The sequence below is a fragment of the Engraulis encrasicolus genome, chromosome 8 (genome assembly GCF_034702125.1).
Source record: "Engraulis encrasicolus isolate BLACKSEA-1 chromosome 8, IST_EnEncr_1.0, whole genome shotgun sequence".
NCBI lineage: Eukaryota > Metazoa > Chordata > Actinopteri > Clupeiformes > Engraulidae > Engraulis > Engraulis encrasicolus.
The window spans coordinates 26519150-26591238 of NC_085864.1; the positions used below are offsets into that span (position 1 = coordinate 26519150).

Sequence of the window (72089 nt, forward strand, 5' to 3'; positions counted from 1 at the left end):
AGTGCTTTGAGGGTTACTGGCTGTTAGCCATTCATTCTCCCACTTTTTTCTACATGAGAAGAGCGAAGAGAACCGTACGAAACCGCTTAAACAACTTTGAGGTTATTAGCCGTTTCATGATCATTCGCATAAATCATACGGTAATTGTTAACCATAATGGGTGATGACCACCAGCCCTGAAGCCACAGTGGTCGCTCTGTCTCTGTCTTATCTCCCTCTCTCTCCTTTTACTCTTCTGCTCGCTTTCTCTCTCTCTCTCTCTCTCTCTCTCTCTCTCTCTCTGGTCCCTTTAATGTCTGCACTGATGTGTGCCGTGTAGACTATGTGAACCACGCTATGCTCCTGTGAAGGACAGTGTGAAGCAGTGGCGGTTTTAAGAAATATGAGGCCCTATTTCACCCAACCCCCATCACAGCAGCCCTCAAGAAGGCTCGGCCACAGCAACATCACCAGACCACACCGCACCACACCCATATGGCTGGCTATGTTCAGGCCAGTTCTGTCCACAAATTGTTAAAACAAGAGCAGTCAGAGATGGCCCTGGATATCCTGGCCAACACCCCCTTCAGGAAGTGTGGACAGACAGACAGACAGGGTGAGGGCCGCTGACAGCTTTGGCCAGGCCCAGGACAAAGTCATCCTTTTGATAAAGGCTAAAGTCTTCAGGCATTTTTTCCACTAAACAATGCACACACACTGCACCCAAGGGGTCAAGAGGTTTATTATTAACATATTACAGTTGCATGAAGTCGTTCAGGCTCCTGATGCTTCAGGTCAGTCTGCAGCCCTGCTCATCTTGCCACTAAAGGGGTGCATCGACGTTCAAATCACTTTGAGACTTGGTCTGACCAAGAGCATAACAATTAACATTTCCCAAACGGATGACCTGCCTCCCTTGGTTTGCTTATGGCTGTTTGCGTCCCGAACTCAGAAAGTACTTGCATTGCTCTTGACCTGACTAGTTGCAACGCTGAAGGTGTTGCGTCACTTGGAGGGCGCGGCCTGGCTAATGGTATATGGCCGTTTCCTACAGAATAGCATATAAGTCACAAACATGTATTCATTACACCAGCAACATTCATGCCTTTTACATACTACTGGTAGCTAGGTGTTTGGTGATCCAACACATTTTTCATTCAACAGAGAAGCAGGCTGACACATTTCAGACATGGAAAGAATGACTTAATCACAGAGTACCAGGAATACAGAACAATGATTAAACAATAGATTAACATTAAAGGTGCACTGTATAGGATGGTGGCCAGAGCAGGTATTGCAACTATGCTACTAATTGACACGGTGCTGTCTGCCAAATTTGATCTTTTCATGAAATAATGAACTAAAATTTACTATGACCAAAGTACAGTAAGTTTGCAGCTAAAAATGTGTTTCTGGAAATTAAAAATGGCAGACATGGAGAAGATCCACCTTTTCATGTGTGTAGTCATATTGACTAGTTAGAATTTGATGGTGGTGGTACGTATTTATGGAAAAGGGTTATGAATTCTGTAAAGACTCGGACTGCCAAACACACACTGCTACCTGGACAACATTCTTGTCAATGGTCCTGACGAGCAGTCACATCTGAAAACCCAGTACTCTAGCCTGGGCGAATAGCCGACTGTTGACTTTGTGCGGAGGCAAAATTTGTGGGCGGAGCACATAGGATGGCGTCGCCAGGCTAGCAGTACTCAGCAGGTTAGAGGAATACTGCCACATCATCGACACCGCTGGTCTCCACAAGTCACCGGAGAAGGCCTCATGGACCATCATGGACGCCCCAGCACCAGGCGATGTGTGTCAACTGCGGTCTTTCCTAGGAATGTTAAACTACTATGGACGCTTCATCCCTGACCTTTCCACCGTGCTTAAGCCACTGAATGAACTGCTGAACAAAGAAAAGAAGTGGCAGTGGACGTCAGCATGTGTAGCAGCGTTCCAGAAAGCCAAAGCACTCCTAGTGTCACAAGAGGTGCTCACACACTACAACCCTGAGCTGCCTCTCCGCCTTGCCTGCTTCGCTTCCTATGGGGTCGGAGCTGTTCTGTCTCACATCATGCCGGATGGCGAAGAAAAACCCATCGCTTATGCATCCAGAACACTCAGCAAAGCAGAACAGAACTATGCACAGATCAAGAGGGAGGCGTTATCGATTGGAGTACAAAAGTTCCACCAGTATCTGTATGGTAATACATTTTCTCTACTCACTGACCATCCCCCGCTTACAACCATCGTTAGTCCAGTCAAAAGTACACCATCCATGGCTGCAGCTCGCATGCAATGCTGGGCACTCCTGCTCTCTGCTCACACGTACAAAATTGAGTACAGGAAAGGGGCCCTACATGCCAACGCTGATGGACTGTCGAGGTTACCGCTCCCTCATGCCCCCAGTGAGAAACAAGGTGCAGTGGAGGTGTTCTACACTTCACAGTTGGACACACTACCAGTCAGTAACGCCGAGATCAAGCGTCACACCATGTCTGACTCCACCCTGTCCCGTGTCATGGAGATGGTCACAACTGGCCGTTTTCCCACTGCAAAGGACGCTGGAGACGAACTGTCACCCTACCTCCAGCGCCGCCATGAGCTCACTGTGCAGCAAGGATGCCTCATGTGGGGTCTGAGAGTGGTTGTGCCACCCAAACTGCGCCCCTGGGTACTGTCAGAGCTACACTCAGCACTCCCAGGTGTAGTGAGGATGAAGAGCTTAGCTCGCAGCTACGTGTGGTGGCCCGGCATTGACTCCCAGATCGAAGACCAAGCAAAGTCATGCCAATCATGCCCACGAGTACAGAAAGACCCTGGCCCAGCACCTTTACACCCGTGGATATGGCCATCTAGTCCCTGGGAACGCATATATGTGGACTTTGCTGGCCCATTTCAAGGGCACATGTACCTGGTCGTAGTGGACGCCCACTCCAAATGGCCTGAGGTACACATCATGGACAGCACCACATCTAGTAAGACCATCCAAGTGCTTAGAGGACTTTTTAGTCGCTATGGCATTCCACTCAGCCTGGTAAGCGATAACGGCCCTCAGTTCTGCTCTGAAGACTTCAGCATGTTCCTGAAAGCCAATGGAGTCAAGCACATTCGCTCAGCACCGTACCACCCTTCTTCCAATGGCTTGGCAGAGCGCTTTGTGCAAACCTTCAAGCATGCTCTGAAATCTCCCAAGGGAACTAAGCCAGTGCAACAGTGCCTAGATACATTCATCCTCACCTACCGCAACACCCCTCATGCAACAACCAAGGAGAGCCCTGCAATGCTCTTCATCGGACGCAAGCTGCGTTCACGACTGGATTTCCTGAAACCCAGTGTGGCTGGAGCAGTGCACCAGTCACAGCAGGCTCAACAACAGCGATGCCAGCTACACTCAAAACAGAGACAGTTTGCAGTTGGTGAGCCAGTGCTTGTGCTTGATTACAGGAGAGGGGAGGATAAGTGGATGCCTGCTGTGGTGATCGAGAAGACCGGACCAGTGTCCTACAAGGTAAATGTGGGAACACAAGGGGTCTGCAAGCGTCATGTGGACCAGATGCTGGCTCGGCCCGAGTCAGATCCACCAGAGTCTGTGATTTTTCCAGTTACACCATCACAGACAACCACACCTGGTACCACACCTGACACAAATACACCTCAACAGAAGGAGGATACTGATACAGTTACACACACACCACATGCATCACCCAAAACACCCAAGACACCATCACAGTCCATAGAAATGACAAACGCAGAACATTCAGAGACAACAGGGACTGTACGACGGTATCCTGTGAGGATCACCCATCCGCCAGTACGTTATGGACATGAGTGAACTTTTTGGAAAAAATTTGGAATATTTAAACAAAAACAAAACAAAAAAACTAAGAAAGAAAAGAAAGATAACCGAAAAATGTTGATGAATGCTTTAAGATGTTTGCTTGTGCAGAAATGTTGTTTAATGATTGAGTTTTGGAACTCTGCAGTGATTCTAAATAATTTAAGTAATATACCGGTATATATATTTATATGACTAATATATGCTTGTTTATTTCCTATTAATGTTATTGAGAAGTAAGACAGAAGTCATCTCAGGTATTGTTTAAAGATATATTTATATATTATACAGTTTATATTGTTGATGTATTTATTACATAACCTTATGTAGCCTAGTTTAAAGGGAATACACTGTTGTAGGCCTAAATTATATTGCTAATGTATTTATTAACTTATATAATCAGTTTAAACTGAATATAAAGTAAGATTGTTTCAGATGAAGTTTTTGTAATTGACAACAATTCTTAGTGGGAAGGAGATATGTTATGAATGACCATACCAAGGATTACCACACGAGGGCATACTGCCACTAGGGCATTCTATGTAACCTAGGCAACCTTTTAGTTTGATAATAAACCACCATTGAACCAGTAAGTCCGTGTTGCTATGTGTCCGGTAATATTGATTAGAAGATACAAATAGTAGCGACACAACACTAACTACATTAGCTGCTTTGTTGCTTGCAATGCAATTTCCCATTGGCAACTACCAAAGTTGCTAACTGGCTAACAACTACGCTATCAAGAAATGGACCCCTCTGCACACAGCACTAATTTGCTCAATCCAGGCCAGGCCTCCATCTTCCAGTGCAGTCATTTGCGCTTCTGCCCGTTGTCAGCTTCTGCAGAGATCAAAAGGGAAGAGGAAATAAAGCAGACTTAAATCAATAGGGTACAGGTAGGCCCTACTACTGTTTAAGTGCAGTCACCTTTGGTTGGAAGTACAATTAGCTCTCATAACATTTTGGAAACGATTTTATGACTTGTTTTAAAAACTCACTTTTGGCGATTCAGGGATGCATTTCTGGAAAGCGTAGTTGCTAACTATGTTAGCTACTTTGTTGGTTTCAATGCAATTTCCCATTGGCAACTACAGAAGTTGTTAAATGCGAACAACTACGCTTTCAAGAAATGCTCCCCAAGTTTTGTATTCACATACATGTGCCATTCCCCCTGTGACTGCCCATAGCCCTTCTTAATGCCTTAGCACCCAAATAATAATGGCACCGCCCTTGGAATTCGAGACGATTCGTCTAATGAATTGCTGAGAGGGGACCATTCGAACAAAACGTTGGACCATTCGTAGAAGGCATGGGGCGTTTCGTGCAGTACCTGCGGATCTTTCGTAGAAGACCTAAGGACGTTACGTTCAACCCATGCAGACCTTTCGTGTAACTGGGCAGACGTTTAGTGTAGTCTGCCTATTTTATTAGCCTATTATTTTTTATATTTTATCAAACTTGTGTGCCTACCACCACAATGCAATGAAAACAAAAATCGAACCATGTAGAAAGTGTGTGCGTGCGTCTCTATTTTTTTTATTATTTTTTTTTATTTTAGTTCAGGCTGCTTTTTTATCATTAGGCCTATTTTATAGCCTATTTATTAAATATACTATATCGTAACGGACTGCCTCTGCCTCCTCCGGAGTGAGATAGCAGCGTTACCCCCTGTGCACTACATGTGCAGCCTATAAAATGGGGTTAATTTCAAATGGCGGGTGAGACTGTCAGGAAGCAAGCCGAGAGAGCAAGAGAGAGGGAACCATGAAGTGTGCCGAGAAGATCACCATTCGCAAGAATCGCTAAAGCCAGACATTGATGTGAGCTGTTCCAAATTGAGACCAAGCGCACAAGTCTGCAAACAAGGATTTTGCAAAAATGCACTACTAAAAATAAGAAAAGATATTCGTTGTGATGATCTGAGTTATTTCTAATGTGTTGATCACTGATTTGTATTCATTTTGGAAAGGTAACGGCAATCTTATTGCTGCCTTACTGGCGCCCATCTCATAACTTAAAACTACAGTCGGTTGCACCGCTACAATATCAACGAAATGTTTTAAAATGTAGGCCTACAACAGTAATGTAAAGGTAAGAGATAATTTATTGTCCACACGTGACTATAAGAAAATATTTTCCTATGGGCGAATAACACCCCCGATGCCGAAGGCGGAGTGCTGTTATTCCGCTTGGAAGGAAATATATTTTCCGTAGTCACGTGTGGACAATACATTATCCCGCTTATCCCGCCTTTACCAACATTAGAAAGCATACAAAGTTAACCAGTAGTTTATAGTAACAGGTTTATTGCCATTTTATAGCGTGCACAAAGAAAGATAGTTCGTGGAACGCTCATAATTTAAAAAGAAAGAAAGGAGTCGCACACTGGAGCTGAATGCAGAATCAAAAACTACTGTAACTGTAAACAAAGCCGAAAAAAGTAAATAAAACCGACAGACAGGGGACAAACATTTCGGGTCTAGCCCATCATCTTCCTTTTCTTCCTTTTCATTATACTGCTCTTGGAATTACGCACCGAGCGATACGCTTAGGATATGACATTGGCCGGACGCCACCCCACCATTACGCTCATAACAAGTAACAGAGTTTGGCTACTTTCTAACGTGTTACAGCCACATTGCGCTTCAAACTGTTTGCAGGCTGCCTCGTTCACTGCGCGATATCTACTAAACTCGGGTTCATAACAGGGTCATTTCTATCTGATCGGCGACAGTATTCCAGATAAAAGTATAGACAACCCAAGCACTGATGTGCGCCCTGACCATCATCATTAGCCTATCATCCTGCTACAGTCTGAACACTGTGCGCCGAATGGTTGGCTGGAGGAGGCAACGCTAGCCTAAAGAGCAGGCTACTTCACCCTTAAGGAAACTATCAACGGACTCCTCACTTGTTAAAACAATACTAGTGTTAATGAAAGATGTCACGACAGCGGCCGGCGGACAGTGACAGTTTGCTTTCTTGAAATAACAACACTTGGACAATAGTGTAGACTTGTGCGCTAAGCGCTGGGGTGGGGCAGGGGCTGCTGAACTGTCTACAAGCTGTCGTGCCGGGACGTAGGCAGTAGGTCTCCATTGCGTGCGGCCGGCCGCTTTGGGAACTGTAGGTAAGTTGCATTTGGGTAGGCTATTGCGCGTGTTATAGTTGAATTAAGTAATCGACGAGCCAACGTCCGGCAGCAGTGACTGAGTGTGTAACTTAACTTAACTTTTGTAGGCTACTATCGTCCGAGTGTCTCCAGATTGTGATTCATTTATTCAAAGACGATAGCAGTTTACAGACGCTGCTGGCTGCATGGATATTGTGGGGTTTTTCCCTCCTAATTGTATTTTATGAAATTGTAAAAATAAAACTACCATAACCTTTACTCCTGTTGTCTGTCGTTCCTGAATCGTGGTCTATTTCACCTCTTACAATAGTGTCCAGTCCAGTGAATGATCCTGCATCCATGGCTAATTGGATAAAGCATACTAAGTGGACATGAAAGAAATGCGAAATTAAAACAACAGCGTGTCAATGCAAGCACTTTATTTATTTTTCCGGGGGCATGATTTTGTTGACAAGTACTTTTTTAACGACTTTAATGAAGATGTCGTGTAGACTGTTTGACGGCCCCTTCCATAGGACAGCATCCATCCATCTCTTCCTCATCTTTACGCGCAACGGTAATAATAACCATTACTTCTCTTGTAGACGTTGCGCGTAATATTTTATTCATTATGGACTTATTTCAAGCAGCATTCAACTGTCCACTCTGCGTGGCTTTGTTGAAAGGGTTGCCTTTGGGTGGATGACTTCCCCTGAACACGGCAGGTCATTTGCATGACAAGACTTCATGCCCATTAGCGAATACTTTAACCCTTCAGGGGTGCCCTGGAAACGGCTGATAAATAAATTATGTAGAATGATATAATAGATATTTGACTAAATTGATAAGTTAATGCTGGTCAGTGGAATATTTCATCTGCTATCTACGCACAATAGCCTAAAGTAAATATAGGTAGCCCCAGTCAGCTGCAACTTCGAACCTAGGTCGTGTGACGTCTCCAAATGTGTTACTTTTCTAAGCTTGTGTGTTATCGGATGCGATGCCATGTTACGGCTTGTTGGTTTGGGGTGCCTTAATTTTTCATTAATTGAAAGGGTGTCTTGCCTAAAAAAAAGGTTGAGAAACACTGCAGGAAACAGTCTCTGCAACAGGGACAATGACAAAAGGGATGAATTGCTTGAGGAAATCAAAAGGGACAGAGCGAAGTTATGACAACAAATTGACGTGCACCATTATGCAAGGCTACATGTAGTTATGATGGGTTAACCACTCAGTTACCGTTGCATTAATAATATGTATGATAAAGATGACTTCAGCGCAGGATATCAGAAATAAACAAGACAGCGCAGATGGCTTTTAATTTTTAATATGGCCACATTATGCGTCAATACACCAATGCGTATTAGGCTATTTATCATGAAACCTCAAATCGGAAGTAGCCTTGTACCCAGCACTTTTCAAACCTTACTCGGGTTTATGGTAATTGTCCGGGCCAGCACTTTTGAAATCAAACGGACGCCTTGCCTGCATGACATGTCATTTGCATGATAAGAGCACGGACGATCATGGACATGCGATGGTAGCCTACACACATAGACCTTATTCGCAGCAGCCAAAATCAGTCAGACAATAAGTGCTTAACGAGTGTGCAGGGTAGCGAATGCTCTTCTATCAGGGTAAAGTTTGCAATTGGAGAGGGGTGATTGAAGGGCTAAATTAAGTCCGAAATCAAAATGATAAAAAAATACGGTCGATTTATTTACAATACCCTACATGACAGAAAGAAAACGTGTAGGGGGTCAACTGAAAATACCCATAAACTGAGGACTATAGGCAACGTCAAAGTAAAATACAAACACGACATCAAACAAAGCTTTTTTTTAATGCGGTACACTTCAAACTTCACAAAACCCACTGTTAACAGCAGGTTTTACGCACACATTTCGAAGCGGTTAATCACAGATGCTGCTCTCTTCCTTGCTCTCCCTTGCACCCCAACGTACACTGGGTTTAATACACCCTGCAATACTGGCAAACTATTATTCAATTACCATTGCATTTGTTCATGCAAAGACCTTTACGCGGCGGAGAGAGAACGCGCTCCTGTGCAGTGTTAACGTAGCGATTTAACTTCTCTCTCTCTCTCTCTCTCTCTCTCTCTCTCTCTCTCTCTCTCTCTCTCTCTCTCTCTCTCTCTCTCTCTCTCTACTGTAGCCATGGGCTTAACACAGGTGCATGGGTTCTGTAATGTTTTCAACACTGTTAGGACCTATATTGTTTTCTGGCTCATGCGCGAACTATTTGTTGTCATTCAGAATCAGAAACATCAAAGTGTCGGGAGACAGCTTTCTCTTGTTGCTGGTGCTTCGCATCTAAAAAGTTAACGGAAAGTCAGAAAACTCGCTGCATGACAATGTGCTCAATGGTCAATAGCCTACTTCTAGATGCACTATAGTCTACAGCCTAGACGCGCGCTGCTCTGATTCAAAGCGAGCACAAGGGTCAATAGCCTACTTCTTGACACATTAAACCGCCCTGCTTTGATTCAAAGCGAGCAGGCTGTGCTTGGTCCCGCCTCTCTGCCCGCAGATGGGAGTAAAGTAACAGCGTAAAAGTGAAAAAAAAAGCTTCTCAAATATTGTCTAGATAATTGTCAAAAAATGTAAGGGCGTAAACGTAAATTGTCAAAAAATGTAACGACGTGAAAAAAAAAAGCTTCTCAAATATTGTCTAGATATTTTGTCAAAAAATGTAAGGGCGTAAACGTAAATTGTCAAAAAATGTAACGACGGAAACGTTAAAAAAACAACAACATAGCCCTACCAGTTAAAATGAGTAAGTACATTTTATTTATAGATTTACATGTTTAAATCAACAAAAAACAAAACTTAACAGCTGATTTACATATTTAAATAAACAAAACCCTTAAAATGAGCATTAAAAAAGCTGATTTACATTTCTAATATAGGCAGGCTGAAGAAAACCCGTTAAAATGAGCATTAAAAAAGCTGATTTACATTTCTAATATAGGCAGACTGAAGGGACCTTTAGTTGAAACCTAAGGATCTTTAGTTCAATTTTAAGGACCTTTCGTTGGCTTTTGCGGTAGACGGACCATCCTCGACTAAAGATCCCCAGCCTTATACTAATGGTCCAACGTTTTGTTCGAATGGTCCCCTCTCACCAATTCATTCGACGAAAAGACCTGATACGCCGCCCTTGTAACGGATAATAAGGTGCAGCAGCACTTCTACTCTTTGGGGGCCCCAGGAAAAATGTATACATGGGGGCCTTGCAGAGGTCAGATTTGGTGGGAGCCCTAAACAATTGCCTATTGGTAAAACCGGCTGTGATAGGGTATGTTTACTTAACATACTGTACACTTACCTCTTAGTTTGACCACGTAGACAGCTCCTGCTGCTGCAGCTACTACAGCTACCGCAGCAACAGTCACCAAGCCAGCAGTGGAAACGGTGGCATAACACAAAGATATGCCCATTCCAGCAAAAGAGAGTTGAAATCCATACCTGGAGATGTGAAGAGTTTTTATTATCTAGAATATGTTAATGTGGACAAACTATGGTGTGTTTTTGTTGCCAACTGTCCTGAGCTATGGTGGCAGAAGATACAGTATGTGTCTTTCAGAAACCAGGAAGCACATACAATGGCATGAAGTGGTCTAGGCACCCCTTTAGAAAAGCATTAAATCGGTTTATCTTTGAACCAGCATCTTCATTATAACACAGGCCTGCAGTATGTTAAAGTTTATTTGGCAATTTACAATATATTCGGGGTAGTAGGAGGTGGCAGGTCACTCAATGATGATTTAATTGCTTTCCAGAATTTCTTCAGGTAGGCTACGTGAGGTTTTCCTGTATGACTACAGGGTAATGCTCATTTTCTGTAGTTTTGATTAGTCTTGTGCATTTGTTTTTTTATGTTTATCCAGCATGCAGCATTATGTCTTTTTGCTTTTGCACATACCTCCTTGCATTCTCTAATGGCAGTCGCAAAATCATTAAAGCGGGGGTGTAAATCCAAGCCCATGTTAAAATGAAAGGGGGGTGAGTGGAGGTGCAAAACGCACACCAGAAACAGAGGTGCTGGCAACCAGAAAATACAATTGCAGGAGGAGAGAAGTGCCGCACACTCTCAAGTTAAATAAACAGTTTTTAATGTGACAACGTTTCGGCCTGTCTGCCTTCTTCAGGTCACGTGTGAGTGAAAGGGGGGCCCAAACTTTTACGCAAACACACACACCTACATATTGTATTGAAATATAACTACGTCAATCTCCAATGATTTTGGTCTGGAATACAGTCACATGTCTACATATCTGTAACATATCCTGTCTTACAAAACTACATTAATGTACAGTGACAAGGACAGCACTTAACAAAATAATAAACTATAAGCGACCACATATAGTAGGCTACTTACCATTCAAACACCATGTTGGGTAAGAGTTGGGGATTTTTAGCGTGCAAGGTGGCTTTAGCTGTCGTCTTCAAGTAGGCTGATAATGTACAGGTACTTTGGATTTTAGACTGCTCGGAGAGAAGGCACAGCCAACCAGTAAAACCAGTTATTGTGTCGTAGCATCTTACTGCAGATGAGGTCACCGGCAGGCTTATTCACTATTTGCTGGAAATACTCAACTACGTCATGACAACTTTGCTGTGACATTACTGAGAGCCTTAAGTAACAGATGAAGACATAGTCATTACAATTTTTGTGACAGTAAGGTTATAACATGGGCTCTGTGTTAAAGGGTTTATGAAACGAAAACAAAGTAAAGGAATTTGACCATTTCCAGGACAGATTCTGAAAGTTCTAAGCCTTGTGAAGAAAATGGGATATTGTCTGGGTGATATTTTGTCCTAAAAGTCATGTTAAAACGTTCCCAAAAAGTGTTATGTTCACTTTTTTTTCGCGACATGCAAATGTTATGCAAATGATATGCATGACATAGAAGGGGAAAGTTCACCTCATTCCACCTTGTTCAGATCAATGGCGTCTAGTACCAAAACAAAGCGCAGTGTCAAGCAGTGTGTTGCTGGAGGGCCGAACGGTGCCAGCTGCAAAAATGGCTACTTGACAGAAGGAATATATTTGCACAAGTTCCCTTCTGTGAAGAATGATGGAACTGTGGCCGACAAGGAGAAGGCTAAAACAAGGGCTCTGTGGATCCAATTCGTACGCAGGCACCGGCGTGGTTTTGAAGCAAGCTCGTGGTCACTGTTGTGCTCGGCACATTCCCACCCCTCGTGCTTCACCACAAATGTGGAGATCGCGGGCATGGTTGGACTGAAGAGAATGCTATTGCCTCAAGCAGTTCCAACAATTGACATCGCCGGCGTGCAGACTGAAACTGCCCCTGTAGCCAGGCGCGGAGTAGCCGTCGGGAGATCGGGGACTTGTCCCGGTGGTCCACGGCCGTGAAATGTAATATTGCAGTCGCTCTGTGTTCTTATCCGGCCCTGAAGTTCTGGCATTGTATTTATATGCACTGACATCCCAATTTCCACTTCCCTGCTTTACATTTCAGGTGACTAGCCAGTATTTATACCGTATACCAGACGGCAATACCTCACTGACGGTGTCAAACAGTAAATTGGCCACACCCCTTCTCTATTGATAATTTTCATACACCGTAGATCGCGAAAGTTTACAAGATCTTAGTAACACAGTTTCGTTTTCAGTATTTAAATAACCTGTGATATGTAGATTGGTTACCAAAGGATGGAAATATTAATAAATTATGATTTATTTTCCGATTTCCACACGACTGTTACAGTTTACAGTCTTTCCAGTCCAGATTCACTTGCTCTGTGGTTATTGAATTGGGTTATCAACAGACTCCACCAAGTGGTAAGGAAGAGAACTGCACCTAACAGAAGCAATGGGTTTTGTTTTGATTTGTTAGAACTACCAGTATATCTCCTTATAGTCGAAATAATATTATTATCATACATATATTTATATGTGGTACATTTAGGATGTAGCCTATGTCTGAAGAAATGGAACAAAATAATTACCACACAAGATTCTGATGTGACCAGTGCTGGGTGTGTAGGCTAAGCTGTGGATTAAAGTAGAGTGATTGCAAGAAACAAAGACATTTGCTGCGACGAAGACAGCGTTTTAAGGTAGGCCTACACCGTTTGGTTATACATTTTGTTGACTTATGGTTGTGCTTTGAAGTAGCTAGGTTTGGCTTATTTGCTGCATGGTGGGTTTATTGCACAATGTATATTTTGTAAGCCTACTCTTCTAAAAATCCCCACACTCAAAACTTTGTGCCCATGCTCATCCTGTCTTCCTTAAACGATATTTCAATTTCAAACTGTCAAAATGACAGTGGAGTGCACATTTGCATGGAACAGTAGCGTGATGTAGCCTAACCTAGTAGGCCTATGAATGCTTTGGACTGTGATGATGGCTCCAGTGGTGTAGTCTACTTTTTGAAGTGGGTATACTGTATATTTGAGCATTTTTTTATGTGTACTGTATATATTTGTGCTATTGTAAATAATGGATCAATCAATTTTAAGTGGGTATACTGTAATCCCTGAAATTTTGAAATGGATGCGTATACCTGCGTTTTACGTAGACTACACCACTGGCTGTGCATTTCATCAAGGTGTAGGCTAAATTCTCCAATTCAGGTTGATATTTTGACAACACTAATGTTCACATGTAGTACGACTGCAGATTTCGTGGCTTTTGTCTTTTTGGTTAGGAAACCATGTTGTTCGCTTTGTTTTTTTTTTTATTTTTTATTTTTTTTTAAAGAGGGCCGCCAAGGGGAAAATTCTCCCGGTGGGAAAAGGTGGGCCACTCCGCCCCTGCCTGTAGCCTAACTGCTCGGGCACGAAGACAGGTGAGTGCACTGCTTTGCTTTAGGCTACTCGTTTTACCTTGTCCATCTGCTTTGTATGTTGTTTTCAGGAAAGGGTAATGCACATTACATGCCAAACCGATGCGAATGCTCTCGGGATATGCACTTTTTGTTGATTGCCATTCAACTGGTCAATAAATTGGTTTTGGGAGGATATCCGCGCTTCAGCCTCCGTGGTGCTCTCGGTCGAGGACAGCCAACTCACAGACTGGGCTACTGCTTAGCGAATAAACAGAGATGCATATAGCGTAGGCCTACTTTGAAACGTTTGATTGTTTGTTTTTAGTATTGTCTTGCACGTATGGCTGACGTTTGGACACACCTCCTCGTCGTCAGAGTCAGGCTGAGGGCTCCGCGACGCCTGTGACTTTGAGCACAAAAAAATAATAATAATGATAAACGCTAAAAATATGTTGATGACTCAGGCTATCTACTGTAGGGTGTTTTTCCAACAGCCTAATACCTCCGTTTTTTCTCTAGTTGATGATATTTTTGCATGTACATGCATTTCAATCACACTATATCGCGCAATTGAATCAAAATGCCCCCCATTTGAATCAAAATGCCCCCCATTTGTCAACAAATACACACGCCACGTCATCTTTGGGTCATGGCAAAGCGCCCTTAGCAACCGTCCGTAACCATAAACAAAACAAACTGTCAGGCTATGTCAACAATCGTCACTTCGCCTGTCAGACATGTCACTTTCTGCAGATGTATCAGTGCCTCTGAAATAGATTTGTGCTGCTGTTTTTTTTTTCTCATGAGGTTGGATGTGTGGTTTTTCGACACGCTGATGTTTGTATCAGAATTTTGGTTCCTTTATAAGATGTGGGTCCATCAAATGTGTGTTGTTTTCTCAGATCGCCATACTAGCAAACCAGGGACTTTCCTCTATGACGTCACAGCCCAGCTCATTAGTCAAACCAAATTTCACAGAATTCACACTTTGAGTTGCCATTTTCACAAGTTCCTCCAGGATGATTGGGTTCAAAGTCTCATCGATGCTATCAGAAAAAACAAGGCTTTAATGGGAATGACCGTTTGTTTTCGTTTCATAACCTCTTTAAGGGGTTAATGAAAGTACCAGGTGTCATGCATGGCAGCAATCAATCAGTATAATTGGTGCATACACCTCATGGGAAGGAAACAGCCTAGACAGCTAGCTACACTCCTTTTCTATGTTTCAGCCTAGTGTGTCTGGAAAGACAGACCATCCACACACAACAGCTCATAAAGTCCCTATCCTCTTAACTGCTCTTTACCAGCATACAGCCAAATGACCACTTTGATAATTTAGTATCATTCAGGTGTTTGTTTTCCGGATGCACACCCTCCACCCACCTGTGCACACACACACACACACACACACACACACACACACACACACACACACACACACACACACACACACACACACACACACACACACACACACACACAGGCAGAGGCACAGGCACAGGCTTACACGCACACACGCACACACGCACACACACACACACACACACACACACACACACACACACACACACACACACACACACACACACACACACACACACACACAGGGTGTGGGTGGGGCTTTGCAGTCACTTGAACTTGTACTTTCGGTTCCACTGATTTCAAAGTCCCACTAGGCTAAAACAAAGAAAAAGGGAGTGGCTTGGGCCACGTCTGGGCTGTTTCCATTCCATGAGGAGAATACACTACTTACGCTGATTGCTGCCAAGCATGACATCTGGTACTTTCCCAACCTTTAAGAGTGCACTGTACCGTCACACGGGTGTGACGGGGAGTGTTCGGGCAGGGAAAGTTCTATAGAATTCTGGGCGCCATACAATACAATTTGGAATTTTAGAATCTTGTATTATTATGGAACACATTCTTTTCATAGAATGTTCAATAACTCACACTCTTAAAGATTAACACACTGAGGTCTACGGGGTCACCGGTGACGCCATTTGACACTTCTCCAAAAACACTCCAAACACTCCAAAATCTGTAACTCTTGTAATTGAAACATTTAAGTGACACCATTAAAAACCTTAAAACTTCTAGGTTTCAAATATATACTGACACTTATCATATGGAAAGTGACAGGGGGTGGGGCCATCAGAGGTGTTACAGGTCCTTCTAATTACCGGTTGTTTTCAACTAACAGAGAAACTGGCTTGACTAGTTACATGTGTAAACAAACATGCCTTGGGTAGCTGTTGCATCACACAGCTGTTTCTTTCCCTTTTTTGCATGCTATGAGGGCTCTGGGGGTTACTGTTACTGTTAGCCATTCAGTCGCCCCCTTTTTTACATGAGAAGAGCTAAGGGGACCGTGCGAAACCACTTAAACAACTTTGAGGTTATTAGCCATTTTATGATCATTCGCATAAATCATACGGTAATTGTTAATCATAATGGGTGATGACCACCAGCCCTGAAGCCACAGTGGTCCCTCTGTCTCTGTCTTATCTCCCCCTCTCTCCTTTTCCTCTTTTGCTCTCTCTCTCTCTCTCTCTCTCTCTCTCTCTCTCTCTCTCTCTCTCTCTGGTCCCTTTAATGTCTGCACTGATGTGTGCCGTGTAGACCATGTGAACCACGCTATGCTCTTGTGAAGGACAGTGTATAGCACTGGCGGTTTTAAGAAATCTGAGGCCCTGGGCAAAGAACAATTTTGACCCCCCGATAATCGATGATGACAAGCAGGAATGCCGTTATGCGATGACAGGGCCCCTGGCGGGACGAGGCCCTGGGCAATTGCCTGACCTTGCTCAATGCAAAAACCACCCATGGTGTGGAGCCAGAAGACAGCACTGCTCCAGCTCCGATTCAGTCAATTGCCCGAAAGAGAGAGAGAGAGAGGGCCATTAACATGTGGAGGACATTTTCTTCCTACTCTGGCTGCACACACAGATCGGCAAATCAAAGCTTCCTCCTCGTCCCTCGCTCCACCCGCTTTGGAATGTTAATGGCCGATGTTCGCGCGTGAGAACAAAGGTAATAGAATTGGCGCTATTGAACTAATCCTGCTTGTGTCAAGTCAACTTCGTTTTTTTATTTAAAGGTAAATGAAAAAAGACAATTGGGCTGCCTACGTTTGCCTTTTCACACATGCAAGTGGAAGGGAGGGAAGAAGAGGAAGAAAAGCGACGCGGTGGAGGAATGGAAAAGAAAGGAATGTTAAGTCCCGTGCTTAGCATACGAAAAAAAAGATTAACTTCTGCCTATTCACGAGATGCGCTTTAATCACAACGGCTGTCTTTTGTACGGTAACCCTTTGTCCGTCTTTATGTCACTCCTTCATCCAATTGCCTTTTGATACTTTAATTAGATAAATCTGAGGTCCATAGAAGACTACAGAATTCCATCAAAGTGATCCTGTCGTTTTTAAAAAAAAATCATTTGCTTCATTTGAATAACTGCAATGCCTATGAGCCTAGCGGCTTTTGTAGGCCTACTTCCTCCAACCCAAAGGAAAACAATTTCCAGTGCCTCATGTAAGACTATGTCGCTGGCAGGAAATGGGAGAACTGTTAGAGGCAAAAGACACCTTTAAATAACTCAAGACTTAATCAGCTGGGGCATACCAATATACCAAGCCTGCTATAAACGTTGGCCTTGAATTAAAAGGAGAGAGAGAGAGATAGAGAAAGAGAGAGAGAGAGAGAGAGAGAGAGAGAGAGAGAGAGAGAGAGAGAGAGAGAGAAAGAGACTATATGCTCATAGTGTATTTCTTAGACTGTTATGCTACAGCATTGCAGGGATATTTCTTGCCAATGAATCCGAATAGACAGAGACATGATTCTAGGACGCTAATGGTTGACAGTGTGAGCAGTGGTGCATGCCAGTGCAGAGTAATAGAATAGCCGAGCAATATGTGAGAGAACTCCCGTCAGTGTTATGCTCCTCACTAGAAATGATAAATCATGTACTGTACCGTACACCCTCAGATGTCAACAAGTGTGAATGCATGCAGATTGTATGCATCTGATTTGATCCTGAATTGTGGCAGGACACTTACTGAAATAAAAACGGGATCTAGTATTTTCAACCCCGCCTCTTTCTTTATATCTCCTCCCATAATATACCAATGTCTATTTCCATCCTTCTGGCCCCCTCTCACTTACACTGTACACTGCACTGTCCTCTCTCTCTCTCTCTCTCTCTCTCTCTCTTTCTCTCTCTCTCTCTCTCTCTCTCTCGCTCTCTCTCTCTCTCAGTGCAGCTTGGCACGGGCACACAGTAATGACATCACCGCCAGACAAACTGCTCCAGCCAAAAAGAGGAAGACGTGCCTACATGGGGATCCGCAAAGTAGTGGACCAGACCAGACCAAGCCTGGGAGTGGGAGAGTAGGCGCTCCGTTTTTTTTTATCGCTCGTAAAATGGCCTGCTCAGAATTGCCAGCCATTAGAGGAGAGGAGATGGTGGGCCCAAGGGTGGTGTCGAACGGAAACACCCAGACTTAATCCTTTCCTCTCCTCTTCTCTCCTCCCTGCACTCACCACCAGGTCTCTCTCTCTTTCTCTCTGTTTCTCTGTCTCTGTGTCTGTCTCTGTCTCTCTCTCTCTCTCTCTCTCTCTCTCTCTCTCTCTTTCTCTCTTTCTCTCTTTCTCTCTCTCTCTCTCTCTCTCTCTCTCTCTCTCTCTCTCTCAACATTCTCTCTCTCTCTCTCCCAGGCTGGCACTCACTATGAGAACACATTAGTCTTATTTTTTATTTTTTCTCCAAAGGGAAGATAAAAGATGGAAGATAAAATGGCTGCTGCATATGAGGGAGGGGAAGAGAGCAATGGAAGAGAGCCGCAGGTGGCGACATGGAGAGTCTCTCTGTAGTGCTGAATTAATGCTGAAGAGGATGGGAAATAAATGGGCAGAAACTGCTACTTTAACTGGAGCTTTACTTGCAGAGGTGCAGATGTTTTTGAAAAAAAAAATGGTCAGCAACATCGTCAGCTTATCATAAAGAACATTTATCCAAATAAAAAGGAGTGGTGAGGTATCAACATCCCACCTGACAAGACACCTTCCTGCAACTAAATGTGATTTAAGTGCCGCAGCGTGTGGGTTTGTGTGAGGTGTTACTGTATGTCACCGCAGAAAGCCAAGGCTGTGCGGAGTATACTGTACAGCAGCAGTTCTCAAACTTTTTCCCCCGTGCACCCCCTTTTAGATTTCAATGTGTTTCGCGCACCCCCCTATGCGAATGTTGCACAGCTACACATTTTGGGCAATCCTCATTTCCAATCGACCTGGCTTTTTTTTCTGCCAGCATTACAATGGAACTTGTTGCATGACAAGTTTAAGAGATACAGATGGCTCCTTCCAGCATACAATTCATCAAACAATTAAAACTACCTGACGTTCATTAATTTTGGATTAAAAACACAAATCCACCGTTGCTGTATTCAGCTCGCGCACCACCTTGTGACAGGCCGCGCACCCCCAGGGGTGCACGCACCACAGTTTGGGAAACCCTGCTGTACAGCACAGTGTGTGGTGGTGCACACAGCTGCCTGCCACCTTTGACACACAGAGCAGAGGCAGATTCTCCATTAGGCAAACCTAGGCAATTGCCTAGGGCCCTGACCAAATCTGCCCTCCAAAGAGGCTCCAACTGTCACACCAGTCGCGGTAAACACACAAAATGTAGGCTTGCTCTTAATTTGTCACTTATGTAAAATAATCAAAGACATACTAGGCCTACATGAAACACAGTACAACATAGCACAAAAACACAGAAATGTATGTCTACCGTATATAATGACTTTTGAGGGCCCTGTGTTTATATTTCGCCTAGGGCCCCCAACATGGCTAGAGCCGCCCTGTTGACACACAAGCCGCATGTTATGGCGGCCATTCAATCCCATCCTCCTCTCCTGCAGCCCTGCAGCCTAGCCGCCATGGCTGAGGGAGGAGATGATAAATCAAAGCAATAATCCATGTCGCCTCAACCCGCTCTCCCGGCCCATCATACCTAAACAATTTATGGCGCCATGCCTCCTAAGCACGTGTGTTTAACAGGGAAATGCTGGGCTCTGGAATCAGATGAATTATAATGCCATCCATCACGTACGCACCAGCCGCCACGGCATCGCAGCTCTGGAAGCAGCACACGCAACGCAAGGATATGGACTCCCTGCTAGCTAGCAGAAGGTGGCGGGTCGTTGGGATATTTCCTGGCACGGCCCAAAGGGCATAGCTTGTCATCAGTCATGATATTGCAGGAGACTGACCATACAAAAACACAGACACACGCGTCACGCACGCACGCACGCGCACACACACACACACGCGCGCATGCACCCACACTTGTCTCACTCTCTCACACACCCACATGCTGTATCACACACACACAGTAACAAGGTCACTACGCCCTGTTCATGTGGAAAATTGATCTTTCTCTGTGGTATCATACACTGTATCTCCACCTTACTCCCACTCCTTTCCTACTGGCTTCATTGTGTTTAACCTAGCCAATAGCCGAATTAGATAACTACCAGCAATATTTTCTCTCTGTGTCTCTTATTCTCTCCTATCCACGAGTGCAAAAGATTGCATTTATGTTGTAAAAGCATAGAAATGGAAATTGACATAGCCACTGATTTAACAGGCTACTTAGGATCACTATAATGTCAAATTTAACAGTTGTATTGACATACTTTTTTAATGAGGATGACTGCTCCCCTTGTTATATGGAGATTTTATACTTTCATATTTTTGGTTCATGTGAACTCGTTGCACACTGATAAAATAGACCTATCTGATGGCTTTTTTGGATTTGTTTCCCAGATGTATAGCCTACATCTCAAGTGTATACTAAACAAACAATTAAAAGACACCTTTATTACAGATCTTACAACACTTACGGATGTTACAACCATGTTATAACATGCATATTACTACTAATACAGGGCATAGCACATCATGGACAATAGTTTTATGACGGCTGCCATTAGGTTAGTTTGTGTTGGTAATTGTTTGGGTACACACATTGGAAGAACCAACTCGCATGTTAAGACCACTGTCATTAAAGTGAATGTGTCATTAATGTTCAATGTGATACCATGATATGTATGACATTGAACACCGTCATGTTTATAAATGACTTATGTTACTCTTACAATATGTAGGCCTGCACGTCTCTAAATTTAGGGGCCTTATGTCTAAACATGATCTGGAGAGGCTAATATATGCCTTCATTTCTAGTAAGGTTGATTACTGTAACAGTCTTTTTACAGGCCTCCCCAAAAAGACCATAAAACCACTTCAAGTTGTTCAAAATGCAGCAGCAAAGGTTCTTACAAAAACAAGAAAGTTCGACCACATTACTCCAATTTTAAGATCGCTGCATTGGCTCCCAGTAAGCTACAGAATTGATTTTAAGGCAATGCTACTTGTGTTTAAATCATTAAATGGAATGGGACCCACATATCTACTGGATATGTTTCAGCTGTATGCACCAACCAGGTCACTAAGGTCAACGGAGAAGGATTTGCTGGTGATTCCAAAAGTCAAAACAAAGTGTGGAGTGGCAGCCTTTAGCTACTATGCTTCAAAGCTTTGGAACCAGCTTCCAGATGACGTAAAAAATGCACCCACTATTGATCGCTTTAAATCTAGACTCAAGACAAAGCTGTTCTCAGATGCTTTCCCCTAGCTTAAATACATATTTTTTATTTTTATGTTTATTTTCTTTTTTATTTTATTATTATTATGATAATTTTACCTTATGTTTTATCTTAATGTTTTAAATGTTCTTTGACTCTAATTTATTTCCTTCTTTCTTCCCTGTTTCCTTTCTTTTTCCATTTGTTAATATTGTGAAGCACATTGAGTTACATCTGTGAAATGCGCTATACAAATAAACTTGCCTTGCCTTGCGCACCTTTAAAAGTGCAAGGTGTTTCTGCTTAGTTTTATTTCAAAACTTAAATTGCAGTATACTCCTAAGTTGCAAATCTGCTCCCTAATGTTCGGGAGGAAGGAGGACCATGAAAGATGGCACCCTCCTTGTTTATCTATCAGCGTAATGGGCTCGGGGAGTCCAAGAGCAAACAAAATAAAAACACTTTGACAAGGCTGTGATATCATTACAGCCCCACAGAGGAGGACTGCATGGGGCCCCCGCCAGGAACAAGAGCAGGAGCAGGCACAGCGGCGGTGGAAGAAGACACAACAGTGTGCATGGGGCTGGTGTGACTTATACTTAGCACTGGTGTCACTTTTACTTCTTATTGCACTTTACTTGAAAACCTGCTGCTACTAAGTATTGTACCCCAAATTTCGTTGCCTTTTTGACAATGACAATAAATTCTTGAATCTTGAATCTTCTTGAATCTTGATTATATTGGGTTGTGTGTGTGTGTGTGTGTGTGTGTGTGTGTGTGGTGTGTGTGGTGTGTGTGTGAGAGAGAGAGAGAGAGAGAGAGAGAGAGAGAGAGAGAGAGAGAGAGAGAGAGAGAGACAGAGACAGAGAGAGTGAGTGCACAAGAGAGCATGCATGCGTGCATGTGTAAGTAAGTGTGTGTGTATGCATGTGTTCAGGTGTATGTATGTGTGCATACGTGTACTGTGTGTGTATATGAATTTGTAACATCACAGAGTGTGTTTGTGTGGGCATTCATGCATGTGACTGTGTGGATGTGTACTTGTATGTGTGTATGTGTGTGTGTGTGTGCGCACATCTGTGAGTATTCATGCATGCGTGTGTGTGTGTGTGTGTGTGTGTGTGTGTGTGTGTGTGTGTGTGTGTGTGTGTGTGTGTCAATGGTAGCTGAGGAGTGACAGCCACTAGAGATGAGCTGAAGCGTCCCCAAGACTCCTCCTGACCCGGCAGCCCCTCTCCTGCTCCCCTCCTAGTTGATTGGGATCTGCTTACTTTTACATCACACCCCCACCACCACCACTCAGCACGAGCTTCATGAACAGCTTGCTTATCACTTTGACAACCCCCCCCCCATACCTCCTCTGACAGACACTCTTATCCTCCCTCAGTGCAACTTTTTTTCTGTCTTCTCCATCACCACCATGCACCAGACACAACTTCCTGCTCTCAAAAAACTTTTCATACGCTGTTACTTTTTTTCTCTGTTTCTTTTTTTCTTCCAGCTTTGTCTCATTTGCAAAATGGCTGTCCTCCTCTCTGAATGTTTCTGACTAATGCTTCATCAGTCATCCCTTTTTCACCTTGTCAGTGCGTTGCCTTGAAAATTCAATCATTTGCCAAAATGTGCGCAGCCTGCTGTCGCTCCCTCCCTCTCTCTCTCTCTCTCTCTCTCTCTCTCTCTCTCTCTCTCTCTCTCTCTCTCTCTCTCTCTCTCGTTTGCTTCGTCCGCTCATTCGCACAACTTTCCATGGCAGCCGTTTTGTGGGCCATGACGAGAGGGAGAGAGAGAGAAAGCTGGGAGGCATCAGACGTGACAGCGTGGCGCGCTGCTGACGACAGCTGCGACTGTTATCCAAATGGATTAGCTCAAACAAACAGCCGCTAATGGAGGAGTGATGAGCGAGCAAGCGCGCGCGAAAAGAGGAGAAAATGCGGCAGATTAATTGGGGCTGCACAGACACTTGTGTTGTGTTGACACACCAGAGAGGGGGAGAGAGAGAGAGAGGGAGAGAGAGAGAGAGAGAGAGAGAGAGAGAGAGAGAGGGGGAGGGAGAGAAAGAGAGAGAGAGAGAAAGAGAGAGAGAGAAGGTCGCTTCTGCCCTTTGGGGAGTTTGGGGGTGGTCAGAGTTGGTCAGAGATGACAAACGTCAGAGCAACAGCACGGGGGTGCTGTGATGGGTCGCCCCTGGACACTTATGCTTACCTGGCCAGGGGGCTGATGAGTGGGATTACGAGCCCCCCCGTCGACCGTCCTCGTGGCTCGTGCCCCCCCTGTTGTGGGTCACAGGGGGTGAGTAATCCCCCCCCTGCCTCCATCTTCGCCACCAGGGCCGTAACCAGACATTTTCAAATACTTAGGTCAAATACAGCGTGCTGTACTGCATACTGTACATTTAGAATGCTTCGAACACTTCAGTCAAACTCTTAAGTTTGTTTTCATTAATCACTGTCTTGACGATAAATGGGGGTGGCGTATATAGACTGAATTCATCATTGTTGATCACATATCGGTTTTCATCAATAGATATATTCTACATTACTAAAAAAAAAATACAGAGGACATGACCTCTGCGTCCTCAATGGTGGTTACGGCCATGCTCCGTCGTGGTGGCCCTGTTGTGGGTCACAGCGGGTGAGTAATCAGCCCCCACCCCCGTCTTCGCCACTCCTCCAGGGCCGGACTGGCCATCTGGCATAGTGGGCATTTCCTGGTGGGTCCCACACCCTTGTGGGCCCCTACTTTAAGAAATGTATTTTTTTGTTTTTGTTTTTTACATTGTTCTGAAAATAGGGGCCCACAAGGGTGTGGGGCCCACCGGTGAGTCAGTTCTGCGCCTCTAATTATGAGGGAGCCCTTTAATCCAAAAGTGCCCGGGCCCTATTTCTGCCCCAGTCCAGCCCTGTACTCCTCCACAACGCCCAGAGCTGAAGAAACATGGCATCATCCACGGAGTCATACACACACGCTGGCATACTATGTTCAGCCTCATCCCCATCATCTGAAGAACGTGTGTCATAATATGTGGAGATTTGCAATGGCACACTTTTCATGTTCCAAGCGCTAATTGAACTGACAACCCAAATGAATGTTCACATGTTGTTCAAGCTCTACAGAACACTCTTGGACGTTATACCTTTTTTTTTAATCGAAAGGCTTAAACTATACACACAACGTTATCATTACAAAGTCTTGTGCCTCAAAGGTTTTCCGAGAACTTCAAAAGCTACACAGGAATATAATGCACTTCTTGTCTACTGGAATCCACTGGAGATACACTTAAAGCCAGGCAGTAAATGTATCATAGTTTTACGCTGCTTTGTGTATATGTGTGTTGTATCTGCTAGCCACTGCAAGAGGGTGGGTACTTTTTCACGTTTAAGAGCAAGACTGAACATTGCCTTCTCTGCTTTTCTAACTGGAGAAAAAAAAAGGAGCTTTGTAAAGTTCTGATGAAAGTTTGGCTCGGAGAAAAGGGGGAATAACAAAAGCCAGGGGGACAGGAAAGAAACATCTTGAAATAGAAGCCCACACTAATGAAATACTTTTTCTTTATTATCGCTGTACTTTTAACTGCACATTATGGGGTTTTTGTTTCCAACGCTTTTGTTTGTTGCTCCAGTTATTTACTGTTTCAAGAACAATTTTAAAAAGAAGTGGCAACTCCGCTCCACTTTCTTTCTGCCGAGTTTATAAGAAACTTTGGTTGTCTCCCCTGCTCTGGATGATATATAAAACGCTTCATCACCCATGGGCTCAAAATCCCATCATTATTATGAATCCTGAATGTGTGCTGGGCATTTCAGCAGCCATTTTGAATATTCATAAGGGGTACATTACAATTCATTGCAAGACAGAGAGAGAGGGAAAGAGAGAGCGAGAGAGAGAGAGAGAGAGAGAGAGAGAGAGAGAGAGAGAGAGAGAGAGAGAGAGAGAGAGAGCGTGCAAGCGATGTCTGTTACTCACCGCTTGACTCTTATTATTGCCTCCCCCTATTCTCCCCCAACAAGGCGACCATAAAGCCAAAAATCCATCCTCATGCATAACGAGCAAATGACTAGCCCAAATGACATTTCAAAATGGCAGCATGTTGTGGTGCACAGGGAAAGAGCTGTTGTTGATGGGGTCGTGTGTGTGTGTGTGTGTGTGTGTGTGTGTGTGTGTGTGTGTGTGTGTGTGGGGGGCTTGTTGAGTGTATGGCCAAATCTGGAGCCACTAATCAAACTGAATGAGTGTCTCATCAAGCTGGTGTGATGCGCGGGGACAGGACATAAAAAGACAGATCAGCACCGCACCTGCTGCAGGAAGACACTGCTGTACTGTCAGCCTCGGGGGACACAGTTGGCCACGGGAAGCAGAGTTGCCAGATTGGGGAGTTCCCGCCCAATTGGGCTGCTTAGGATGGCCGTCTGCAGGTAAAAAGAAATGGTTAAAGAAAGAGCATTTAGGCGGGTTTTTCTATTTATGGCCATGGAAAATGAATAGAATTTTGTTCAAATTGGCATATTTTGGTCTGGAAATCATCACATCTGGCAACCCTGCTGGGAAGCTGCTGTCTCACACATGAAGGTACAGACACACACGCACACACACACACACACACACACACACACACACACACACACACACACACACACACACACACACACACACACACACACACAGGCGCATGCGTGCGTAAGCATGCTTTGACAAACACTAAAAAGGCAATATCGGGAGAGACAGTTGGCCCTGGGATGCTGCTGTCTCACACATGAAGGTACAGACAAACACGACCCCACACACACTCACACAGGCGCACACATGCGTACGCATGCTTTGACAAACACTAAAAAGGCAATATCCCGGACTGTGAAGCTAATCATCATGGATGCTATAGCTATTAGCCATCTCCATTAGTTCTAGCTAGTTAGCTACGGCCTTGTTTTGACAGATGGCACAAAGAGAGTCTAGGTAGAGGTGATGCGCATGCATAGAGATCACTGAGTCATGACACACACACACACACACACACACACACACACACACACACACACACACACACACACACACACACACACACACACACACACACACACACACACACAGTGACGCACACGCACACACACAGTGACAGACAGACAATGATGATTCTCTCGAATGGCATTGACGGCAGTCTGCTCATTGTGCAGATGTTGTGACATATCAAACAGTTTGGAATGAATCATCTCAACAGTGTATTTCCTTTATAAATAAGGAAACTGTCTCGATCAAATTATAATTCATATTAAACAAATTCATCATGGCCAACATCCATCATAGGCTGATGCCTATCCACCTTATCCCGTAACAGGGATACCACCATTACTATTTTGCAGAGTTGTATGAAGTGGAAGTAGAAATGCATGAGCATGGACGACCACCCATTGTTCAGCTTGATCACAAAAAGTGACAGAAGCCAAAGACTCCTCCTACCTAGATGCTCCACCGAAAGGTTTAGAAGATCTTTATTATTATTATTATTATTATTACCTTCGCCAGAAGGTTATGTTTTGCCCGCCGTGTATTTATTTGTGAATATGTCTGTTTGTTTGTTTGTCTGTTTGTTTGTTTGTACTTCGTCTAACTCAGTCAAAACTGAGCCGATTTTTATGAAATTTTGTGGGATGATTGGTCATGACCCAAGGAAGAATCGATTAGTTTTTGGGAGTGATTGGGTCAAAGGTCAAAGGTCAAGGTCAAAATGTGTGTTTGTACTTCGTATAACTCAGACAGAACTGAGCCGATTTTTTTTAAATTTAGTGGGATGATTGGTCATGACCCAAGGAACAATTGATTCGTTTTTGGGAGTGATTGGGTCAAAGGTCAAAGTTCAAGGTCAAGGTCACGAAAAGGTCAAAAACGTACATTGAGCCGATTTTTATGAAATTTCGTGGGATGAGTTAGTCTGGCGGCAAACGCCATACTCAATCACAAGTGTGATCGAGTCTGGGGACCAACTGTACATTATCTCGTAGGGAGGTGTGGTTTCCGTAGCCGTTGATTGGACGGCACGAGTGTCTATCACTCGCCAGAGAGAACCCATGCTGCCTTGCGCGCGATGACGTGTGTATATCGCGACCAGAGCCATACAGAGGGTAGAGTTACGCAATTGGAGGACCAGGAATTAAATGGCAGCTCCGCCTTTCAGCGAGATAAGGGTGTTCCTAAAGCGGCTGTCTTTCCATAGACTCAACATAGAACCACCACATTAACAGCCAAAAATAAGGACTAACGAACTATACTGCGGGGTAATCACCACAAATATGTAAACCAACAACTGTCTCGGTGGTGATAATCACAAAAGTTTACCATCTGTGATGTTTATCTGAAGTTATTACTATGAACAGCAAGTCTTGTCATATTCCCTGCATTGCATTTGCTATGTGCTACGCCCACTGCTAGGAACTAACATTCGCAACGCTGAGCAGTACTGAGAAGCTAAAACAGCTAATTTTGCTAAAGAGGAAGTCGGCCTAAGCACACGGCGGAGATTGCCCGACTCTACCCTCTGTATGGCTCTGATCGCGACGAGGAAATTATCTGCAAGAAGCCACAGAAATTGAAGAAGCTAAAACAGTCTAGAAATCAACAATGGCGCCAGACGATTTTTGCCGTTTGTGCAAGACAAATGAGAAGGACCACCATCTACATATGGACATTCAACTGACATGTTCGCAGTGAAAAAAGAAACAACTATTTCGAACAGGCTGGCGTTCCTAGGCTTGATTGTATCCTCCGTGTCGGGACAGTCAAGGAGATGTTGTTCGCGTTGCGCCTCAGTCATAAACAGGCTCGGAAAGGATTCACCTAATATTCAGGAAGAATTCAAAGACGGCAACGTCTCCAAAAGGCCACGCGAGCCAACGCCATCGACGGACATTGCCAAACCCACCGACTCCAAGTGCCAACTCAGGTATCCAGTTTACTCTGTTCAATCGCTCCAACTGGTAGCTCCAGCTCCTTAAATTCAATGCTCGCTCACTGTTACATTATAATCTCTTCATAGACAACGTAACAGTTCTTGTTTAGGGTTTCTTACTGATCTGCCATTAACTAGTCATTTAAAAAGTCCAGAAAATGAGCACGGTTTGGTAGTTGTCCCAGTCAATCGATAGAGGGGAGAGCATTTCACAGTCCCCCTACACTCACTGACACGACCCTCACTCCAACCCTCCCCCCTTACTGTATTAATTTACCATAATGTGTACTGTAATAATGGGCCTAGATTATCTGAACATATTCTGTTTTTAATAGCCTAAGCCTTGGTATCCACTTATTTCTTTAAACAGATGATGGCAGGCACTGACAAGGAGCTGGGCATAACAAGACCAAGTGGAGCTCACCATGTGGACATGACAAGACATCCTCACCTTGGTGGACACACTGCAAGAGGCAGAACTTTTTAAACAGAAACCAGGTCGCACATCTACTGCATTCCCTGGCTTCCGAAATGACTTGTTGGCAAAGCTCGATCACAAGGCACTGTGGACGTGGATGAGCAGCAAACTGAACAGTGTCCTTTGAGTTATTTGTACTGTTTGTCTAGCCAGGTAACACCCATGCTGCCTTACAGGCGACCGTCAATGTTGGTACGTTGTCCTCAAAAAGGTGAATGCCAAAATTATTAAAATAAGTTTTACTTAATTACTTTTCTATTTTCTTGCTTTGAAATAGTTTGTTATTCTTGTTTGTTATTCTAAGTCATTGTCCTTCATTAAAATCATTTCCTTTACCAAGCTGTCTCTTCATTAGTTTTCAGGGAACACATTACAACATGTAGTTTAAAAATGTAACAAGTATTTATTCAGAATGATATTTACAATATATACAAGTGTGCAGTTATTTACAATTATTTACAGTGGCTCTGTACTTAATCTGATAATGGAAGCATGGATAAGCCTGACTCAATGCTGCTTAGAGAGGTTTCAGCATCCTCATCCTCAACATCAAAATACACTGGAAAGTCCATGTCTGGTGACGGGTATGGTTTTTCAGGAATGTCAGGGAATTCACACACATCAAAATCTTTAAATACTTTGTGAACAATGCGTAGGATGTCCTGGCCATGTTTTATGTCAAATACAGGGAGATTCTGCATGACATAAGTCATGTCAAATATCACAAAGACTTTCCAAAACTGAGTAAATTAGTACATTGCTGAAACCAGTGCAGAATGAGGCATTTGTGTAAAGGTGTTCACCTGGTGCAATCAGGCTATCCCTATACTCCTCCAAAAGCTGTCTGACCAGTCCCTGCTCTTCCAATGTGACATTTCTGCATTTGACAGGTGACAGGATTTGTTTGGGTATTTCAAAGTTGGGTTTTGGCACAGAGCAACAGTCAGAGTTACACTTGCATAATGAGTGGCAATAGGTGCAGCAGGAAAGGCCAGGCTCCACACTGGACACGTGAGGCTCAAAATGTACATACAGGGCTTTCCTAAAGCAGCCATTTAGACTTTCTTTAAGCATCGTTTTCTCCCTCGTGTTTATTGTCCGGCAGTATATATTGACTGGTGACATCTCCACTCCTTTCTCTTTCAAGTCCTTCACAAGCCAGTCGAAACAGTCCAGTGACTCACTCGAAAGTCGTCTTATGGAGAGTCTGATGTTGGGTCGATTGGGGCTGGCAATGATGTCAACTGGGTTTTGGAGTTGGAGCGGTCTCCTGACAATTTCTCTTGAGTGTAATTCCGCAGACACAGTCAATGCTAGTACCGGTGTTTCTACAAAATAAGAGAATACAAGAACAACATCACAACATGGAAATAATTTGCATTACAGTCATAGCTGTTCAGAATTGTGGCTTCAGAGCTTATGGGTTATCAACAGTCCTATTCTCTGGTGTCTCCACTACTTCTTACCTGTCAGCCCATCCCCCCGGTTGTTGTCGTGGGTTACCTGCCCCCCCCCCCCCCCAACCACCTCCACTCCCCCGACTACTCTGCCTGTACACTTGGGGACACCGCTCCTGTCCCCTGACTTGGTGGACAGATCAACAGGCACCAGCAACAGAACTTTCTTTTCTCGAGGTGTGCATTGGCCTGTGAGATACACCCTGCCAGGACACTACGTCAGAACACTCCGCTTAGGCCTACTTTTTCATACACTGCATGATATTTTAACTGTACTATGAAAAGAGCAATGCCAAAGCATCAAAGCGTTACTTGATTATTGCATGTAATTTTTGTAATGTCAAAATGTCAGAAAGTTTAGAACACTGCATAATCAATGGGGTGAGAGGTGTGATATCACAGTAGCAATACCATGATTAGAAAACTGCTCTTCAAAAGATTAATGAGTTGAGTGAGTTAAAGTTTTCAGTGAAATAAAATGTCTTAGGTAGGTAAGGTTAGAATGATCTGAAAAAGGTGTTAATATTACCCACCTGGTTTCACGATAGCTCTCAGTTCCCCAACCTCGCAAAGCTTTCCCTAAAAGCCTTCCGTCCTTTCTCAGCCTTCCTCCTGTTTGAGAAAAGAAAACCACAAGTAAAGTGTAGAGATGTTAGTCATTTGCAGTGGAAAATGATTGCCCTTCTGAAGTTAGGCCTGCTTAACAAATGTAGCAAAAACGTATTTTTCTCAGGTAGGCTGATGATACTTGTGCACACAACCGAGAGCTGTGCTACTCAAGTCTGCACACTGCTGGATATGCTCCAAAAAATAAACTGTATTAATTAAAACACGCAATATTTCGATCACCCTGGATCTTAATCAGGCATATGGGTAACAGGAAGGAGCTGTGGCCTATAACTTATCAGATGACCTTATTTTACACCCGTCCAGGCAGGACAAAAGGTGTCAGTCAATTAGACAGACTGGTGTCTTGACCTGTGCCTATTCATACAAAAGGCAAAACATTACATTACACTTAGGGCCTAGTTAGGGGGTAGTTAGGTTAAGCATGGAAGCTCTCTCTCTGTCTCTCACCTAAGTTATATCCCCGATGAAGATCCTGGGCATGTTTTGATAAGAATACGTGAAATATAATCAGGGGGAGCCCATGGGGTTATACGTCTGAATCCCGTGCAGCTTCTTCAATTGCAAGGAGTTTTTGGATTTGCGCACCCTACCCAAACGACTAAAGCTGTGCTACTTAAGCCTTTACTCACTGTAACATTAAATTGATATCGAAAATGAACCCATAATGTGACATTGTGACAACCACAGTAGGTACAGACATAAGGACAATGATATCAAGAAATAACACTTACCATTTATATAAGATGGACTTCATCGACAACTACGCCGATCAGGTTGGTCTTGTATACATCGGTGGCTAGCATGTCCTCCCACTTCGCGCTCAGCCAGGCCTCGGGACTGCCAAACAGAATCTTATAACGGCATCATCTCTCAATCGCCGTTTCATCGTCTTGACCCAGCTGTGTTGCAGATATTCCAAGGTCGACTGCGTCCTTTATTTGGTCCTCCACCAATGCTATTAATGGCGAAACCACAGCAACGACCGGGGTCTCGCAAACCCCCATTACCTTAGTAACCAACGGAGCGAGTTGGTAAATCAGACTTTTACCAAATCCAGTCGGTAGTAAGGCTAACACATCTTCCTTTCCGCTGACAAACGACTCTAACGCTAAGCGCTGTTCGTTTTTCAAAGCGAAATTACGTTCCAAACTATTCAAAACATTGTCCAAAGCTTCTCCGAAAGATTGCTTCGCTTCGGCTGCCGCCATGATGGATTCGCGAAAAAACTACTAGCAACTAACTTCCGTTTGTCGAGTAGTACGCGTCATCGTCTTTCGTGCCTCCTCGCTCTGTGATTGGCCCCCGTTTCGATGTAAAGATTTCTGCCTTGGTCCCCAGGCTGTCCAGCAATTCGAAAAGAATGCGCAAGGCAGCATGGGTACTCCCAGGTTAGAGATGATTGGTCATGACCCAAGGAACAATCGATTACTTTTTGGGAGTGATTGGGTTAAAGGTCAAAGGTCCAGGCCAAGGTCACGAAAAGGTCAAAAACGTAAATTGAGACGATTTTTATGAAATTTAGTGGGATGATTGGTCAAGACCCAGGGAACAATCAATTACTTTTTGGGAGTGGGAAGACACATGCTGAGGCACTCAAGGTTGCAATTTTTTACTTTTTTATTTGGCTACAATGCCTACGCGTTTCGGCCCTTATGGCCTTCTTCAGGGCGTATCGATACGCCCTGAAGAAGGCCATAAGGGCCGAAACGCGTAGGCATTGTAGCCAAATAAAAAAGTAAAAAAATTGCAACCTTGAGTGCCTCAGCATCTGTCTTCCTGGACCAAGTTTGAGAGCCCCTACACTGATGAGCACCAAGGAAAAAAGGTGAAGACCCAGAAGCACTCCAATTACCTGCTTGTGTTTGATACTTTTGTGGGAGTGATTGGGTCAAAGGTCAAGGTCAAGGTCACGAAAAGGTCAAAACGTAAATTGAGCCGATTTTTTAGGACATTTAGTGGGATGATTGGTCATGACCCAAGGAAGAATTGATTAGTTTTTGGGAGTGATTGGGTCAAAGGTCAAAGGTCAAGGTCAAAATGTGTGTTTGTACTTCGTATAACTCAGACAGAACTGAGCCGATTTTTATTAAATTTAGTGGGATGATTGGTCATGACCCAAGGAACAATTGATTAGTTTTTGGGAGCGAGTGGGTCAACGGTCAAAGGTCAAGGTCACGAAAAGGTCAAAAACCCACATTGAGCCGATTTTTATGAAATTTAGTGGGATGATTGGTCATGACCCAAGGAACAATCGATTACTTTTTGGGAGTGATTGGGTCAAAGGTCAAAGGTCCAGGCCAAGGTCACGAAAAGGTCAAAAACGTAAATTGAGCCGATTTTTATGAAATTTAGTGGGATGATTGGTCATGACCCAGGGAACAATCAATTACTTTTTGGGAGTGATTGGGTCAAAGGTCAAGGTCATGAAAAGGTCAAAACGTAAATTGAGCCGATTTTTATGACATTTATGATTGGTCATGACCCAAGGAACAACCGATTACTTTTTGGGAGTGATTGGGTCAAAGGTAAAGGTCAAGGTCACAAAAAGGTCAAAAACGTTTTTCTTTGCCAAGCACTATATGCCAGAAGAACGTGTGCATGCTGAATTGAATAAGAGGTCAAGACTGGGCCAAAAATGTAATATTACGATATTCCGGTCCGATTTAAATGAAACTAACACCAACATTTGGAGAATGTTATGCCCCACACTTTGAAGATGGCCAGAAAAAAATAAGTGGCGTAGGCGAAGGTTTGCGCTCTACCGAGTGCCCATTCTAGTTTATTCCTGCTACTATCAGAATTTTAACAACAGCTGCTGAGTGACCTATTAATGGTTTTATGATGTTGAGATTCTTTGTGCTTTTTTTTTTTTAGGATGGATTGTTTTTATTTATTTCTTAGATCTTATTTATTATGTATTTGTCCTGTCTTCCTGTTATGTGTTGTGTGTATGACCAGGTGGCACTCAATTCCCCCCTTGGGAATTAGTAAAGTCTCTCTCTCTCTCTCTGATGTAATAACACAACTACTAGTATGACGATACACAGTCGAAACCATGTAATATCATACTACTAGTGTTGTAATTACATATGAAAGAGTACTTCTACTTTGTTAATACAACTCTGCTATTTTGGTTGCAGTCGCTAGTGCTAAGTCGTTCAGAAGGGCAGGAACTTGCAAACAGCGCGAAATAGGTGAAATAGGTTTATGGGTGTGGTAATAAGATGGGTAAGCCCATTCTTATATATTACTGTGTATACTTGGATGATAGAGTAGTTTTTATAACCACGTGTACGTTCACATGCCCAGTTGCAGGATAAACAAACAAAAATCAAATAATGACCGCTAACACAAGACAACAGCCTAGCAGAATATGTCAGTCAAACAGTCAATTACGCTAGCCGCACACCTCTGACATTTGAATGTCAGCCAAGCAGTGGATAATTTAGCGCTGATGCATGACATTTCTGTTAACCCTCACAAAGCAGGAAACAAGAAGAGAAGGGTTATTTTAGAGAGAGAGAGAGAGAGAGAGAGGGAGATATATATATAGAGAGAGAGATGGTGAGAAAAATAGAAGGTGTAATAAACATAAAACAAAATCTGGCTTTTTTTGTACAGGCACTGACACGACAGTGGAGAAAGAAGGAGAAGGAGGGTTCTGGATGCTGGATGCTGTGCCTGGGGCCTGGTGTCAGTTAGGCGTCCCGCGCCATCCTTCCACCCCCTCAGTGGCGGCAGTCATGCCATACAGCCCTCCCACACAGGCCCACAAACATGACAAATAAACTGCCTTCCCACAGGGTGGCTTCTATAGCCTGAGAGAGAGAGAGAGAGAGAGAGAGAGAGAGAGAGAGAGAGAGAGAGAGAGAGAGAGACAGACTGAGAGAGAGACAGAGAGAAAGAGAGGGAGGGCAGAACACTTTCAATATTCATTAGTACTCAGCTTGAATGAGCAGAATAAGTTGAAAGTGGCACGGAAGAATAGAAGTAGTGAGAAGACACACAAACATGCAAACACACAAGCATGCACGCCTGCACACAAACACACACACAGACGAGCGCGTGCATGCACACACACGCTCGCATGCACACACACACTCACACACACACACACACACACACACACACACACACACACACACACACACACACACACACACACACACACACACACACACACACAGGGGCGTATCCAGGACATTTTTACTAGGGTGGCCAAGATGACACACAAATATAGTCTGAGGTGGCCATGGAATCATGGAATTATATACACATACGGGGGTCCTCCCACACAGAAAATGTTGCATTTATTCTATGCTATTTCCTGCATTTTAAAGAAAAGCACCAGTGAACTTCAAATACAATATTTTGTAGTAGTATAAAATATATATATATATATATATATATATATATATATATATATATATAGTATTGAAATGTTCTATGTTTAGGTCTTTGTTTTCTATGTACGTATTCACAGAAATTAAAGATAAATGCACACACATATCCTCATTAAGTTATTTTAATGTGCCAGGCTTTTAATTGAAAGTGCAGTGTAATCTGGTTAAATGCTATGCATTCACATATAAATATGCATAATTGGCCATTTTTAAATAACTGAAGTATGAGAGAGTAGACACCAACTTCATGAATGACATCTGAACCTGACATACCATGCTCAGTAGGTGGAGATCCAGACAACACAGATTCACAGTCCGTCTCCTCCTCCTCCAAATGTGGCTGGTCAACTGTGGTAATACAAGGATAGTTTAAAATGACAGACAGACAGACAGACAGACAGGTCCATGCACATATACATATAATACAAATCTTTAGTTCATCATCTTCTGTCTCAACATTTGTCAGCTGTTAAACCCTTTAATGCATGGTGTTATACCTTTGTCGTTACCAGAGTTACCATAGTGTATTACTAAAGACCCTGTGTTATGTAGTGTGGCACTATGACAGAACCTTTTTGATGACAATAACAGTGTTCCACTGGTTGAACGGTGTGCATGAAAGGGCTACATGTAACTAATTCAAACTTTCCATGCACAACCTACCATCTTGTATTGGGGTAGTGGACTGCTCATCAACACTATCCCTAGGCTGCTGGCTTGTGTGGGCATCTGCACTGGTGCTGGTACTGGCTGTAGCTGACTCTGACTCTTTTTTTTTTCTTGATAAAGAAGCTCTCAATATCATTTCTTCTCTTCATCTTAATGTCACTCACTGGAGGAAATGCATTGACAGTAAATAGAATGAACGCCAAATCAACGCTATTTGCCATTCAACGCTTTGAAGCCAGATTTGGGAACATTCCAACTTAAATTCCACCTTAGCAACGCCAAACGCAGGTGCTGATTGGACAACAACAAGACTTCTAACGGTCAATCAAACCATGTTCTGATGCTCATTGGTCAATTTAACTTTTAATATCTCTCTAAAATAAAACATCACCACAAAAAATCACCACCCTGGTAAGTTGGAGAGCAAGGGGACCTACTAGTTGAGCGAAAAATGATCCCCCTGGAGTGGCATTTAAGGGAGATACAGGGTTTTATGTCTCTCATAGGAATGAATGGGATTTGGCCATTTTTTGGTCTTTTTGGGTCCAACCTTGGCTCCAACTTGGCTTCAACAATGAAATAGAATTTTGGCCTCCATTCTATTTACTCTCAATGAGGAAATGTAATCAAATCAATGCAACCAATGAATCATTCAATCAACTCACTTCTAAGCATAGCCTAGTAACTGGCTACAATATCAGAGGGATTATGGGGTTGGCAAGTCGATCTGTCACCAGGGCCGAAAACGTCACTTCCGGATCCATTCCGGATCCATTCGTTATCAACTACCATGTAAACACAATGTAATAAAACTCGACAAGAAGCGGATTGAAAATGGTACAGTGCTGTGTCCCGTTGTGTAAGAACAGAAACGACGTCGACAAAGGATTCCCCTTTTACCGTTTTCCTGTCGACGAGAAAGTCAGCAAAAAGTGGCTGAAGTTGATACGGTAAGTTTGATTCAAAATCTTAATGAATGCAGCTTAATGGTAGGTAGCTTACATCAGCTAACTAGCGAGTTGTTAGCTGTGGAAAAGCTGTTACTAGGCAACACTGATCTATTTTTCATCCAAACAGACTAGTATTTTGATTGCAAAATCGTTTAGTGTCTATGCCCATCATGAAAAATGATGAAGTAACCAGTACCAGTCGAAGTTTTTTTTATGATAGTTGGAGGGAGCTTGCTATTGAAGATAGCTCTCACTAAGGAAACAGCTGGCAGATCAGCTGTCCTTACGTGTTGTTAGTTGTGGGAAAGCGGTCAGCTCGGACACTTAATTGAGCAAAACCGATGTATATATTGTTTTAACAGACTAATATTTTATGGTAACGTGGTACAGGCCATGAAAAATGAGAAAGTATCACACTAGTACCGATGTAACAGAGATTCCCTGATTGTCGCTCCCAACGCAGGACGCTCCCCGGTCGGCTCGCTCCCACTAGCCAGACTATCGATCCCACCGCCATATAACGGCGCTAGTTATCTTTTTGATGTTAGTTTTTTGTTTCTAACCCTAAATTGCTTGTATGTGACAGTGTATGATAATACGTGAAATATAATCGGGCGGGACTACACGTCCGGGAGTGATAGAAACACCTGGGACTACACGTCCGGGAGCGATCTCAGTTGGGAGTGTCCATCTACCTCCCTGTAAGAGACTATCTGGGCCCCCCTCAACTGGCGATTCCAGATGATATAAACACAGCGACTGGTCTGAATGAATACGCTCCAGTTTAAAAGTGACATTTACTTACGACCAATTACCATTGCTTCTAACATCTGCAGTCGCCAGTTGTTACGGCCCAAGATAGTATTTTACACCGGTCAAAGTTGACTAGAGATGATGGGGGAGTCTGTGATGCAATATACTAATGACAGTTTCTATGTGCGTGTGTCTTTTTCCCCCAGACGTGACAATTTCACTCCAACTCCTAATACCAGGATCTGCGGGTGGCATTTCCCGAATGGAAAGGCAGCCGGACCCACAAGATTTGCCTGGAACGAGGGAAAGGCTTTTCAGTCCATTGAACAGCCATCCAAACGACTGAAGACACTCCCTGTCACTGAGGAAGAGGAAGACGAGGCAGAGGCAGGTTCATGCCACCTTGAAGTTCAACGATCAACCGAATTGTTGCAAATGGAGAATGCCCAACTGAAAGAAGAAAATTTAAGATTGCATGCACAACTACAGAATCATAAGCAAACATTTTCATTCGACCAAATATCCTCTGTGCCCCGCAAAGTCATTTATTACACAGGCATGCCTGATGCTGCCACAGTTTTCTTTCTATATGCCCTTCTTTCCAAATTTCCCCTCAAGTATCACTATGATTGGACTGTCCAAAGTATGCCACTAATTGATCAATTGCTGTTAACTCTGATGAAGCTCCGGCTGAATTGTGGGATCGAAGACCTCTCCACCAGATTTAACTGCAGTCGAACCACAGTCACCAATATTTTTATGACCATCTCCAGTGCCCTTTATGACATCTTGTACGTTGGAATGATGGAAAACAACATCCCTTCCCGTTTCAAAAACCAAACCTCCCTGCCAGAGTGCTTCCTCCCATTCCCCAACTGCCGTATTGTGCTTGACTGCACTGAAGTGGCTGTCTGCAACACCGAAAGCCTTGAGGACCAAAGTAAGCTGTACAGCCATTACAAAGGATGCACCACACTTAAGGCTCTGGTCGGTGTGGCGCCCAATGGAGTTATCACGTTTGTTAGTGAACTGTATGGTGGGAGCATATCCGACAAAGCCATAACAGCTGACAGTGGAGTGCTGGAACAACTTGTTCCAGGGGACATGGTGATGGCTGACAAGGGCTTCACCATCCGCGACATTTTGCCCGAAGGTGTTTCCCTCAACATCCCCACATTCCTTGTCGATGGACAGTTCACATTGCAGGAAGTTCAGTATAATAGACTGATTGCCAGTGCCAGAGTCCATGTGGAACGTTCTATTCAGCGCCTGAAAACATTTCGGATTTTAAAAGAGATCCCACATCAGTACAAGAAACATGGAAACAAGATCTGGAAAGTGTGTGTGTGCTTGATGAACTTACAGACACCCATCCTGAGGGAAGTAGATGTCTGATCTTACCAGTCATCATAAATAATCAGTTATCATAATATTGTATATAAATAAATGTTATAGTATGTCTTAATTTGTGTTTGTCTTTTGCATTATATTCACACAGTAATATTGTTTAATGTAGAATGAATATCTAAGATAAGTACTTGGGCATTCCAGCGGCGCAGGTGTTGGACAAAACAAGATAACTTTAAGGAAATAATTCAGTTAATGTACCATGAAGTATTTTGGAGCATAGAACAGTGTTAAGTACTTGGGCATTCAAGTCCAATCTCACACACATCCAAATTCTTTTTTGTTGGTTGGGTGCAGGTTCAAAATGTGAAGTACTTGTAAGGTAATGAAAGAACTGCACACTGATAAGCTCCCATTTACACCATTTTTATTCCGAAACATCACTGGAATAAAAAAAATAGTAAGAGTAAATGGGAGAAGAGTACATAAAAGAGTAAATGGGAGCTCACGGTGTGCGGTTCTTTCATTACCTTGCAAGTACTTGGACATTCCCTTTGTAAGGCTAGATGCAAGATGAGACAACTTCCTAAAGACACATGCTGTGTCCAGTGTAAATTCAATGCTGACTTTCATAACCCCTGATTTCAGAATGTGTAAAAAAAATATGACACATATCAATAAATAAGTTCAATAAGTTAACATTTATTTGTTATTGAAGAGAGCACGGGGCAGAAAATTGTCCTTGTAAAAATTTTCCAGGACCTTAAGATTGCTGACCCAGGCTGGGTCTTTTTTAATCTCTACAATGGCCATGTCCTGAGTTGTCCATACAACTAGATGACAGGTGGTAGCCTCTGTCAGGTGCAGGTTGCCCTGAATCTGATGCCAGTAGTTGTGGGTGTTCTTCAACCTAAATAGCCCGGTGACTTGGTCCACGTACAGGTAAAAGTCCTTTGCCTCTGCTGCCTGAGCGATTGTTTTCTCTCTGGCAGAATATGGGCATTTCACCTCCACAAGGTAATTGCTGGACAGTAGAAGTCCATCTGGGGAGGCCCCAAGCAGCCCACTGTCAGACAGGAACAGTCCCTTCTCCAGGATGGTCTCCCCACTTTGTTCCATGAACTTCTTTTTGGCCTCTTTCTCGTGCACGATTCCCCAATCACATGCCTGGGGACAGAGAATGAAACACAAGTGTAAGAATCAAAAGCAAATAAATAGCAAAGTAGCCTAGTAAATGGTAGCCTAGTAAATGGCTAAAAAATTACACGGTGTGTTCGCTACTCACACGAGCTCCTTGTTTGGGGTTGTATTCTCCCAGCAGTGTCTTGAACAATGAAGGTGGGAAAGACTGTCTTCTGACTGCAGACAAAACCAAACCAAAGTTGCTCGCTGTGATCCTCTTCTTGCGATATGCTGCCCTGTTACAGAGAAAGCCATTTTAGTTGACACATAGATGATTAAGGAAATACGACACAAAACTCATGTCAATCCAAATGGCAACTTTCTGACCCAAGCAGAATAATTGTACAAGTGTCGATTACATTTACATTATTTGTTTGTGTTTAAAGTCAAAAAGGTACCATTTCAAAATGAATCGAGTCTCATGTCTGTGAGCAGCTTTTTCTACAATATCAAATAACTGAATAAACATCCTCCAACATTGGCGCTGTATTGCCCATGTGTACTTACCATAATGCATTGCTCGTCTGCCCAACTGTGGCCCTCTCGATGGCTTCTTTTTGTTGCTGGCTGACAGCAAGAGACGTCATGATGAAGTCCTCTTTGTCTTGAGCATCGCTGTACTCCTGACTGGCCAGTATCCCATCAAATAGTTTCTCTGGTAGGGATGGGTCAAATTCCTGCCCCAACAATTATCAAGGGAAAAAAACAGACTTATGCATAGAACAATATGGCACACAAATATATGTTGGTTACACAGCACAGGCAAAAAGTATATCTAAAATAAATGCAAGGAGTGTTTGTGCCCTCTGGTTTGGCCGTCATTCTGAAGTGATGAGGAAATAGTCAGTGTGGATTTGTCATTGTATAAATGAATTTGTTCAGCTATTCACTACGATTGCAGCTTTGACATGAGAAGTTGTAAATGCTAACTGTGTACAGTAGGCCTCAGTAATCTGGTAGCCTATCGTACAGTATTATTTTGGATTTCCAAGTGTTAGATTATTATTGTCATTGTCAGGTATTTTGGTTATCACGACACTCCTAGTCGAGAGAATGTATAGACCTTGGGATGATTATAACAATACATCAAAAATATAAAAAACAGAAAGCATACCTGATGTATTTCTGGGGCTAAAATAAAGCCCAGACCTGTGAAACGCCCAAATTGCGCCAAAGACTGCCTTGTCCAGCCTTTGTCTTCTTCGGTCACTGGGCGCTTAATTCCAGCTGAAATAAATGCATAAAATATAATTCAATTTAATATGTAAAGAAAATGTAGGTCCATGTAGGTTCAACAACAAAGCAGAAAGCATGGATAACTGGTGATAAATATTTTGTGGTTGTGAGTCATTATTCCAAGTAGGCTGGGCTACTAACCTTTTGATGTCGAAGGTGCCATCACAGACAGCCTCTTGGCCACAACGTCCTCTGTTTTGGGTGCTGTAGGCCTTCTCCACACACACTCCACATCCGTCCGGGTCATGTTCTTCTCCGCCCAAATGAGGAGGGCTGCAATGTGGTGGCACTTGGCTAGACCAACAGCACATGTACACCTGCTGTCCGTCACCTCCTGATCCTCTACATGCACCTAGATGAACACAACTTTTCTTAGTCCAAGGCCAGGCTCTAAATTAACACCAGCCAACCAGCCAAATGCTGGTGAAAAGTCACTTTGGCTGGAAAAACGTACCAGTCATTTTTACCCATCAGTGAGTGTGTGTGTAGGCTATGGCAAGAATAACATACTTTCAACATTTTGGCAGGTGATAAAAAAAAAAATAGAGCCATGGTCGTAGGCATACAAGAACATAACATAACATAAATCGCCGCTGAGGGAACAGCTTGAGCACTTTGATATTTAAGTTTAGACGACCACTAGATAGCGCCACTGTACCAACTACACTCTGTGGATAGTCAACCATTTCTCACCGATAACAAACCATGTTGCTTAACTGACATAGATTGAACATATTTAACATAGTAAACGTCAACAGTTATATCGGTTTTCAAGTCGACACCCACATATTTAGCTAATGTTTCGCCTCACCTCCACCTCATATTCTTTTTTCTTCATAGACGCCTGCACTTTTCCTTTCAAGCTGCCACCTGACATAACATTGACACTAATCACTCTATTTGAGTTGTAGGAGTTCAGTCCCTTTTTAACTGACTTCGGATGGCTGGCGAAATACGAAGTCACGGTGAAAAATGTGACTGGCTCCTTAGCAGTAGACATTTTCGTATAGCAATCACTAGATATTACCTGTCGTTAACGTTCACTGTGTTTAGAATTTCTGTTTATGTTCCCGCCGGCGGCTAACGTTAGCACAAACAGCACTGGGTCCTTTTTGCTGGTCGCACTTTCATGGAGTTCATTGAATGAGATATACAGGTCTGATCGACTTACTTTAAAATGCAGATGAATCCGCGTGGTTTCGTCTTTCCAACGATGTGTTCCGTGTCTTCGTAACCTTAGCAGGCGTTTTACAATCCAACCGTGAACATAGGCTGTTAACATTACAGTATACATTGGGAGCTGGGGATTTGGATCCGTGACGTCACACTTGCCAACCCTATTGTCGAATTGGCAGAGTACACATGTTGTGTTCAGTACACATGAGTTATGTGTTCGTGGTTGTGGTTCCCCTTAGAGTAACAACTTTGACTTCATTCAACAATGTCAGAATACAAAAAAAACCTATATTATTGATGTTGACAGTGTCAGATGTCAAAGCAGTGGCATATGGTTTTAACAAAGAAATGACATGACGTGAATTTCAAGTCTGAGGCGCCGTCGGCCTGCAAGGCAATTACAGCTGTGAGCAGTGGCTGATTCTTTAGCAAAGAAATTACATGACGTGAATTTCGTTGGTGAACAAACTCACATCTGTACCATGATTTTGTGTGCGTGACGATTTATTTTCGCTACGTTTGAACAAAAGGATTACGATATATTGACACATTTGAGGTCAAATATGTACCGCAAATTTAGCTATTGGGGGGGAGTCATACTCTGAAGTGGACTAGCGCTGTGGGTTGCTGTAGGCAACACATCTGTGACTGATGTGAACTTGCTTACTCTAAAGAGGCAGAGGTGCTCTTTACTATGACTTACTCCGACTTTATTTAAGTTTGATTTAAACTCCAAGAAAAGTCAAGACAATCGAAGAAGCAAAGGAGAAGCTTCTCACTGAGAGAAGGCATCACAACAATCATAGTCCAGCTTAGCATTAGTTCATTTCACATGCTAGGTTTCGAGCTAGGTACTGACGTCTGCCTACCGATCCTGACTGTAGATAACAACTACCCTTTCCAATGTGTGGCCAATGGGCCAATGCTATCCATGCCATGTCCCTATCCAAACGGTTTCATATTAACTATCCTGTTATTAACAAAAAAATAAACTGACGTGCACGTTAGGATTGTGCTGTGCTACTAACTTGGTTTGCAGCTGCCACAACACTAACTTGCTCTCATTTAGTCATGTTGTTGTTTCGTGTAGCTATCTCGTATTTTGGCTCTTCCTGGCTGCTAATACTTGCATAAAGTTTTCAAAATTAGGTTTTCCAACACATTCAGACAACCAACAAATCATTAAATTGCCATACCTTATTGTCTAAATTAGACTGTCCAGGCAGTTAGTGGATGCGGTCTCTCGTGAAGGAACTGCAGGTGACACAGTGCTCCTCAGCATCGCTGGTGCGGGGTTGCCAGATCTTTCACGATAAATACGCGACTATAGGGGCAGCAGGCGACACGCAGTGGTCATCTCGTGTAAGCCTACTGATCAGAAATCAGCCTTGTGCAGCATCAGTCCAACGACTGTTGTGTTAGTTAAAGTGTAAAACTGACCCTAGATCTGTCAGCCAGCGATCACCATGGATTGACAGTTTTCTCTTGTTTGTTGTTGGGTTGACGAACTTGAATGATTACCTGATAATTACCTATTATTGGTCTTATACTGTTGTTATTATTGTATATTTATTTATTTATTTTTAAAAAAATATTTTTTTATTAATTACTTGTCGAATCAAGGGTGGCCAGTAGGGTGGACAATAGCGTCCCAGGGGTGGCCCTGGCCACCCCCTGCCCCCCCCTAGAATCGCCAGTGCACACACACACACCATGCTTTGTTCCTCACTGTAGTGTCTGCTTATCACTGTGACCTTCATTAAGAGCCTTGCCTTACAGAATGACAAGCTCCATGAATGCAATGTTTCACCTCTAGTTCATGAAGAGAAAGAAAAACACTTGAAAAGCTCACTTGCATAGAAAGATGCACACAAATGGGGCACACACACACACACACAAACCCAAACACACAGACACACGCAGGCACAATCGCAAGCATGTGCACGCGCGCACACACATACACACACACACACACACACACACACACACACACACACACACACACACACACACACACACACACACACACACACACACACACACACACACACACACACACACACAGCTTTCCTGTTTTAGTTTGTCAAGAATATGAATTGTTAGTGCAATGTCTCTCGATTCAACTTGACCTCCCAGTGATGCATGCGCACACAGAGCAGAAATAAAACCTACTTCATTCCAACACACACATTGCGACATTTGAATGGGTTTGGATTTCAATGCCAAAAAAAGAGGAAACAACGGCAGGACCGGCTCAGCCTGACACTATGTATGCAGCACAACCAAATGTGATTAGCTAGAAATATCTGACCCACTAAAAACAGACAAAAACACACACACACGCACACACAAATGAAACACGGCTCTTCTCTCAGCTGTCCTATTGTGGCCGTCTGCGCACAAAAAAAAAGCCCAGCAGATTCACCTTGTGCTCGTAAACTAAAGGCTAGAAAATGAAATGAAAAGAGAGAGGAATTGAATTGAAGAGTGTGCCAAAGGGATTGCATTACATTGGATTAGAGGGAGGCGCAGAGAGTGGGGCGCTTAAGCCTGTGTGAAAATGCTTTGCACAATGACACTGTACAAACTGGAGGACTATTCATTAGTCTATCAGCCTCAAGGGCTTTTTGCGCATCCGCCATGTGAACAAGAGAAAAGAGATGGGGAGAGAGAGATGGAGAGAGAGGGGGGGGGAGATGGAGAGAGAGAGAGAGAGAGAGAGAGAGAGAGAGAGAGAGAGAGAGAGAGAGAGAGAGAGAGAGAGAGAGAGAGAGAGAGAGAAAGAGTGACAGAAAGAGAGACTCTTGAAACAAGGCAGGGCAGACAAGAGGTAGATGTAGAAAAAAATCATAAAATAAATCAGAAAACTTCAAAAGTGTCATAAGTGGAGTGGAGGACTGATAGCTGGGAGGATAGAAAAACAGAAGTGTGAAAGGAATGACGAGTGACAGGAGTGACATTGGCCTGGATCAGAGTCGTAAGCGTTCAATTGCTAGCCGGGGATGGAGGCCTTAAGCCACAGTGTCACTGGGCCGTGGAACCCTGGAATAGGAATGGAATTTCCCCAATGTAGAGCAAAGCCTTAATCCACGCTTTGGATAGATTTGAAAATATTTCAAAATAGGGCGAACCTGAAGCCGTGGTGGCATAGTAATGTGGCGGAAGCCCCCCCAAAAAACTAGAATACAGAGCTGCAACGAAATTCAAGCATTTTTCAAACACCTTCGTCTAAAATAGCATAATCCCACATAATGTTAATGGAATAAGACAAAGGCTCACGCTGAGGTTTTCAGGAAAGACAACAATTATATTGGGAGTTATTGGATAGTGTATAGAGGTTATTTTTGTTAGCGTGATGTGATTCCCTCAAATCTCAAAGGGGCCTTTTTAGACATGATGAGACCACAACTTCTCATGAATGTCAAAATTATCACCTGCAGTCAGTGAATGGCTGTGTGCTAATGGTACTCCATTTCATCCATCTTGTTCAATTCACACGTCCGTAAGGAAAGGTAGCCTGCATCTTGACTAGAACGTGCTAATGCCTCTTTTCTCCTGCCGTTTTTCTGGTAGGCCTACAGCTTGACACAGCGTGACTCGGCCACCACTTTTTGCTTTTCGATTGGGCACCGGCCAGGGGGTGTCCACTCAGAGCTCACACATATTCGGGTATTGTCCGAGCTCTCAGTTGGATTCCCGTACTCCCAAGCCCAAGAATCGTTTTAAACATAGCCATCATTGGGCTCGACAGTCATTTCAGCACCATGGCCAGCAACCTTGCCCAATACCCAGCAACCTTGCCCAATACCCAGCAACCTTGCCCAATACCCAGCAACCTTGCCCAATACCCAGCAACCTTGCCCAATACCCAGCAACCTTGCCCAATACCCAGCAACCTTGCCCAATACCCAGCAACCTTGCCCAATACCCAGCAACCTTGCCCAATACCCAGCAACCTTGCCCAATACGCTATTTTGCTCCTCGAGTGCAGTTGGTCCAGCGACCCTGTTGAACACTTTCATGATTGGTTCGCATTGCGGACAGCGGTTCTCCAGCGAGAACGAAGATGTATGCATACATAGGCTACTGAATTCTAATTTAAGATGCACTAATGAAGTGTATTTTGTGGACGTTATGATTTTTGCTAAGATATTGCTGCTTCTCTCTCTCTCTCTCTCTCTCTCTCTCTCTCTGTCTGTCTGTCTGTCTGTCTGTCTGTCTGTCTGTCTGTCTGTCTGTCTGTCTGTCTCTCTCTCTCTCTCTGTCTCTCTCTCTCTCTGTACTTCTGTCTGTCTTTTTGCCTGGCATCCTGCCTGCCTTTCCAGCCGTGTGTCTGTTCATCCTTCGCTCCGTTCATCTTTCCATCCGTCTACTGTATTTTATTTTTCTAAAAATGAATGGCCTCTTTGGACAAACATATTGTCTCTCTGTCTCTGTTTCTATGTGTGCCTGTCGTTCCAGCCATTTGCCCATATGGCCATTGTGTTGTCTGCCCATCCATGTGTCCATTTCTCCCTGTAAGCAAAAATGGTGAGTGGCTTTTAAATTATTCTCTCTCTTTTCTCTCATTATCTCTCATTCTCTCTCTCTGACTTGCCCGGCTTCGTATCTGCCCATCCACCCTTCCACCTATCCACTCATCCACCCGTCCGTCAGTCGTCTCTCCCTGTGAGCCAGAATGGTGAGTGGCTTCTTTTAACATATTCTCTCTCTCTCTCTCTCTCTCTCTCTCTCTCTCTCTCTCTCTCTCTCTGACCTGCACAGATTTCTATCCACCCATCCGCCCATCCACCCGTCCGCCCGTCTCCTCTCCCAGTGAGCCTGGATGGGGCAGTGGCAGTGGCTGCGCGGTGCGTCGTTGTGAGGGTGCACAGTAAGTTCTGCAGTGCTCATTTAACACTCAGAGAGTTGATTTGACATCATTTGGACTTAAATGAACTCTCTAAGTGTTGAATTAACACCGTGACATTTACTGTGTGGCGTGGCGGCGTATTGCAAATGAGGCAGTATGACACACATTAACATCCAGTCCCGTGTCCCGTGTCCCGCGTGAGTGAAATGGTTGGAGGCAGCCCTTTGGCATGGCCACGCTGCAGCTGGGTAATTAAGGCCTCTGAATGGCTACAGCCACAAACAGATGTCCATGGAAGCCATCATCTGGACTCGCGAACAAAGGTCACGGAGCTTAGTGCTGTAGTGTACCGTGTTAATGTGTCTCTGTGTGTGTACCGTGGTAGTGTGTGTGTGTGTGTGTGTGTGTGTGTGTGTGTGTGTGTGTATCATGTCAATTTGTGTGTGTGTACCGCGTTAATGTGAATGTGTGTGTGTGTTGGCAGTCTGCGTGTGCGTGCATGCATGCGTGCGTGTGCGTGTGCGTGCGTGCGCGTGCGTGCGCGTGCGTGTGCGTGTGTGCGTGCATGAACTACGCACGTGCATGCACATGTGCGCATGTGTGCATTTGTATATGGCATGAAGTTCAGGCAGACAAAGTCCCAGTCCCAGTGCTTTTCCCTTGACTTTTCAATAATGAGAACAAATGATATACCAAAGAGGAAGCCAATACACTTAACAACAGACCAGGTTGCACACCACATGGTAAGTAGTGTTATATGAGTGCTGTGGAAGAGTTAGCGTGTTGTCACTGTGCTTCACCTGTTCCCCTCCATGGTCTCTGGTCCTGGGGCCAGGGGTGCAACCATAAATGTTGGGCCCCATGACACCCATGCCTGGGGCTACTTGTTGGCGCAGCCATTTCACTTTACTCAAAGGTGGGGTTGCAGGTCAACGGAAATGTACCATTATGACATCACGTTGGGGGTTCCGCAGGAACGTGATGTCATACCTGCAACCCCACCTTTTTTGTAAATTTGTAAATATAATACTCCGGGATGAAAGATGACACGCTCAAGTCAGTTATTGGAAACCGGAAAGAGAATGAGTTTATTTGAATCACACATTATATAGGAAACGGCACGTAGTGCGCAGTGACGTAGGTCATATGAGATCACACACCTTAACACTACTCATACTCACTTTTACAAGGGCATGATTGTATTGCGGCGTCTTTGGTGATACATACGTCTGTACGTATCGTGCCCAAGTCACACTGAGCAAGACTTTTTCCAGCATACAGCTCTATGAGCCCACTACTGAGTTACTGTAATGCGGTAACCAGATACACTGTTGACACTGTTAACTCAGCTCTGACTTGATCAACTAAATTTTGCGCTACATACGTACCATGCCTAAATCCTGCTGAATAAGACTTTTCCAGGTGTGCTAGCATACTGCGTTATGAGCTCGCTATTGTGTTAATAAACCAGGTATGCTGTGCAGTAGAGACCACACTGATTTATATGGGCATATACTGTAACATAGACGTGTGTGTGTGTGTGTGTGTGTGTGTGTGTGTGTGTGTGTGTGTGTGTGTGTGTGTGTGTGTGTGTGTGTGTGTGTGTGTGTGTGTGTGTGTGTGCGCGTGTGTGTGTGCGTGTGTGTGTGCGTGCGTGCGTGTGTGTGTGTGCCCACGTGCATTTGTATGCATGTAGGCAGTGTGTAGGTGTATTAAGAGGATTAGGATCTTTGTGTGTGTGTGTGTGTGTGTGTGTGTGTGTGTGTGTGTGTGTGTGTGTGTGTGTGTGTGTGTGTGTGTGTGTGTGTGTGTGTGTGTGTGTGTGTGTGTGTGTGAAGGAGAGAGAGTGTGTATGTACATGTTTTATCTGTGTGGGGTGGAGGTTCTTTTGTTGTGTAGCTGTACATAATTGGCAGTCTGTTGGTACAGGTAAAGCACAGGACAAGTAGCCCCACTTGTCATATTAGCACCTATAGTCTCTGGAGCTTATGTGCCTGGCTAAATGATCTCCTGCAGAGCTCTTGAGTGTTGGCCATGTGTGAAAAATACTTCCACCATGTCACAACACATGTTTGAGGTGTGAGTGTGAAATAGTTTGTTCACAGTCCTCTCCTCTAAGGCTACCTGTGAGTGCTGGCAAATAAAATAGCACAGTGGTGTAGTCTACTTTTATGGTGGGTATACTGTATATTTGACCATTTTTTGAAGTGGGTATACTGTATATATTTGTGCTATTCTAAACAATAGATCAATCAATTTTATGTGGGTATACTGAAATCCCTGAAATTTAGAAGTGGGTATACTCCGTATACCCGCGTTCTACGTAGACTACACCACTGAAATAGCAGTATGATGTTGTGTAACCTCTCTGTACTCACTCATCACTGAAAAGACTCCCCACTCACTTCCTGTCACCGTCTTCGCTGTCCTATTGAATGGAGGTGAACCAAAAAAACTTGAAATCAATTCTTTCTACTGGTGATGAAAGGATGGCTGTGCTGTATTTTCATATAAACATACAGTACATCTACACATCCACACGTCACATAGACACACTGTATGATACATCCAATGACTCACATTTATCCTGTGTGATTGCAAAAAAACAAAAAAAACATGCCGCCATTTTTTACCCACTTGAAGGAAATTCTTTCAACTGATGATGGAGGGATCCAAGTGCTGAGGGTGCTCCCCCTCAAACCAAAGTGTTTCTGCAGAGGAGCTCCGTTTCACCGATATTGTGCCCCTGATTATTTTAAACAACGTCTGGAGTGGCACAATTCAGGCTCTTTAATTGCAATCAGAGGCTGAGAAAGCGGATTACATTCATGGAAGTCCGGAAGACGCTCTGCGTTCTCTCTCGCTGTTTGTCTAAAGCACTGCCAAACAGCTTATCGTCGAAATTCGGCAATTTCTGCCCTCTAAATGAATTACATGCTCTATTTGGGAAGAGAAATCAAATTAAACCATGCTGTGGAGTGCAGCAATCAGTCATAGTTTCAGAGCAAAAATGTACTTGCGTAATGTACAGTTCACACATGTATTGTTTTGCTTTATTTAACTCTCCTCCTGGAATTCGTCAAAGTTGACTGGTGGAGTTATGTTCCATGCAATGCACAAATCTCAGACTCTAGTGCACTGAGAAATGACTTTAGAGAAATAAAGGTTTGAGTTTACAAGTTTCAACAAGATGTCCAGTTGATTACAACTTGGAACTTCAGACCACTCAAGAGAGTTGTGGACACCTGGACTACATTTTAAATATCTTACAGACTGTAATCTGTCCCTCAGACAGACCTCTTTAGTTCTACTTCTAACCGCGCGAATAGACCAGGCGCGATGCGATTCAAGCGACAGAGTGCAGCAGCAAGCGATACGAGCGATTGAGGAGACTCGAGTATGTCCGTACAGGCAGGAGGCAAAGCATTCAAGCATTCCCATTGGCTGTGGTCACTGACCTCTATACAGTCATTGGCTGTCGCGTCTTGTTGCCGAACCGCGTCATAGAAAGTTGAAAAGATTTCAACTTCAATCTGTCACGCTCGTCGCGCAAATCGCTCTAGTCTCCAGAATCGCTTTTGTCGCGCGACTCAATACAAAGTCAATTACTTCCGTCGCTCGCCTCGCTCAGATCGCCGCTGGTGTATTTCTGCGGTAATGTGGAAATCAGAAATCTATGTCTTGTAGTCTATGTAGTCTACAGTCCATTATCTTGACTCCAGACCTCGACCTGTGCTTGTGGCCTCACACTTTTGCTGATGTCCTACATCCATGCAGAAACAATAAAGTTCCCCCGCTGTCAGCCTAGCCATAGCAACTTTTTAGGGGACTTTTCCCCATTCAACATCCCCGATTGCAAATGACAAAATGACCTTTGGATTGCGCTTTTGCAAGATATTGAATTAAACTTCTGTCGTCAATGTCATTGTGAGGCGTCAAGCAGGACGGGAGTTAAGATAATGGAAAAAAAAACCCTCAAAGTAACTGTCCAGGTACTGGTGATGTGCAGAAAGAGTAATCCAAGTAAATGAAGAGTCCAATGTCTGTCCAAACTGCTGTGATGCGAAATTAATGCAATCCAACCAATGTAGACTTCCCACGCAGTATCTGGATGAATACTGTACAAGTCTTCACAGATGTGTACACAACGATGGCTTATATACAATATCAATCACTTAAATGATATGATGAAAATAAAATAGAGGGCCGTGGAGGAGAGGAGAGGAGAGGAGAAGAGAGGCTGATGAAACAGGCTGTCAAACAAGGGCCATCACGTCCCCACCCACCGGCAGATCCCCTCCAGCGAAGGCAGCTGTGGATGAACTCGGTCAGGGATGAAATGAGCTCTCTCTCTCTCTCTCTCTCTCTCTCTCTCTCTCTCTCTCTCTCTCTCTCTCTCTCTCTCTCTCTCTCTCTCTCTCTCTCTCTCTCTCTCTGCATAGCAGGGACCAGGGAAGCTAACAGGGGGGTTGGAGGGCAAACAGGTCACTTGTCCCGGGCCCAGGGCGTGAGAGGGCCCATAATTGGGTCCTCATTACATTGCAAGTATCGGGTGGGGGGCCCTTTGCAATGGGTTTGTCCTGGGCCCAGCCAAAGCTTTCAGCGGCCCTGGCAGGGATCGGCAGTGCAGGGTCGACAGAGCACACACACATCAAAAGCAACTCCGATTGGAGACTGGGGTGGGTATACAAAAAAGTCTCCCCAGACAGTCATGAAATAGATTGATAGAGAAAACTATAGTAACATGAGGAAAGAAAGATACTATTACAAAAGAGGGTGGTTCAATAAAAAAAAGAAACGAGAACAAAAGAAAAGAAAATGAACTGCTAAAGTGGAACCTTTGGTATAGGCCCATTGTTAGCAGGGCAAAGCACTGCAGTGAATGACCCTTCAACCAACAAGTTCTCAATGAAGGCTTTCAGCTGAAGTGCAACAACAAACAGGGAAGGCAGGGAAAGGTGGCGCCGGGGGTGGTAGAGAAGAGGACAAGGAGGAGGGAGGAGGAGTGGAGAGGGGCAGGCAAGGAGTTCGAGGAGTTGAATGGAGAAATGAGTGTCGATACACAGGAGGGGGGAGTGAGTGCGGGGTTGTCTTTCCGAGCAGCAGCAGTCTCGTCTAGTCTGTGTGAAAATGTCTGTTGTATTGGCCACTATCAGCGCTCCATTGATCCACTTGCCTGGTGTAGAGATCAGGCTGTCTTCTCCAGGCGCGTACGTACGTGGTGCTGCCCAGGAGCCAAACCCTCTCGACGGATGGCAATAGACAAGAGGTTGATGGAGGGTCGAGGGCTGCTGCTCAGCTCCTGCCTACTCTTCCTCCTCCTCCTCCTCCTCCTCCTCCTCCTCTCCTCCTCTGCTCCTCCTCCTCCTCCTTCTCCTCATCCCCCTCCTCCCCCTTCCCCTTCAGCCACCATCTCCTCCTGCCTCCTCCTCCTCTGCTCCTCCTCCTCTGCTCCTCCTCCTCCTCCTACCCCTCCTCCTCCTACCCCTCCTCCTCCTCTCCTCCCCTTCCCCTCATCCTCCTCCTCCTCCTTCTCCTCCTCCTCCCCCTTCCCCTTCAGCTACCATCTTCTCCTGCTCCTCCCCCTTCTCCTCCTCCTCCTCTTTCTCCTCCTCCTCCTCCTCCTCCTCCCAATTCCCCTTCAGCCACCATGTCCTCCTCCTCCTACCCCCCTCCTCCTCTCCTCCCCTTCCCCTCCTCCTCCTCCTCCTCCTCCTTCTCCTCCTCCTCCCCCTTCCCCTTCAGCCACCATCTCCTCCTCCTCCTCCTTCTCCTCCTCCTCCCCCTCCTCCTCCTCCTCCCCCTTCCCCTTCAGCCACCATCAAGACCACAAACACGGGACAGCGTTTCCTCCTCCCCCTCTGATGGCCCCTGTGTAGGGTGTAAACAGACTACACACCCGGAGAAATTGCAGTAGCGTAATAGCACTGTGTGTGTGTGTGTGTGTGTGTGTGTGTGTGTGTGTGTGTGTGTGTGTGTGTGTGTGTGTGTGTGTGTGTGTGTGTGTGTGTGTGTGTGTGTGTGTGTGTGTGTGTGTGTGTGTGTCTGTGTCTGTGTCTGTGTTCGCATGTCCTCGGTCATGGATGTGGAATAACACCTCTTCTGGAATATTTTCTCATAAAAGTAGGCTATCCACTAGAAGGCACACACATATGCGGCCGGTAACTACAGAAGGAGCTACGACTTCCTTTCATTCCGTTTAATATTGAGTTGTTTAAAATATAGGCTAAACGGACGCAAGGCAAGATGGGCACATGCGAAGGGACATGGGACATGATTTGTGCAGTCTGGAAGGCTACTACTGCGCGTTGTTTAAGCCCCGTTTGACAGTCGGGAACAACGGCACAAGAAACATGCAGGAATATTAAGGTATGATGACATACAGGCAAATCAGAAAATTATTTAAACCGAACATTATTAATGCCGCATGTGTCCTTGTCTTATCACTGCGCTAATTAGTCTCAAAACTTTCACAAGACTGAGGTGTTCTCCTCTCGCCTTGGTCATTTTAATGTCCACTACTAGGCCTACTATGCATTGTAATTACAGATCCCAAAACAGGGCCTCGTTTCCGAAAGGGCCTTAAGTACTACTTAACGCTACGTGCTACTTAAGTTCACACGTAACACCATCGTAGAGCTCACGGAGCGTTTCCCAAAGCCAACTTAGCAAAGAACCATCGCAGGTTGACACGTAACTCTAAGAGAAATCCACGAGTGATCTGGAGTAGTCTTAAGGCGCTAAGATTGATCGTAACGGCATGGCACAGTGGAGACACCCACAGGATATGAAGGGAAAAGAAGAAACTTGCGCATAAGATTGCTGTTTTAAGACGCGAGTGGCATGGCACAGTGGAGACACCCACAGGAAAAGAGGAAACTTGCGCTTCAAGTTGATGTTTTAAAACGGGAGTGTAAATGTCATGGCACCACAGTTGACACTGTAACGAAAATAAGAAGGTAACATTAATTGTGCAAGTGTGTAAAGTAAAAGCAATGTGTTTGGAAAATATTTTACAGGCAGTAAAATAGTTCAGCTGTGTTTGATAAATCAGGGCATTATTAAACTGTGATCAATCATAATTTGTGTGGGTGCTTCGTGAACAAGAACAAGGCATCCACATGCAAAATAATTAGGGGGCTTCGGCGACCAGAGACAAGAGTGGTGATGTCGGAAGGTCACTACCGAAACATAAAAAAAGAAAAACGGTCAGCGAGTCGTTGCGCCCTCTTTCATTTTCATGTACCCTAAGAAAGGGAAGGCGACGCAGAAAAGACACGATAGTTGTAGGCTAAGGGTAAACTATGACATTGATAAGGCAGCGATGGGGATTTGTGAAGATTTTTTGTTTTAATAACAGCAGACAGCCGTTCAAAATGTTCCTCACAGCCTTGAGTGCGCGGTAGGCCTACTTTGCGCGCCGCTCCCCAAATGCGGATTCCAATTTGGAACTACTAGGCCTACTTGTCTTCTTAAATATTAAGCACGGTAGCCAACTGCACGCGCTTTACCTGGTTTAACGGCGTAGCTCGTGGTTTTGCATGATTTCATTGTGTGTGTGCATTTTATTTCATTTGCCAACAATAACTCCTGTCGATAGTTGCAAACTGCTACAAATGTAGTCCCACCCTTATAGAAAACAACTTTTGATACTGACACACGCCTTACATTTTGTAAATGGTTTAGCAGAATGACGGCGCAGTTCACTCCGAGGACACTTCAGCACCACATATGTGGACAGCGATCCTTAAGAGCGACGCTACGAATGATCTTAGAGGCTGTGCACGCGCGTTCATGTACGAGTGTCTTTGGGAAACAAACCTAGAAAATCTGAGAACATTCGTAGGATCACTGGTTAACAACACACGTAAAGCTAAGAACCATCGTTATTGGGAAACGAGGCCCAGGTCAGTTGAGATGAACTTCGCTACTTTATTTTCACGTGAAGGTTGTCAGTGACATTTCCAAACGCGCAATGATATGCTGCTGGTAGCTCGCTGCTGCCACTCATATTCGCAAGACTAGCTCTATCAGATTCCTCTCGCGCGTGAGACACAGGTGACACGTGACACAGGTGCTTCATGGGTATTGTAGGCTCGCGAAATCGCATTGCATTGCGCTTGTAGCAAAGACGGTCCGAGGGGAAAAACTACAAAATGCGGTGCCTCATCATTTAGAATAGTAACGGACCCGCCAGAATGGCTAGTGAACCTTTGGTATCTACTAGCCAACGCCGACTTTCACCCGCATTTGGCTACCTGGCGTGTGTTAGTGTTAAGCCCTGGTGTATGTGTGTGTGTGTGTGTGTGTGTGTGTGTGTCTGTGTGTGTCTGTGTGTGAGAGAGAGAGAGAGTGTGTGTGTGTGTGTGCGTGCGTGCGTGCGTGCGTGTGTGTGTGTGTGTGTGTGTGTGTGTGTGTTTGTGTCTGTGTGCGTGTGTGTGCGTCTGGGTGTGTGACTGTGACTGCTACTATTTCCTTGGTCTGCTTCCTTCACCTGTGCAGCCCTGGAGGTAGTACACAACAATAGAGGAAGAGGAGTGATACACACAGAGATACAGAGAGAGAGAGAGAGAGAGAGAGAGAGAGAGAGAGAGAGAGAGAGAGAGAGAGAGAGAGGAACAAATACAGAGAGAGACAGTGGTGTGAGGAGAGACAGAGATTAAGAGATCTGGGTTTTTTCCTTCTTTTTTGGAAATAAAATTAGATGATGGATAGTTTGCTGGCAATAGTCAGTGGTTAATGGAATTTTAGGATAGCTGTTGGGTGTCTTTCATTTTCTGTACCAGTAGGCCTAGTCTATTTCAGCATCAAACATTCTACGTGTCATTCATCGTTTTTGTAGCAAGTGGCTAGCAACCAATATCGTCTAGACACCCCGCTCACTTGGAAACTAGTATGTATGTACTACGTAGCTAGCTTAGCTGTGGAATATCAAAATATAGCATGGCTGAGAAATACACGTAGTGGCATCTAGTGTGACCAAGCATCCTTCATTGTTTTTGACCAAAAGAAGACATATTGAACTAAATTAATTTTTTACAATTCTTTTTGAACTAAAAAGCTATTTTGGATTAGTATTATGCTAGCTGATACAGTAGATGCCATCGGTTGGCAACCAACAGAAAGCTACTGTTGCGCGTTGTATATCATGGAGTTTATCCGGCCATCTCAATGGCCTTTATCTCTAACTGGAAATGGACATGCCCTCAAGCCATGATGTATTGCCATGCAAATCCAAACGAGTTGGTCTGTGAGCCAAGCTGCACTGAGCCACAGCATTATTGTTAGAGAAAAAAAAACTGAGAGAGAGAGAGAGAGAGAGAGAGAGAGAGAGAGAGAGAATTAAAGTAATGGGCCATTAATCAGATTGTGTACGGAATGGAGAATTTTCACTCCTCTGATCTGATGCAGCTCTCTTCCTTCTTCCCATCTCTTGTGGGCATCAACAACACTGAAGCTACTACTACGTTATTGGCCGCGAACATACCCGAAAAAGCGGAATGAGAATCCTTCCTATCCCCTTGCCCCTGCCCTCTATCCCCTCGCCCCTCGCCCCCTATCCCCTCGCCCCTCGTCCCCTCGCCCCTCGCCCCTCGCCCCCCAGTCCGCTTCATTTGGCTGCCCGGCTGGCTCTCGGCTGGACACTCACCTGAGTAAGATGGATTGTTCAAGTCTCCTCACATTAGCTCTATAGGCTGCGGACCCCTCAGAGGCCTTGCTGCTATGCACAACCCTGGACCCAACCACTCTGCCTTCCCCCACTCTGGACCAGACCACTCAGGCCTGCCGTAGGGGTCAGTTGTCCCAGGTCCAGAGAAAGGAGGGGCCCCATTCCATTGTATGCGTTGAGGAGGGGGCCTTTATAAATGGTTTTGTCTCGGGCCGGGCACAAGCTGTTAGCTCAGCAGTCCTGGAACTACTCAAATATGACATAGTAGGGGAGAGGGAACCGTCTCCTGCTCTGGACTGGAGCTGGACCACTCGGAGGTGGGATAAGTCTCCTCACATTAGCTCTATAGGCTGCAGACCCCTCCGAGGAGGGGCTACTCTATACTACTTTGGACCCAACCACTCACAGCAGGGGCGGAGGTTGGTTATACTACACATGGGGTGCATTCCAATATGCAGACTCCTGTCCTGAACTTGTGCTTGTGGTCTTGTGCCAGGAAGTAATACGTCACTGAGAACAGAATTGTATTTCAGTATCTCACAAAAGCTCAAAACTGATGTCATTATCTCATATCGTGATCGTGAATGAAGAATAGTCCCCCCAAAAATTGTTGTGGCTAATGAAAATACTCACCAACTTCTTTTTTACTTCTATGGTCCTTGCAACCTGGCAACACTAACTCTGAAATGGGATAGTAGGGGCAGGCATGGACCAAATTTCAGGCTGGGCATTTTCAGCCAAGACCAGGCCGCAAGGCATTGTGAGAGACAATGAAGCCATGAACAAAATATTAGTCATCTAATAGGCCTATGAACTATTTTGACGACAATGCCAACAAAATGCTTTCTTTATATCTGACTTTCTCGGAGAGAGCTTCTGTAGCAACATGATGACTAATGCAGTGCTATTGAGGGAAGGTCCAGGCCAAAATCATCAATAGTCCACCGGGCAAATGCCCTGTATGCCACATGGCCAATCCAGCTAGTGGGATTTACAGTGTGTTCAGTCTTCAGTGGTTGGAACCTTCTCCAACTATGTACAGTAGAACTATGAAAACTTTCCGCCACTGAGTATATCACAATTGTTTTTTGGTGCACTGCTGTTTTTTAGTGGGCCAATCAATATTGGGCTCATCATATAGACAAGGCAAGACAAGTTTATTTGTACAGTGGTGAGGCAGTTCGGCTCAGAGCCAGTGGGTGAAATATTTAAGAATAAATAGGGACACGCTAAAGAAAATAAATGCTGGAGTGTTGGTGTGAAGTGCTGGCGTAGTTTGTAGTTTGTGTTTTTAAAACGGCTTTGAAAAACAAGAAATTGCAAAATGTTTCAGAGACAGGTCACAACATTCATTTGACTCATCTCGTTCACAAACATACATCCACACTAATAAATGCACACATATGCTACTCACACTCAACACATATGCATGCATGGACATACTTCAGCATTAAAGAATCCCTACACATACTTAATTACATAATCTCTGCATACCCCATTAAGCTCTCTCTCTCTCCCCCTCATCCTCCCTCTCTCACCCCCAACACACACACACACGGACGCACAAACACACACACACACACACACACACACACACACACACACACACACACACACACACACACATGCACGTACGCATGCACACACACACTGACCCACCCACACGCACACACGTACACGCACACCCACACACACACATTACTCAACAAGGGAAAGGGCACGTGCGATGATATATGCCTTAATGTTGTATGGTTAATCTAATTCCCCTGATTAATCATTTCCGCATATGATGGGACTTCATCACGGGAATGCCAGGAGGAGGAGAGGAGAAGATTCCCCTTCGTAATGAAGCGCTAATGGTTTTATGAGCTGGAGAGGGCATGGGGGGCAACGCTCCAGATGCCTTGTCTTTTTATTGAACCACTCTGCCTGCCTGCCTGCCTGTCTGCCCGCCTGCTCGACGTCTTTAGCATGGCTAAATAAAATATCACATGACGACGCCTTTGGGGGTTTTGTTTCGGGCAGACGGAGGGTGAATTGACAGAGGAAACACTTGTGAGGGAGGGAGGAGAAAGGAGCAGGAGGATGTGGAGGAGGAAGAGGAGGAGGAAGAATGGTTGAGGGTGGTGCGGTGTGGTGTGGTGTGGTGGTGTGTGGCGTAGTGAAGGAGGACAGGAGAGAGGAAGAGAAGGAGGAAGGGTTGTGAGGGAGGTCAGGAGAAAGGATGTGGAGGAGGAAGGGTTGAGGGTGGTGCGGTGCGGTGTGGTGGTGTGTGGCGTAGTGAAGGAGGACAGGAGAGAGGAAGAGGAGCAGGGCTGGACTGGCCATGTGCCATAGTGGGCATTTCCCGGTGGACTCCGCCCACCCTGCTATGCCTCATAATTAGCGGTGCAGAACTGACTCACCGGTGGGCCCCGTGCTCTCGGCGGCCTCTATTTTCAGAAGTGTAAAAAAAGACAAAAACAAACCACATAAAAAAAACAATCTGAAAATAGGGGCCCATAAGGATGCGGGGACCGCCGGTGAGTAATTTCCGTCATTTTTGAGGCGGCCCCTTTAAGTCAAAAGTGCCCGGCCCTATTACACCCCCAGTCCAGCCCTGAGGAGGAGGATGTTGAGGAAGAAGGGTAGAGGATGGTGCGGTGCGGTGCGGTGCGGTGTGGTGTGGTGGTGTGCTGTGCTGGTGTGTGGTGCAGTGAAGAAGGGCTGGCGACTTAATCGCTGCCACTCGGACGGGTAGAGGACGGTGAAGTGTGGTGTGGTGTGTGGTGGTGTGGTGTGTTGTTATGTGGTGTGATGTGGTGTGTGGTGGTGTGGTGCGGTGCGATGCGGTGCGGTGTGGTGGTGTGTGGCGTAGTGAACGAGGGCTAGAGGCTTAATTGCTGCCACTCTGCGGTTTGCGGTGGTAAATCTTGGGGGCGATTGCGATGGCACTGTGGCGTGGCAGTTTTGAAAAACGACCGGACTTGTTGGCATATGACAGGTTTATTCCGGTGACGTCAGGCACAGGGCACATTCACTGGATCACGTCCCAACCGAGGGAGGGAGGGAAGGGGTGAGTGAGGGAGATTCAGGGTGTGTGTGTGTGCGTGTGTGTGTGTGCGTGTGTGTGTGTGTGTGTGTGTGTGTGTGTGTGTGTGTGTGTGTGTGTGTGTGTGTGTGTGTGTGTGTGTGTGTGTGTGTGTGCGCGTGCGCGTGTGTACGTGTGTGTGTGTGTGGGTGGAGATGACGCAGAGTGGAGGAGTGGACTTGTCATCAAGTCTGCCTGTACTGTACTGTACTGTACTGGCCTTTTCTAGCCTGACACAGAGTGACGTCGCTGCTCCAGGCTCCATCTCCGCATGGGTGGACACTAGGGCCCACTTACAGCTTGCTGGGGGCCCACACGACGCCCTGGGTCCCCCTCAATGGAAAGGGGACTCTATGTATGCATACTACAGGGAGGCAGACAGGGTGGGTGAGTGCCAATGTGGAGCAGTGGAGTTGTCTACAAATTCGCAGCTCTCGCAGGAGAACGGCTGTCCACGCGGTGGACTGATCATCAAAGTGTTTCACTGGCTTTTGCGCAGACCACTGCACTCGAGAAGCTGAGATACAGTATATCACGAAAGTGAATACACCCCTCACAGTTTTGCAGATTTTTGAGTATATCTCTTCATAGGAAAGCATTACAGAAATTTAACTTTGACACAATGATTAGTGACCTTTTAACAACATATTTAACCGCTTAAATTTCTTGTTCACTCAGAAAAAAACAAAATACAGCCATTAATGTTTGAACATGTACTCACAAAAGTGAGTGCACCCCAGATTAAAATCCGGTAGAGAAGGGGCTATGTTGGCTCGAATCGTCTCGAAATGAAACGAAATGAAAAGGGATGACAAGGGAGGTCATCAGTGTGCGTTTCAACCTTTCTTTGCATTGAACTTTTAAATTTTGAGTCTGAATCTGGCTTAAATAGATTGGTGTGAGATTTGAATGCAATCCTATGGAGAATATCATGATCTGCTTCAGTAGTCACAGTGCATGTTGACATGCATGTTTCTTTTAGGTGTATTTCAGATTGCCAATGTTGACAGCATTCATGCATCCCCAAACCATGTCAGTCCCACTACCATGCTTGGCTATTGAGAGGATACACCTTTTTTTTGTAAAACTCACTTGTTTACCACCACACATGCTTGACACCATCTAAAGCAAATTTGTTTATCTTGGTCTCTTCAGATCACACAACATGGTTCCAGTGATCCATATCCTTGGTCTGTTCATCTCTCTTGAGACCAATATAAACAAATTTGCTTTAGATGGTGTCAAGCATGTGTGGTGGTAAACAAGTGAGTTTTACAAAAAAGGTGTATCCTCTCAATAGCCAAGCATGGTAGTGGGACTGACATGGTTTGGGGATGCATGAATGCTGTCAACATTGGTAATCTGAAATACACCTAAAAGAAACATGCATGTCAACATGCACTGTGACTACTGAAGCAGATCATGATATTCTCCATAGGATTTCATTCAAATCTCACACCAATCTATTTAAGCCAGATGCAGACTCAAAATTTAAAAGTTCAATGCAAAGAAAGGTTGAAACGCACACTGATGACCTCCCTTGTCATCCCTTTTCATTTCGAGACGATTCGAGCCAACATAGCCCCTTCTCTACCGGATTTTAATCTGGGGTGTACTCACAAAAGTGAGTACATGTTCAAACATTAATGGCTGTATTTTGTTTTTTCTGAGTGAACAAGAAATTTAAGCGGTTAAATATGTTGTTAAAAGGTCACTAATCATTGTGTCAAAGTTACATTTCTGTAATGCTTTCCTATGAAAAGATATACTCAAAAATCTGCAAAACTGTGAGGGGTGTATTCACTTTCGTGATATACTGTACGTAGTTGGATTGTGCTGCGTATTGGACAAGATCGCTGGCCGTGGTGCTGAAATACCACCACGGCGGAGAAATGAAAAGTTGCTCCGGCAGATATGTGTGAGATCTGAGCGTACACCCCCCGGACGATGATGGTCAGAGAGCAAGGGGATAAGGTGAACTGGAAAGGAAGCCAGGGCAGGACGCCTGACAAATCGACCAAACAGTGACAGAAGGGCGGTGAAAGGGGAGGTGGGTGCGAGCGAGAAAGCAAATATCTGACTGGAGATAGGTGAGCAGAGAATAAATGCTGTGTTGTTAATTAAGGGGCGTTACAATTTTCAGTGCCCTGAAATCACACTGAATGATGGCTGAGCAGAGAATGAAATTCAGGTGGGTAAATAGGCATGCCTATCTTTTCGCGCTGAATTCCGACGAATGACAGTTGAGCGGAGAATAGAATGCAGGTGGTAATTAGGACATGTCAAATTTCATTACGCTTCTCCCGAACGTTTTTTTTTTGTAAAGTGCTTTTAAACCCAGGTGAAAAACCCATACACTTAAAGTGTACTTTTGATGACTACACTTAGTACAAAGTGTACTATTTTCGGCGATTTAAAGTGCGCTTCATTGCACTATTAGTGCGCTGAAGCACTACTAAAGCAGTACTTCAGCACACTTGCAGCACACTGAGGATGCTAAATTGGCACCGCTTTTGGACAACTTTAAGTGCACTACAAGCATACTTTTGAAAGTTTGCTCCAAACACGCTTTTCATGCATTCGTATGGCATTAATAGTGTGCTTGAGTACACTTCTATAACATTTTATTGTTACTAGAAGTACAATAAAAGTATATTAACTTCATGCTTCTTTGGACTACATTGGAACATTTTAAGTATGTAAAAAGTATATCATATTAAGTATTGTAAATATATAACAGGTATGCTTGAAGTATATTTACAGTACACTCCCAAGTACAACGAATAATATAAATGTAATACTACAATCCATGCTGGTACTCAGAGCTTGTATATTATACACAGCCACATGTTACAGTATGCATGCCTAGCACGACTGACATTTACAATCATTGCATTGTTACAGAGATTTCAGATACACATTTCACTTTACTTCATTCTTGTTCCACCTACCTACAGTTGATCATTCGAATTGATCACGAATGGTGGCCCTTGATTCTTTGTTTGAACAACTAGTTCCAACTTACCTCTCACCATGATATCTTGGGAAGTGTGAGTCTATATATACCAGAACATATACGTGACCATCATAATGACGGTGGGAACATGGCCATTTTTTGTGTACCACTTTAAAATGTTAAAACTCCTACAATAAATGCAGAATATAACAATGAGTAATATTTTCATGCAAACCAAAGATATTCCTTAGAGGTAAATGGCTTTCTGTTTGAGAAATGTAGCTCCAAGAAGTGCATTGCATGATGGTACATGCATGATGATGCATGATGGGTAAATGCACTTTGTGTAAGCACACTTTGAATATATTTGGATGAAGCACAATCATGGTGCACTTAGAAAAAGTATACTTCCAATATGTTAAAGTGATTTACTTTAAAGCGCACTATAGAAAATCACACTTCGAAGTCACTTGGGTGAAGTATAATCATAGTGCACTTAAAAAAAGTGCAATTGCAATCACTATTAGAACACTATTAGTATATTCCTCTAAATACATTTTAGCCAAACATCTTCTAAGTGCACTTTATGTATGGTTCGCAAAGTGTACTTTCTTTGAGAGCAACTTAATTACATCTAATTTTAAGTACACTTTAAATAAGCATATTGTAAACATACTTTTTCTTAGCACAAAAAGTGTGAGTGCGCTTTTAACATACTAAGTACACTTCAGTCGTGCTTTTATTGTACTAAATTGAACCACTTTTTCACCTGGGAAACTATATTATCATCCCTGAAAATTAGGGAGATCCAGACCTCCCTGACCTCATAGCTGGCTACGGCCATGCTTGTCATCAGTTTTGCCTTTCCTGTGACACTGCTCCAGGCTCAGTCTTCGCACGAGTGGGTGTGGGCCCCACGAGGAGCTTACGACTGGCCAAGCCCCCATGATGCGGGGCCCCAGGACCGCCTCAGTGAATCCTGTGCAAATTGGACTGTGAAAAGGGGACTCTTTGCATACTTGGTTAATATTGGCGCTGGTGGGGGGAGGAGGATTAAAGGCCTGGGTCTCTCTCTGCCAGCTTCTTCTACTTTCTGCTTCCACACTGAACAGCAGGGAGTCCATGGAGTGAAGTGTGTTGGGCGCAGACGTGGCAGCTCTCTCTGTGTGTGTGTGTGTGTGTGTGTGTGTGTGTGTGTGTGTGTGTGTGTGTGTGTGTGTGTGTGTGTGTGTGTGTGTGTGTGTGTGAGAGAGAGAGAGAGAGAGAGAGAGAGAGTGTGTGTAGGTGTGTGAAACAGAACACGTGCACACAATTCTTTGTACAGTAAACATCCCCTGTTCACATGTATTTACTGCATGTGTTTATATTTTTGTGAGGGTCTGCAAAGGTTGTTTGAGTGTGTGTGTGTGTGTGTGTGTGTGTGTGTGTGTGTGTGTGTGTGTGTGTGTGTGTGTGTGTGTGTGTGTGTGTGTGTGTGTGTGTGTGTGTGTGTGTGTGTGTGTGTGTGTGTGTGTGTGTGCGTGTGTGCATGCCTGCGTGCGTATGTGTGTGTGTGTGTGTGTGTGTGTGTGTGTGTGTGTGTGTGTGTGTGTGTGTGTGTGTGTGTGTGTGTGTGTGTGTGCGTACTCTGGGAGTGTTGAAACGCATGTGTGCACGAGAGGGGAAGTAGTGGAAATAGCGTTGCTGCACGGGGCTGTGGCGTCTGATCTCTTCCTATATTTTAATGAGTTCGGGGAGGCGGGCGGCTCATCCTTCTGAGGAAGATAGTGGCGCTCCACTCTAACTTGAGGATCAGGCCGCCATTGCCACAGCCCTCGCTAATCTCTTTCTCTTTCGTTTTTTTTCTTTTCTTTTTTTTTCTTTGGCCATGGCTGTTTTGTGCCACACCCGGAGTGCTTTCCCCTTTTCAAAATCCTCGTCCCACCCTCCACCTTTCCTCTTCTCTCGCCAAGCGACCAGTCCGATTTGTTAAATTATATTTTAGAACTCTATTCCTTTCTTTAAAGCTCTTTTTCTGTCTCTCCTTCTTTTCCCTTGTTCCTCTCTGTGTTTTTCTCTTTGCCCCTCTCTGTTTTGACCTCTGTCTGCTTCTCCTTGTCTCTCTCTCTCTGTGACCGTCGTTCTATTTCTCATTTTCCCAATCCAATCACGTTTCCTATATCTATGTAGTTGGTATGTGTAACTTCACAGTGACTTTGTTTGACTCTCATTCTCCTCTGTCTCTCTCTCTCTCTCTCTCTGTCTGTCTGTCTGTCTGTCTGTCTGTCTGTCTGTCTGTCTGTCTGTCTGTCTGTCTGTCTGTCTGTCTGTCTGTCTGTCTCTCTCTCTCTCTCTCTTTCTCTCTCTCTCTCTCTCTCTCTCTCTCTCTCTCTCTCTCTCTCACACACACACACACACACACACACACACATGCTCAGACACACCAAACCAAAATACTCTCTCTCTCTCTCTCTCTCTCTCTCTCTCTCTCTCTCTCTCTCTCTTGCTCACACACGCACTACTGTTACGTAACCTCCATTCATTTTAACCCTAGAAATAGCTAAAGAATGCTTAACTGTGCCCAAACCAATCCCTAACCCTAACCTGTCAGTGAGGAAATGTTTTAACACTTTTACTTTTACCAGTAACAACAAGGGGCCTCACCGATTGAGGGCCTCACCTTTTTGGTGTGCAATAGCAGTGGCCTCATGAAGGTAGGTTGATGCAGTACACGCACGCACGCACGCACGCACGCACGCACGCACACACACACACACACACACACACACACACACACACACGCACACACACACACACGCACACACACAGGCACACACACACAGGCACACACATAGGCACGTCTCATCCACTCCCTCTCATAAACCAATCAATCGATCAAACACAATCGCATTTTATTTGACATTTCGCCCAGTGCTATTTCTACACTGCGGGCACTCTCTGAAATTAAGAGGTCTAAACATTGAATTACGTGAGCAAAGCCAATTTGAAGAGACCCACTTTGATTTATGGAGCCAATTACACTTGAGCTACACTTGCTCAAACCCGCTGCTCGGCCAATCCTGACTCGTCTGGTTGCAGCCATGACCTGTGCAACAGCAGCACTGGCAGCAGGGCCAGGCAGCAGACAGCTTCGGCTGGGCCCAGGACAAAGTCACCTGAAAGGGCCCCCCCCATCCAATGTAATGAGAACCCAATTATGGGGCCCTTCTGTCCCTGGGCCCGGGACAACTGTCCCCTTTGTCACCCCCGTCAGCTTCCCTGCCTGGTAGCACTGTGTACTGTATAGACCCGACTGCCCACCTGTAGTGTATGGCGCTGAGAGATAACCATATTGACCATTACAGGAAGTGGCGCCCGCGTCCAGGAAGGGGCCATTAGTGAGTTGACAAATACTCCCCACTGTAGTCATCCTTTGACCTTCTAGTGTAAACACAGAGCAGACATGTCATTTATTTCCCCCATTCGTGTGAATAAGGAAGTAGCTCTATCACCACAGAAAAAAAGGGCCTGGATATGTCTTATTTACCAGGGACGTGTATTTACTTATTTCTAGTTTTGGGCCACAATATCATGGTATTAAAAAAAACTTAATGCACCTCCAGTGGCATGCTCTGTCATTGAAAAGTGAAGAACCATAGTAGCATATAGTAGTACTATGACATAGCACAGGGCTTGTAGTAATGCACTACGACTTGGTCATTACCATTCTGGTAACAGCAAATTTATAACGCCATGTCTTAACGGAATAAGTGATGGATGCATAAACTGCTCTGCCTGCATATGAGCACCATACACCAGGGAAGTTTTGCTTAATTAATTTATTTTTATTTATTTGTTTATTCTTTTGGCCTGCCATGTCATAGTTTAAAAATCATTAAGTGATGGATGTGTTTCTCCTCGCCCCTGATGTAATCCCCCCTTCTGGACGATCAGACCTGAACACAAACACAAACATTTTCACCGTGACCTCAATAGAGGACTAGCGCGCGCCAGGCAAGCTGCTTGCCTGCTTGCTTTGCACAGCATAAAGCACACGGCACACAGCGCAGGAGGCAGACTCAGGCAGAACTGGAGAGGAATGCTGGCACTAAATAATCATATTTGGCTGGTTACCATGGAAATACAATTAACTCTGTGCTAAAATTGTCTTTAAAATCTGGCACAGTAAAAGAGAGCGAATGAGAACGGGAGGTAGGCTAGGGAGGGAGGGTGATACAGAGAGAGAGAGAGAGAGAGAAATGAAGAGAGAATGAGAGTGAAGAAAAATGAGAGCGAATGAGAGCGACAAGCGAGAGAGAGAAGTGTGAGAGATGAGCAATGAAAGCAAAGAGAGAGAGAAAGAGAGAGAGAGAGAGAGAGAGAGAGAGAGAGAGAGAGAGAGAGAGAGAGAGAGAGAAAGAAAATGAGAATGAGAATGAGAATGAGAATGAGAACGAGAAAGAGAAAGAGAAAGAGAAAGAGAAAGAGAAAGATATAGAAACGAAGAGAGGATGAGAGTGGAGAGAGAGAGAGAGAGAGAGAGAGAGAGAGAGAGAGAGAGAGAGAGGCAGCAGAATGAGGAGCAGAGGATATGTTTAGAGAGATATAGAGATAGATAGAGAGGGAGAGAAAAGGAAAGAGAGAGAGAAAAGAGAGAGGCAATGAGGGAGAGACATCAACAAGACAGACTACGCAGAGCATGCAGTGAACAAGATACAGCAGCATTATTTTTGGAAGTATGCGGTTCAAAAACAAAAGGCTGAAAGGAAGGGGATTAGTTTTGATGACAGGCTCGTACACACTTGACTTCAGCTGACTTGAATGGTCTGTGATACTATGTGCTTATTTCTCCGCACTCTTCATCTACCTATTGTCTGTCTGTGCGGTTTGTGGTTTGCTTCAGAGGGAAATAAATCAGTGGATTGTTCAAAGTATAGCATCAATTTCAAGCAACGAAATAAAAAAAACACAGTCATGGAATGCAATACAATACAAAAAGAGGGATTTGGCAATTTCTCTCTTTCTCTCTCTCTCTCTCTCTCTCTCTCTCTCTCTCTCTCTCTCTCTCTCTCTCTCTCTCTCTCTCTCTCTCTCTCTCTCTCTCTCTTTCTCTCTCTCTCTGTGTTTGTGTGAATGCTTGTTTGTGAGAGACAGTGATCTTTCTGATCACAAAAATTAGGAAGTGTAGGTTCACCATAGCTATATATAATGTTTTTTTCATAAGTGCGCTGAAATTAGAATTCAGTAGCCTCTGTATGCATACATCTTCGTTCTAGCTGGAGAACGGGCTTCTCGTGATCGTGGGTTTCTCGCAGGAGAACCGCTGTAAGCGAAGAACAGATCATGAAAGTGCTTTACAGGGTCGCTGGACCACTAGACTCGAGGAGAGTAAGTTAAAAGCAAATAGCAAAATTGCGTATTGGGCAAGGTCGCTGGCCATGGTGCTGAAATTACTGCAGAGCCCGATGGGAGTACTGGAATCCAACTGACAGCGCGGTCAATACCATAGATCAGGGTTTCCCAAACTGGGGTGTGTGCACCCCTGGGGGTGCGCGGCTTGGCATAAGGGGGTGCGTGAGCTGAATAGAGCAATGGTGGATATGTGAGTTTTTATCCAGCGTTGATGAACATTAAGTCATTTTTAATTGTATTTAGACTTGTATGCTGGAAGGGTCCATCTGAAGTGTAGTTAAACTCCTAGACTATTGGAAAAGAGGATTCCCCAAAATGAATATGAATAATGTGCAGTGAATGTGCAGTGAATCCATGGTTGCGTGGCCCTCAGCACACCAAAATATTAGCTCAGGGGGTGCGCAGACCACATTGACATGGACAAGGGGGTGCGCAGGGAAAAAAGTTTGGGAACCGCTGCCCTAGATTTTCATTCTCCACTCAGCCATCATTCAACATATTTGTAAGTTTTGAAAATCAGGTCTCATTATGAGAATTAGGTGGATAGGTAGGTGTGCCTGTCTTAACGCAGAGAAAATAGACAAATGACAGACAGAGCAGGGAAGAAAGTGCAGGTGTTAATTTAGACCTGTAAAAATTTCATTACGCTTCTCCCGAACTTTCGCTTTTAACAAAAAAGTGCATTTAGTCCAAATAAAACTAGAAACTCTAACCTAAATTGAATCGATTTGTATGTGTATTGGTCTACATCGCCAGCATGTGTACTGATTTAGTAGTGCCAGTGTGAGAGTTAAAATACGATGGCATCATGCGAAGTACACGAGCTCCTTAGTCATTCTGATAAGATACTGTATAATATATTGGAGATGTTGGCACCATTTCAGGCTGGCCAATTTCATCATCTCTCTCTCTCTCTCTCTCTCTCTCTCTCTCTCTCTCTCTCTCTCTCTCTCTCTCTCTCTCCTCTCTCTCCCTCCTCTCTCCTCTCTCTCTCCTCTCTCCCCCTCTCTCTCCTCTCTCTCCTCTCCTCTCCCCCCCCCTTCTCTCTCTCCTCCCCTATCTCCTCTCCCTCTCCTCTCTCTCTCTCTCCTCCTCCTCTCCCTCTCCTCTCCTCTCTCTCCTCTCTCCTCTCCTCTCCTCTCCTCTCCTCTCTCTCCTTCCTCTCCTTCCTCTGCTCTCTCTCTCTCTCTCTCTCTCTCTCTCTCTCTCTCTCTCTCTCTCTCTCTCTCTCCTCTCCTCTCCCTTTCTCCCCCCTCTCATCTCCTCTCCTCTCCCCTCTCTCTCTCTTCACTCCTCTCCCCTCTCTCTCTCTCATCACTCCTCTCCTCTCCTCTCCTCTCCTCTCCTCTCCTCTCCTCTCCTCTCCTCTCCTCTCCTCTCCTCTCCTCTCCTCTCCTCTCCTCTCTTCTCTCCTCTCTCCACTCTTTGCTGCTGGTGCCTGGCCAATGCCATGCTGCACCTGTTTCAAACAGAGTAATAGCAATAAAAACCACTGGAGTGTGGCTGACTGGTCTGTGAATCCCAAACAGGACCACAGTCAAAATGAAGGAGGAAAAAAAGTGTGTGTGTGTGTGTGTCTGGTTGGGTGTGTGACAGTGTGTGTGTTTGTCAGAGAAAGAGAGGGATGGAGAGGGGGGTGAAAAAGGAGGTAGTATATGAGGCAGAGAAGATGAGTCTGTCTGTGTGTGTGTGTGTGTGTGTGTGTGTGTGTGTGTGTGTGTGTGTGTGTGTGTGTGTGTGTGTGTGTGTGTGTGTGTGTGTGTGTGTGTGTGTGTGTGTGTGTGCGCGAATGTGAGCACTCGTCCATTCATGTGTTTATGTATGCGTAAGGGTGTATGTGTGTATGTGTGTGTGTGTGTATGTGTGTATGTGTGTCCGTGTGTGTGTGTGTGTGTGTGTGCGTGCGTGTGTGTGTGTGCTGTGTGTGTGTGTGTGTGTGTGTGTGTGTGTGTGTGTGTGTGTGTGTGTGTGTGTGTGTGTGTGTGTGTGTGTGTATGTGAGCAATGGTCCATTCACGTGTTTATGTATGCGTAATTGTGTGTGTGTGTGTGTGTGAGAGAGAGAGAGAGAGAGGGAAAGAGAGAGAGAGAGAGAGAGAGAGAGAGAGAGTGTGTGTGAGTGTGTGCCCGTGCGTTGTGTATGCGGGCATGTTTCTGTTGGTACACTCGTCCCTCTCTTGGAGCTGATTGGATTTTGCCAACCTGTCCTTGCTGTGCATATTAATTTGGAGGAAAGGCGACCAGCAGAGCTGCGGATCACATGGCAGGCAAGAACCCCGTCCTTCTGGGGGAGAGGGGGAGGGGGGGGGGGCAAGGCAGCGGAATGAAGAGCAGAGGGATATGTTGAGAGAAAGAGAGTGAGAGAGAGAGAGAGACAAAGCGACAAATCTATACAGTATAAAGAGACAGAAACAGAGCGTCAGAGAGAGAGAGAGAGAGAGAGAGAGAGAGAGAGAGAGAGAGAGAGAGAGAGAGAGAGAGAGAGAGAGAGAGAGAGAGCAAGACAGCAAGGCAGTGGAATGAGGAGCAGAGGATATGTCTAGAGTGTGTGTGTGTGAGAGAGAGAGAGAGAGAGAGAGAGAGAGAGAGAGAGAGAGAGAGAGAGAAAGAGAAAGAGAAAGAGAAAGAGAAAGAGATCGAGAGAGAGCAGAGGGATGAGAAACAGAGGGGGCATGAGTAGAGAGGGAGGGGATGGGTGGATGGAGGGATATATTTCTCTCTTCTCCCAGAGCCTGCAGGTGTCACTGCAGCACCATTGTACCATAGAGCCTCAGCAGCAGCAGCAGCAGTAGCAGCAGCAGCAGCAGGGCATGGTGGGAAGAGGGGCGAGAGCAGAGGTGGATTTACCATTAGGCAAACCTAGGCAATTGCCTAGGGCCTGAACCAAACCTATCCTAGGGGCCCCAACTGTCACACCAGTCACAGTAGATAGCACAAAAAAAGCCGACTTGATCTTAATGTGTCATGTAAAGTAATCAAAGGTCTATGACACAAAACACTTGAATAGCACCACATACATTGTATGTCTATCTATAGTATATGACTTTTGAGGGCCCCATGTGTATATTTCGCCTGGGGCCCCAAAATGGCTAGATCCACCCCTGGGCGAGAGAGAACATGCAGGTGACCAAAAAAAGAGAAGTGCGCTGGACATAAATAGGAGGGGTTGAAGCCCCACGACGTTGCCTCCTCTCACCATTCCCGCCGCAGTGACAGACTGACTTTGCTCTGCAAAAGTCTCAGCGGGCATTTGCTCAGGTGAGGGGGTTCAGAAGTAATGTACAAATCTAACGCCGACCCTTGGTCCAAAACTATCTATCGCGGACAGTCAGGCAGTGTCTTTTCACATTGAGCAAAAGCATTCGGTTGCAGTTTTTTTTTTGTGGAGTAACTGGTAAATGCACACAACACAAATCTAATTTCAGCAGCTGGACCTTGAAGAGAGTGAATTGTTGGTTTTCATATGCATTTTTCCTCATCGTAATCATGCAAGTATCAATCCAGAACTCACTGAGAACTTGTAAGGAAGTCTATGT

The 72089-nt window shown here is 44.6% G+C and overlaps 3 protein-coding genes across 3 annotated transcripts; 2 read left to right on the top strand and 1 right to left on the bottom strand.

Annotated features, from left to right (window-relative positions):
- The first annotated feature begins 1354 nt into the window (after positions 1–1354).
- On the top strand, positions 1355–3902 carry LOC134453605 (uncharacterized protein K02A2.6-like). The gene has a single exon (XM_063204390.1). The coding sequence runs from the start codon at positions 1772–1774 to the stop codon at positions 3815–3817; it is 2046 nt and encodes a 681-aa protein (XP_063060460.1). The 5' UTR covers positions 1355–1771; the 3' UTR covers positions 3818–3902.
- A 32907-nt stretch (positions 3903–36809) lies between these two features.
- LOC134453606 (uncharacterized) lies at positions 36810–39665 on the top strand. The gene is made up of 2 exons (XM_063204391.1): positions 36810–36921; positions 37881–39665. Exon 2 carries the CDS (start codon positions 38110–38112, stop codon positions 39067–39069), a length of 960 nt encoding a protein of 319 aa, XP_063060461.1. The 5' UTR covers positions 36810–36921; positions 37881–38109; the 3' UTR covers positions 39070–39665.
- A 58-nt stretch (positions 39666–39723) lies between these two features.
- Positions 39724–42579, bottom strand: LOC134453823 (uncharacterized). The gene is made up of 6 exons (XM_063204572.1): positions 42251–42579; positions 41581–41791; positions 41318–41430; positions 40711–40880; positions 40307–40439; positions 39724–40188 (listed from the first exon to the last, which is right to left on the bottom strand). The coding sequence occupies exons 1-6, from the start codon at positions 42437–42439 to the stop codon at positions 39724–39726; spliced, it is 1281 nt and encodes a 426-aa protein (XP_063060642.1). The 5' UTR covers positions 42440–42579.
- Between the last annotated feature and the right edge of the window lie 29510 nt (positions 42580–72089).

What these genes read in the sequence shown, in the direction of transcription:
- LOC134453823 (XM_063204572.1), bottom strand. Translation starts at nt 42,439, where the DNA reads ATGTCTACTGCTAAGGAGCCAGTCACATTTTTCACCGTGACTTCGTAT. An exon ending in CAGACGAGCAATGCATTATG is followed by an intron (nt 40,440 to 40,710) that starts GTAAGTACACAT and finishes TCTCTGTAACAG; the next exon opens with GGCAGCATATCGCAAGAAGA. An exon ending in ACCCCAAACAAGGAGCTCGT is followed by an intron (nt 40,189 to 40,306) that starts GTGAGTAGCGAA and finishes CTCTGTCCCCAG; the next exon opens with GCATGTGATTGGGGAATCGT.
- LOC134453606 (XM_063204391.1), top strand. Translation starts at nt 38,110, where the DNA reads ATGGAGAATGCCCAACTGAAAGAAGAAAATTTAAGATTGCATGCACAA.
- LOC134453605 (XM_063204390.1), top strand. Translation starts at nt 1,772, where the DNA reads ATGGACGCCCCAGCACCAGGCGATGTGTGTCAACTGCGGTCTTTCCTA.